General features: G+C 40.8%; 2 protein-coding genes and 1 non-coding gene across 3 annotated transcripts; all 3 read left to right on the plus strand.

The window, feature by feature from the left end:
- Positions 1 to 9,655: 9,655 nt before the first annotated feature.
- LOC118490431 lies at positions 9,656 to 13,307 on the plus strand. The gene has a single exon (XM_035988069.1). The coding sequence runs from the start codon at positions 9,656 to 9,658 to the stop codon at positions 12,863 to 12,865; it is 3,210 nt and encodes a 1,069-aa protein (XP_035843962.1). The 3' UTR covers positions 12,866 to 13,307.
- Positions 13,308 to 26,731: 13,424 nt separating this feature from the next.
- LOC110927839 (cysteine-rich repeat secretory protein 38) lies at positions 26,732 to 27,523 on the plus strand. The gene has a single exon (XM_022171208.2). The coding sequence runs from the start codon at positions 26,732 to 26,734 to the stop codon at positions 27,452 to 27,454; it is 723 nt and encodes a 240-aa protein (XP_022026900.1). The 3' UTR covers positions 27,455 to 27,523.
- Positions 27,524 to 44,905: 17,382 nt separating this feature from the next.
- LOC118490937 lies at positions 44,906 to 45,012 on the plus strand. Its single transcript, XR_004890162.1, has one exon. It is a non-coding gene; the product is annotated as a small nucleolar RNA R71 (small nucleolar RNA).
- The last annotated feature ends 27,077 nt before the right edge of the window (positions 45,013 to 72,089 follow it).

Raw genomic sequence — 72,089 nt, forward strand, 5'->3', positions numbered from 1 at the left:
TTACAAATTTATGAAATTTATGTTGAGGTAGAGAATGTGTAGGTTAAACAGGTTTGAAGACTTCATTATTCCCACGGAAGCTAATTGTCAAAGCTTGAACCAGAAACTTCAGATCCCAGCATACTGAGAGGAGGAGTCTGTGAAAGGGGGAGTCTGGATCAACAGCAAAATGGAGGTCTGAAGATGGAGCTCGGAAAAGATGTTGAATCTGTGAAGATTGAGTTGTTACAATGAAGAGACAAAGTTGTGAAAAGACCAAGACTAAAGACTCAGGCGCTGAAGACTACGTCTACATCCAAGGGGGAGTCTGTTGGTGCACGAAATGTCTGCTGACTACGTCATATTGAGTCTTGTGTCTAGATAGGTTAAACGGGTGCATAAATGAGATTAAATTAGGGTTTGTATAGGTTTTAGAATACCTGGCCGTTTGAAATGGTCCTAGCCGTTTGAACTTGTTCTGGTCGTTTGAACCCTGGCCGTTTGAAGCATGTCCATTTGAACATGTTGTGTCTAGTTCAAACGGACAGCCTGGCACTATAAATAGTGGTGTGTTCATTTCAAACGAACAGTAGTGTATGTGTGTGTTTGTGAGTCGAGGTGCTGTCAAATTTGTATCAGAATCATTGTAAAGACTCGCAATCAGTAATAGAAAGAGAAATTGGAAGGAACAAGCTGTTTTGACTTAGTTTACTCTGTTTCCGCCTTTGTAAACTGAGATGAACTACTTCTACTGACGTTTAAGGTCATCAGAACGGTCCAACAACCATGTCCCTTCAAGTCCCCCCAGTCCAGTTCTGCGTCCATACGCGAGGCAAGTGGTTGAAGCTCTGGACTAGAAAAATTAATAAGTTAGGTCTGCGCTTGTTCAGGTTTTTAGAAAGCATCTTCTAAGCTAGAAAGAGCTGGCGCGCGTGTAATGTGGTGCAATTCACGCGGCACAGCTGTCTAGCTGGCGCGTGTGTAGTGTGATGTAATTCACACTGCGCAATTGTCTAGCTTGTTTGTGAAGTGACATGCTACTTTGTGCAGGAAAATTCTTGGAATTTAAAAGAGCAAAGTCTGTGCTTGCTCTGTTAGTTAGAAAAAATCTTCGATGCTAGAAATGCTGGTGTAACGCCCCGCTTTTTCATAACTTTCCTTATTTAGAAGGCTTGCAATGCATTTCTATTTTCGGAAGTTTTTTCCTCTTGTAATCGTATTTCGTTTCGTATCTTTGTAAACCAAGACTTCGATCAGAATAAAATTGATTATTTCATAAGGATTATACCTTGTTTGTTGGATATACTTATACTTTAGCCCATATATACATTTGGTGCGACATCGTGATACTCATGTTAACTTACAAATAATGCTTAACTTCATACATTACACACATACTTTTGCAATTAGAATATTTAATCCACATTTCCCTTGCTTGATTTAACTGAAACATATCCGTGTTATGCTTAAAACATAATGAAGTACCTTATTTACATTCACACATGAAGTTAAGTGATAGTTACATACCTAACTATGCATGATACATACTTGATTCATACCTTCACTTCTTATGTTAGACTAACATCTAAAATACGTCATGTGTATACATAATCGGACCCAAATACGAGTTATATATGCACTAAATACCATAAAACACCCTTAATACCAAACACAAAGGACTAAATCTGCCAAGAAAACAAAGATTTATGCGCTGGACCTTGGTCGTGTCACGCGGCCCATCACCTGGATCCTGGCGTGACCCGCCTGCGGGATCAATCCGCATAATTTGTATTTCTATGCGCTAATTGGCTAAGTTTTTTGTTTCCTGCCTTAACTCCCACCTAATTGCACTTAATACTCACCTAACTCAAACCCTAATCCCTCCCCTATATAACCAACCTCTCCCATACTCATTTTCCACTTTACAAACGACAAATCACTCTCAAAAACACTCTCAATCTCATCTAAATTTCTCGAACTTCAGCAGGAAGTCCAAATGATTCAAAGTGAGTTCTAGCTCACTTCTACTACTATTTTCTTCTCATTTCTTCTTCTTCTTCTTTAACACTTGGATAACCTCTAGGAAGGTTTTCACAAGATTACCTTGGTAATCTAAGGTGAAACCTCACCAAATTTGAGGTCCAAAGTGGATTAAACTTTTTGCTTGTTTTTATCTTCTTGTATGTTCATATTCTTGCTAATAATTTGGTGGAATCGTGTACCCACCAAGCTCACAATTAAGTCTATGGTTGTGGGTTTGTGTTGAGGTGATTACCATCAAAGCTATGAGTTCAAACACTCATTATATTTCTGTTTATACATGATAAAATCGAATGATGAAAGCAAGCACAAGTCATCATCTTTCATATGATGAACTTGTGACTTGTGAAGTGTGAACAAATGGAAGCTTTGGCTTTCCAAACTAAGTTCCACTCCTTCATTTGAGCCTTGTGTGTAAACACTCAAGTGACTTACTAGAATCAAAGTACCTTAGCCCCGTCTAGCCTCCCTCATTTAGTTAATTCTTTTCATGATGTGTTGGCACACCCGGGTTGTAGAGTACTTGGTCGCTTGGGCTTATGTTAGTTAGATTTACTTCTTGTTATTCATGACCCTCTGAACCATCCTTGTGATGGTTTGTGTAGTGGTGAATCAAATAATGAGGTATTAACTCCATGCTTGACATACTTGATGCTACATGATTATTTATGGTTGGAGTTAGTTTAAGGTACTAATATTATCATGTGAATATACATATAACTATATAAAACAAGGCTGAAATTGTGATGCTAATCAACCTATGATTAACCATCATAAACTTAGGCTAATATATCTATAATCTAAGATACTCGTTGATGATTCTAATGGGCAATTTGGGACCCATGAACCACATAACATAGTGTCATAAACGAGCTCTTAGAACTAGATATTACTTTCGTATACATACTTTTGATACTATAAATTCCAAGTCCGAATCTTCCATTCCAAATCCATAAACTTGCATCCTTCGTTTCCCCATGTAGGGTGACTTGGTGATTCCATCCTCAAACCTACAACTCTTCACAGGATTATAAAGTTTGAAGATTTGCAAAACTGTGAGTTCACTTTACCCATTTTTGTTTTACACATTTTTGGGTGCTACATGTTAGTCTATTAAAATCACAAACATCACATACTTTATGCAATGCACAAAACAATCCAAATACATGCATACTTACTTGTTATACTTGATTCATATTGTTGGGTGATTCTTATGTGATACGCATGTCATTAACTTCGTACGAGTCTCCATTTAACATGTATAGCGCTATAAGAGTAATGCACCACCCGTGAATGAGAGGTCATGTTAAATTTAATTATTGCGGTAATCAGAGGGTTGACTTGAATATTGCATGCCATTGATATGTTAATCTTGATAACTTAGGTTGCCATGTGGATTCGTTTTAAACATTTTTATACTTATTCTATATACTTAAAACTTGTGTACTCGTCAATGCTTTTTGTGTTGAACTATACTTCTAACATGTTACAGGAGGATGATGATGATGATTATGATGAAATCTAGTAGGGACGACACTAGAAACGCATAACGAAATACTAGAATTGTTATCTCATTTTGTTGAACTTGTTTTGTCTTTTCGATGTTGTAATTTGAATTTCTTATGATGTGCTTGACAATTCATGTTATGAAATGAAATTGGTTTTGAATAACAAATAATTCAAATAAACCATGACAAATGAGACATTGATCATAACCACTAAGCTACACTTATCCGTTTCTTGTTAACTAAGGCCCATCATATGTGCAATCTTCATCCAACTAAGACAGAAATGAATTGTCTTAGTTCAATTTTTCATCAATACACATCCTTGAACTCAAAATCGTCAAAAATAACATAAAATCATAATATACATATTAAGATTTATTTACACAGAATAACACATGAGTTATATAAATTTCCTAACATAAATGGTTAAAATTTAGGCACTAAAAGAACACCTAAATGGCTTAAACCAGTGGCTCCGATACCACCTTCTGTCGCAGCCCCCCACCCCACCCCGGGAGTGGACGCCGTGAAACACGAGACGGTAGTATCGGTGTTTATTAAATTTGCAGCGGAATTAAAACATCAAGATCGTAGTTAGGAAATAATTTCAGAGTTTGCAAAACACCAAACTTTTATATTAAACAAATGGGAATAAACCCATATTTCGTTTATCATATATATATAGGGTGTAAAAAACAACATGTATCACAGAAAGCACTTTCTTTATTATCGATCGAAGAACAACAAGAGCTATGAAATCAGATACAAAACATACAGCTTTCACAACAAAAACTCACTGATCATCGACAAGATGATCAGACTCACTCACAATTGACCCGTACAAGAATCGAGACTTCAATTCAAGACACACAAGATCAAACTTGAAACCCTAGAGAGAGAAAGTGCAGTGAGTAGCGAAACAAAATATCTGATCTAAGATCTAAAAGAGAGCAGACACTCTTTTATATAATCGGTGATATGCAGCCCAAGTCAAGTAGCAGCCCACGTCAATTCAGCCCAAGCCAAGTAGACAAGTAGCAGCCCACGTCTCGGTCCATGTCCTCTTCGCAGCAACAAGCCCAAAAGCACATATATGAGGAAAACATAAAAAAGAAATTATAAGAAACAATGACAAACTAATGGAATTGAAATATTATCAGATAGTGAGAGTATATTTTTAACACCCCCCCACAATTCCATTATTGGAACATATCAAACATCTTTAATTCACTACACAACTGCTGATGATTTTTTACTAACACACCCTTTGTAAACAAGTCAGCTAATTGATTTTCAGAATTAATACCAAGACATTTCAAAACACCTTTTGAAATTAAATCTCTCAAGAAAAACAGGTCTAATTCGAAATGTTTGGTCCTGTCGTGAAAAACTGGATTTGCTGCTATTGATACAGCAACATTATTATCACAAAACAATCTAATAGGAATATTAACAATAACCTGAAGTTCACTTAACAAATTTTTCAACCAAATAGTCTCACACGCAGCAGCACACATAGCTCTATATTCAGCTTCTGCTGATGACCTAGACACTGTTGTTTGTTTTTTGCTTTTCCAAGACACTAAACAATTGCCAAGAAATATGCAAAAACCAGTGACAGATTTTCTGGACACTAAACATTTTGCCCAATCAGAGTCGGCAAAGGCAGTTAAATCAAAAGTGTCACCTTTTTTGAATAGTAATCCTCTACCAAGAGCATTTTTAAGATATCTCAAAAGATGAAAAGCAAGTTTTAAATGACCTTCTGTAGGACTATGCATAAATTGACTTAAAACATGTACTGTATATGCTATATCTGGTCTAGTGTGAGACAGGTATATTAATTTTCCTACTAGTTACTGATACCCAGTTATGTTTTGCAAAGGACCATTATTACTATCAAGCAATTTATTGACAACATGATTTTGATATATAGGAACACTAACAGGTTTACAACCGAGCATTCCATATTCAGACAACAAATCAGTGCAATACTTCCTTTGTGATAAACAAATACCACTTTCGCAAGACAATACTTCTATACCTAAAAAATATTGTAACAAACCAAGATCCTTTATTAAAAACCTGGTTTTCAGATCTTGTTTAACGTTTTCAATTTCCGTTACTGAGTTACCAGTGATGACTATATCGTCTACGTAAACAAGCAACACAATAAACACATTGCCTTTATTTTTTACAAATAAAGAAGTATCACATTTGCTTTGAACAAAGCCAAAATCAAGTAACGCACTAACAAGTTTTTCATTCCACATTCTTGGAGCTTGTTTAAGCCCATATAATGATTTCTTTAATTTACAAACTTTAGAGGAGTCAAATGAGCCATAACCCTCCGGTAAACACATATAGACTTCCTCTTTTAAGTCACCATATAAGAATACATTATTAACATCTAATTGAAACAATTTCCAATTGTTTTGAACAACAGGTGACACAATACACCTAACGGTAACCAGTTTGACAGCTGGAGAGAAAGTCTCTTCATAATCAACTCCTTCTTTCTGGCTAAACCCTTTCGCAACTAGTCTAGCTTTGTATCTTTCTATTTCTCCGTTTGCTTTATACTTTATCTTATATATCCATTTACAACCAACAATGCTTCTATTATGAGGTTTATCTACCACAGCCTAAGTATCATTTCTATGCAATGCATGAATTTCTTCATTCATTGCATTGATCCAATTGGGATCTTGAATAGCCTCTCTATAATTTCTGGGCTCAAGATTTTTAGATAACTGATGTGTTGCAAACGCATCTTATTTTCCTTGTGTATTTTGTATATTATTTTGATAGTTTAGAGTCATTTTTATAATATTTAGGCATATATTTTATTATTTATTATTATTACAGTTCCTGATGCAAATGGAGCGGAAATGAATAAGAATGAAATAACCAGTCAGTTGGGTAGAGTAGACCGCCAGTGACCGAAGAAAATTTGCCGCTATTTTTTATGATTGGGCCGAGTTCACTTATCTCTATATTATTAAAGTTGGAGGGCCAAATTATAATTAAAGGAAAGTTGCTTTAAAAATAAGTCATAAAAGATGAGGGATTAAAAGTGCACATTGTGTGAAAGTGAAATTAATTCCCTAAAGTCATGAGAAAAGTAAAGGAATTCACGTGAGTGAATTGTGAATTTGGTTTGGGTGTTGACCGAAGGAAAAAAACAAGTTGACCGCTAATTTTCATTTGATTTGGGCTCTTATTTCGTCGCTACTCCAGGCCCACGTCAATTTTAGTAATTGACTAAAGTAAGAATATGCATTGGATTCAATTGATGATACTTGGGGAAAAAGAAAATAAAAGAGGAAGCGGCCATATTGTTGTTGACCTAAGGCAGCAACAAATATATATATTGTTCTTTTTGTTTTGAGGGGAGATAAGCACAACATACGGCAGAAGACATCAGAGGCACAAAAGGAGAGCAGGACAGTTGACGGCAGAAGGCACGCAAGAAAGAAAAAAGAAAAAGCTAGGAGGTCAAAGATTGAAGCTAGAGACGCTACGGGTTCGATTTTACACGCGTATTTTTATAGTTTCTTCATAGCTTTCATGTTGAACCTAGTTATGTTAAATTGTTTTGACATGTTTTTCGTTATGTTGAACTTAGAATCTATGCTTGTTTCGTTTTTGAACATGAGTAGCTAAACTTTTATGCTACCTAGGTCGTATTGATGAATATTTTGTGACTTATAACTTTTGGTTTTGGATAATATAATTTTTGGCTTAATGTTTTGGTAAAATATCTTTGTGTTGTTGATGATAATGCGTATGAATGCTTATAGTAATCGGTTTACTTGATTGTTGCTTTGCGTTTTCTCTACGTTTGTTACTTTGGTAGTTTCAGATCTAGGGTTACACGTGATTTTCCATAGACTTTGTGTTAGTGGTATAATCTAGAGGTTTCTTGTCTTAGATAACCCTATAAGCAACCTTGTGAGTCTTTGAAATTAGTGTTTTGCCACTCTTGAGACCGGGAGGAGATAGAGTGTCAATTTGTCTAGTTCTTGGGTTTTGGGTAAAGGTGAGACCGGGAGGTGAACCTAGCTTGATTTCCTTAGTTCCTAGCAAATTTGAGTTGTTATCATCAACCCTAGATTACCCCTTCATACTTTCGGGTGTGTTGTGATTAGCGAGACCGGGAGGTGAGCGAGTCATTTGGGTACCTTAGCATTCCCTAGTGAAGTGAGACCGGGAGGTGATCTGATCTAGTAACCGGTGATTTACACGTCCACTTTAGGATTGTCCGAGAGGTGTTAGTGAGACCGGGAGGTGATCTAGCAGTTTATAGGATTTTCTTGAGTTAGTCGTATTTTTAGGAACCCGGTAGCCATTCCACTATCCAATTCCGAGAGTTGTAAGTTACGGGTAGGATTCTAGACCTAGGTAGCTGTTTTTCTCCTAGCATTTGAGTTTTCCTTCAGTTTCCTAAGTCTTCTGCTTTCTTTTTGTCTGAGTTTATTTATTTGCTTATTTAGTATTTAGTTAAAACCAATCTTTCAAACAAACAAATTATTAGGCTAGGGCTCGATAGAGGTTTAGAATCAAGAGTCGCTAGATTGTGTCCACGGTTCGATACTCGGACTTACTTGTTTTACTACTTACGACCGGTACACTTGCCGGTAGTGTGTGGTTTACGGGTTTTTCCAATTTTTAAAACTTGTTGAATTTAATTAACATATATTTCACACATCAAGTTTTTGGCGCCGTTGCCGGGGACACAGTGCGCTTTTGAGGACGACCCGAGTCGGGGATTTAGCCATTTTACTGCTTTCTTAGATTAGTTGTTTTTGTTATTTCTTAGTTAAAAAAATAAAAAAAAAATAGTAGGTTTGTTTTTTTTAGGATACTTGCTAGTTCTGTGTGCCTACTTGTTTAGCTAGCTTGTTTGTGATTCGTGCCTTTTTATACTTGCTTTTCAGTGTATGCACACACGTTCCTCGGGCCCACCTGATACTTCACCATTCTCTGAACCCGAACGCGAGTTTCACCGTCGTTTACGCCAGCCACAGGTACTTCTTCCTGATCTTGTCTTTTCTGTAGTTATGGCTGACCGTAGGACCGTTGCTGAGCACATTAGTGTTGCTCCCACCACCGTTCGCTCGAGCATCACACTTCCTGCTGTAGAGGCGAACAACTGGACCATCCCACCCACCTTGATCAATACCATTACCCATTCGGTCCAGTTCCATGGTTTACGAGACGAGGATCCACATGCTCATCTGACTAGATTCGGTAGGGTCTGTAGTACTTTCCGCCTTACGGGCGTTACTGAGGAGGCCATTCACCTTCGTTTGTTTCCCTTCTCACTCACTGATCAGGCTGCTATCTGGTTGGACTCCCTCCCACAGGGAGCAATCACTACTTGGAATGATCTTCAATCTAAATTCTTACAGAAATACTTCCCACCTGCAAAAACCGCTCGTCTTAGAAATCTCATCTATGCATTCACTGAGCAGCCAGGGGAGTCTTTCTACGAGACATGGGATAGGTTTAAGGCGCTGCTAAACAAGTGCCCACACCATGGGCTTGAGGAGTGGAGAGTCGTGGAGAAATTCTATAATGGAGTTTCTGAAGCGACTAAGAGACTGCTTGACTCCACAGCAGGAGGCAACATGATGAAGACCAAGACTGCTGCTGAGTGTCTTGAGATGATGGAGGATCTAGCCACCAGTACTTATACCGAGCCAGGCTCCGGGGGCGTTACTGCTGCCTCTAGGGGTATTCATACGGTAGATTCTAGCGTAGCTTTAGCCGCCCAGGTCGAATCCTTGACAAAGATGGTCAAGGACATTCAGGTTAAGATTAGCTCTAAGTGTGAGGTGTGTAGAGGTGGGCATGAGACGGTAGATTGCCCGGTAGGATCTGAGGAGGAGTTGAGTTTTGTCCAGAACCAGGGACGAGGCCAGGGTTACAACTCTGGATGGCAGTCACGCCAAACCTCGAACTGGCAGGGCAGGAATCCCCCTGGATTCTAGCCTCGCCAGAGTCTGTTTCAGACCCCATCTGATGGACAGAACAGTGGAGAGTCTAAATCTGAGCTGAGCGAGTTTTTGAAGAGGAATGAGGAGAGTCAGAGTAGGACGAATAAACTCCTAGAGTCGATAGTGATGCAGGGTGAGGCTAGGCATCAGGAGCAGGTCAAGAAAAATCAAGAGTTTGAGCTCATGTTTAGGAATCAGGGGTCCACCATAAAGAGTCTAGAGAGGACCGTGGGAGAGATGGCCAATAGGATGACTGAGAGGCCAGTAGGTACATTCCCTAGTAGTACCCAGACTAACCCAAACGCCACTGCAAAGGCAGTGACTACTAGGAGTGGTAGAGGGGTAGAAGTAGAGAAGCCGGTCGATGAGGTCGAGGAACCGGTTGACGAGGAGATTGAGATGGAGACTCCTTCTGGCGATGTGCACCCTAGGCTGCGCCCAGCAAGTACAACACAGTCCAGCGAGTCTTCGGGAGAGAAGAAGAAGGAGAAGGAGCCACTTAGAGTCTATAAACCCACAGCTCCTTACCCTGGTAGGCTTTTAGCTAAGAGCGATTCTGAACAGTATTCACGGTTCTTGGAGATGCTGAAAAAACTCCATGTGAACCTTCCTTTCATCGAGGCTCTAGCTAAAATGCCTAAGTATGCCAAGTTCCTAAAGGATCTTCTCACAAATAAGAAGAAACTGGAGGAGCTGTCTACTGTCACTCTTAGTGAGGAGTGTTCTGCAGTCGTGCAGAACAAGCTTCCTAAGAAGATGACCGACCCAGGGAGTTTCACCATCCCGTGTCTGATCGGAGACCTTACTGTCAGCCATGCGCTGGCCGACCTAGGAGCTAGCATTAACCTCATGCCTTACTCCATTTTCGCTAAGCTCAATCTAGGGGAGCCATCTCCTACGCGCATGAGCCTTCAACTCGCAGATCGATCTGTGAAGTTTCCACGTGGTATCGTAGAGAATATGCTTGTCAAGGTTGACAAGTTTGTGTTTCCGGTGGATTTCGTCATTCTTGATATGGACGAGGATTCTAAAGTTCCACTTATTTTAGGACGTCCATTCCTTGCTACCGCCCGAGCCGTCATTGATGTTCTTGATGGTAAGCTTACTCTTCGCGTCGACGATGATGCAGTCACCTTTGACATCCAACATTCGATGAAGCATACGCCGCAGCATGACGACACTCTTTACTTTATAGACACTCTTATGTCACATGTGGGTAGTTTTCTCGGTGAGGTTTGCGGTAGAGAGTCTATAGAGACCCAGATGTTAGGGGTAGATGTCGAGGGCATTGAGTTGACCGAGTTCGACCTAGAGCAGGATTCACCATTACCATCTAGCGAGCCATCCATAGGATCTGAGTGTTCTAAGGTTTCTGAGGTGTTCGAAGTGTTAGAGAGAGAGGCTCCTGAGGAAAAACCATCAGTGGAGATACCCCCACCTCTAGAGCTGAAGGAACTGCCATCTCACTTGGAGTATGCATTCCTTGGCGAGGGATCTCAGTTGCCCGTCATTATTTCATCGAGTTTGACGGAGGAGGAGAAGGAGAGACTGATGGTTGTTTTGAGGGCGCACAGGCATGCTATTGCCTGGAAGTTAGTAGATATCAAGGGTATTAACCCTTCCTTTTGCACCCACAAAATTCTTATGGAGGAGGAGTATAGACCAGTGGTACAGCCGCAGAGGAGGCTGAACCCCAATATGCAGGATGTGGTGAAAAAGGATGTGTTGAAGCTACTCGACGCCGGCCTGATTTACCCGATCTCTGATTCTGCATGGGTTAGCCCTGTCCAGGTAGTACCCAAGAAGGGGGGTATGACTGTGGTGGTGAACGAGAAGAATGAATTGATACCTACCAGGACAGTCACCGGATGGAGAGTCTGCATTGACTACCGCAGACTTAATGATGCCACTCGCAAGGATCACTTTCCCTTGCCGTTTATTGATCAGATGCTTGAGCGACTGTCGGGGCAGCAATTCTATTGCTTCCTTGACGGTTTTTCCGGTTATTTCCAGATTCCCATCGCACCGGAGGATCAGGAGAAAACCACCTTTACATGCCCCTACGGCACCTTTGCGTACCGACGCATGCCGTTTGGACTATGTAATGCTCCGGCTACTTTCCAGCGCTGTATGGTGGCCATCTTTCATGAGCTTATCGAGGACTCCATGGAGGTTTTCATGGATGACTTTTCTGTTTTTGGGAGTTCCTTCGATTCGTGTCTGCGTAATCTAGATCGAGTGCTAGCTCGTTGTGAGGAGACGAACCTGATGCTTAATTGGGAGAAGTGTCATTTTATGGTTCGTGAGGGGATTGTGTTAGGTCACAAGATTTCACACGCGGGGCTTGAGGTGGATCAGGCCAAGATTGATACGATTTCTAAGCTCCCGCCGCCTACTTCTGTGAAATCTATTAGGAGCTTCTTAGGTCACGCAGGATTCTATCGCCGCTTTATTCGTGACTTCTCTAAGATAGCTAGGCCTATGACCCAGTTGTTGGAGAAGGACAGGCCATTTGTTTTTGATGCCGAGTGCACTAGGGCCTTCGAGTTGTTGAAGGAGAGGCTTGTTACTGCTCCCATTCTTGTGGCTCCCGATTGGAGTTTTCCGTTTGAAGTCATGTGTGACGCTAGTGATTCTGCTGTTGGAGCCATCTTAGGGCAGCGTAGGGATAAGCATTTTCATCCCATCTATTACGCTAGCAAGACCCTAAACGATGCTCAGGAGAATTACACCACGACTGAGAAGGAATTGTTAGCGGTCGTGTTTGCATGCGACAAGTTTCGGTCCTACTTAGTGCTTTCTAAGACCATTATTTTTACCGATCACGCTGCACTTAGGTACTTGTTCGCAAAGAAGGACGCGAAACCCAGGTTGATTAGGTGGATTCTCTTGCTCCAGGAGTTCGACATAGAGATTAGGGATAAGAAGGGAGCAGAGAACGTGGCTGCTGACCACCTATCTAGGCTTGAGAATTCGGAGAGTGAGCTGTCTAGCGGGGGGACAATAGGCGATTCCTTCCCACATGAGATGTTGATGTATGTGAGGGCCCAAGAAGAGGGCTATCCCTGGTTCGCAGATTTTGCGAACTACCTGTCCACAGGAGAGCTTCCACACGAGATGCCATACCAGCAGAAGAAGAAATTCTTTGCCGACCTTAAATTCTACATATGGGAGGATCCTTATTTGTTTAGGATAGGTGCGGATCAGATGGTTAGGAGGTGTGTGACTAAACCCGAGACTCGTAGTATTCTTGAGCATTGTCATTCGGGGCCCGCTGGTGGCCACTTCGGGGGAGCGTATACCGCTAAGCGAGTGTTTGATTCGGGGTTTTATTAGCCCACCATCTTTAGGGACGCCCACGAGTTTGTTCGTAGTTGTGATGCTTGCCAGAGAGCCGGCAACATCTCATCCCGGAATGAAATGCCCCAAAACCCCATCCAGGTGGTTGAGATTTTTGATATCTGGGGCATCGATTTCATGGGACCCTTCCCCATGTCACGTGGGAGTCGTTACATCCTTGTAGCTATCGATTATGTGTCTAAGTGGGTAGAGGCGAAAGCTTTGGCCACTAATAGTGCTAGGGTTGTAGTGAAGTTTCTGAGAGAGTTGTTTTCTAGATTCGGCACTCCTAAGGCCATCATTAGTGATCGTGGCACCCATTTCTGTAACTCGCAGATGGAGAAGGTGTTGAAGCGCTATGGGGTCACCCATCGGCTCTCGACTGCCTATCACCCTCAGACGAGTGGACAGGTGGAGAATGCCAATCGTGGCATTAAGCGTATCCTAGAGAAGACTGTCGGACAGAGTCGCATTGACTGGGCCGACAATTTAGATGACGCACTCTGGGCTTTCCGCACTGCATATAAGACACCTATTGGGACCACACCCTTTAGGATGATTTATGGGAAAGCGTGTCATTTGCCGGTTGAGTTGGAGCACCGGGCGTATTGGGCCTTGCGAAAGGTAAATCTTGATATGGACGCTGCAGGTAAGAAACGGTTTCTCCAGATACATGAGTTGGAGGAGTTACGTGACGAAGCGTATGAGAAATCATGGGCTTACAAAGAGAAGACAAAGCAATTACACGATCGCCACTTGAAAAAGGTGAAAGAGTTTAAGTGTGGGGATCGTGTCTTGCTTTATAATTCGCGATTGAGGTTATTCCCGGGTAAGTTAAAATCCCGATGGTCCGGTCCGTTTGTGATTAGAGAGGTATTCCCGTATGGGACGATAGAGATCGAGGCGGACGATGGACGTGCTTGGAAGGTGAACGGTCACCGTCTTAAGCACTACTTTGGAGGGACGTTAGATGATCGCGATGGACGGGTCCGCATTTAGTCACTGAGGTTTTTCCGTATGGCACTGTCGAGATTGAGAATGAGGAAGGTCAAAGGTTTAAGGTGAATGGGCATAGGTTGAAAATCTACATTGAGGGCCCATCTGAGGAGAGAGAGGGAGAGACGCTTGATCTTCCCGAGGTTGGCATGAGTGTGTGAGGTGTAGGCATATTTGTTGTAGAGTTTTGTATATTTTCTTTCATTTTACTGTTGAGTCAGTCTTGAGTCGGTCTTCGTTTAGAGTCGATATTATGCTTGGGTTTGCTTTGTTTTGTTTGTGCAGGTTTGGAGGACACCGCCCGTACTCAATCTCCATTCGGACGGGGATTTCGAGCTTTGTCATTATTGTAAAAGGCAGCCAGGTATATCAGTTTTGGATACGATCGCGAAGGAAATGCTATACGGTCGTGTACGGGTTCGGATTGATGATACGCGCAGCTGGCACTGATTTTTATCCTAACCAGCTAAGTCCTTTCCAACTCGTTATCTTTTTATTTTTGTATATTATATTAGGTTTTATTTCTTATTTATTTTTAGTTGTCTTTCAACCTACATTGGGGACAATGTAAACTTTAAGTGTGGGGATGGGAGACTACGTCTTTTTAGCTAGATTTGAGTCGGAAAAAAAAATCCAAAAAAAAAGAAAAAAAAATTGAAAAATTGAAAAAAAGTGAGTTTGTTGCGAGTCCCGGTCCTGTAGCGCGTAGAAAACAAAAACCTTTTCAAAACGTCGGTCAAAAACGGTTTAATTGTCGAATTTACGAGTCGAGAGCGCATGTTTCTTTAAGTTGCGGGATAGTAGGTTGACTGAATCGGTTTTTGGGTGTAAAAGGTTTTGGGATGCCTAGGATAGTGGATGGAGCCGGAGAGTTAATTAATTGTGCATTGTCGATATCGGTAGCCATATTTTCCACGTGATAGTGAGATTTGAGCCGTTACATGTTTCATATATATGACCACTATTTTCGTTTCATGTGTGTTTACCGACTTTGTTGCATTACTTTAGAACTTGTGCGTTTTGATACAATTTGAGACCTTCGGTTAGGATTTGGCATGGATGTGATAGAGGCATTAGGATCACCTTGTTTGTGTAACCTTTGTGTTTAACCCGTTTCACCATTACCCTTAGTTACACCACTTTGAGCCTAACCATTCGTTTGTTACCCTTTTGTGATTTGATAGCCGGATCGTGTTACGTGATTATTATAAAAAAAAAAAAGAGAAAATCGAAAATTGGAAAAAAAGAGAAAATGAAAAAAAAGAAAAAAAAGAGCAAAAGATGAGGAAAAAAAAAAGAATAAAAGCTGTGGGTCGAAATGACCAATTTGTTAGTGTTTGTTTCGTGCTTATCCGGTTTATTGTGTGATTATGTGTTTAGCCACTTTTTCCCAATAAAAAAATAACCTACCTTTAGCCCTTGCCTACCCAATAAAGTCCTTTTGATCCGTGTCAAGTTTTAACATTTAGGTGGAAATCTGATTGACGTACAAGCTTATGATAGTATGCTTCATAGTTCGGTTTTGAAAGTTCACTCAAAATAACATATTTATTAGCCGAGAGATGAGTGATATTGTGAGGGGTGTTGACAATGCATAATTGATTGCTTAAAGGTAAGAAAAACTTGATTAGGTAGGCCCGTTTTCATTGAAATATTATGATTCGTCAACCTTTTGAACGTTGTAAGTCTTGTGAAACCGCTGTGTTTGATGATTTCGTAGTTCGCGTTATAATTTGTTCGAGACTTGCGTTATTGTTAAGTGTTTAAGTTGCACATGGTGCTTGGGATTTTGCTTAGGGACAAGCAAAAGGTTAAGTGTGGGGATGTTTGATGTGTTGCAAACGCATCTTATTTTCCTTGTGTATTTTGTATATTATTTTGATAGTTTAGAGTCATTTTTATAATATTTAGGCATATATTTTATTATTTATTATTATTACAGTTCCTGATGCAAATGGAGCGGAAATGAATAAGAATGAAATAACCAGTCAGTTGGGTAGAGTAGACCGCCAGTGACCGAAGAAAATTTGCCGCTATTTTTTATGATTGGGCCGAGTTCACTTATCTCTATATTATTAAAGTTGGAGGGCCAAATTATAATTAAAGGAAAGTTGCTTTAAAAATAAGTCATAAAAGATGAGGGATTAAAAGTGCTAATTGATTTTCAGAATTAATACCAAGACATTTCAAAACACCTTTTGAAATTAAATCTCTCAAGAAAAACAGGTCTAATTCGAAATGTTTGGTCCTGTCGTGAAAAACTGGATTTGCTGCTATTGATACAGCAACATTATTATCACAAAACAATCTAATAGGAATATTAACAATAACCTGAAGTTCACTTAACAAATTTTTCAACCAAATAGTCTCACACGCAGCAGCACACATAGCTCTATATTCAGCTTCTGCTGATGACCTAGACACTGTTGTTTGTTTTTTGCTTTTCCAAGACACTAAACAATTGCCAAGAAATATGCAAAAACCAGTGACAGATTTTCTGGACACTAAACATTTTGCCCAATCAGAGTCGGCAAAGGCAGTTAAATCAAAAGTGTCACCTTTTTTGAATAGTAATCCTCTACCAAGAGCATTTTTAAGATATCTCAAAAGATGAAAAGCAAGTTTTAAATGACCTTCTGTAGGACTATGCATAAATTGACTTAAAACATGTACTGTATATGCTATATCTGGTCTAGTGTGAGACAGGTATATTAATTTTCCTACTAGTTACTGATACCCAGTTATGTTTTGCAAAGGACCATTATTACTATCAAGCAATTTATTGACAACATGATTTTGATATATAGGAACACTAACAGGTTTACAACCGAGCATTCCATATTCAGACAACAAATCAGTGCAATACTTCCTTTGTGATAAACAAATACCACTTTCGCAAGACAATACTTCTATACCTAAAAAATATTGTAACAAACCAAGATCCTTTATTAAAAACCTGGTTTTCAGATCTTGTTTAACGTTTTCAATTTCCGTTACTGAGTTACCAGTGATGACTATATCGTCTACGTAAACAAGCAACACAATAAACACATTGCCTTTATTTTTTACAAATAAAGAAGTATCACATTTGCTTTGAACAAAGCCAAAATCAAGTAACGCACTAACAAGTTTTTCATTCCACATTCTTGGAGCTTGTTTAAGCCCATATAATGATTTCTTTAATTTACAAACTTTAGAGGAGTCAAATGAGCCATAACCCTCCGGTAAACACATATAGACTTCCTCTTTTAAGTCACCATATAAGAATACATTATTAACATCTAATTGAAACAATTTCCAATTGTTTTGAACAACAGGTGACACAATACACCTAACGGTAACCAGTTTGACAGCTGGAGAGAAAGTCTCTTCATAATCAACTCCTTCTTTCTGGCTAAACCCTTTCGCAACTAGTCTAGCTTTGTATCTTTCTATTTCTCCGTTTGCTTTATACTTTATCTTATATATCCATTTACAACCAACAATGCTTCTATTATGAGGTTTATCTACCACAGCCTAAGTATCATTTCTATGCAATGCATGAATTTCTTCATTCATTGCATTGATCCAATTGGGATCTTGAATAGCCTCTCTATAATTTCTGGGCTCAAGATTTTTAGATAACTGATGTGTTGCAAACGCATCTTATTTTCCTTGTGTATTTTGTATATTATTTTGATAGTTTAGAGTCATTTTTATAATATTTAGGCATATATTTTATTATTTATTATTATTACAGTTCCTGATGCAAATGGAGCGGAAATGAATAAGAATGAAATAACCAGTCAGTTGGGTAGAGTAGACCGCCAGTGACCGAAGAAAATTTGCCGCTATTTTTTATGATTGGGCCGAGTTCACTTATCTCTATATTATTAAAGTTGGAGGGCCAAATTATAATTAAAGGAAAGTTGCTTTAAAAATAAGTCATAAAAGATGAGGGATTAAAAGTGCACATTGTGTGAAAGTGAAATTAATTCCCTAAAGTCATGAGAAAAGTAAAGGAATTCACGTGAGTGAATTGTGAATTTGGTTTGGGTGTTGACCGAAGGAAAAAAACAAGTTGACCGCTAATTTTCATTTGATTTGGGCTCTTATTTCGTCGCTACTCCAGGCCCACGTCAATTTTAGTAATTGACTAAAGTAAGAATATGCATTGGATTCAATTGATGATACTTGGGGAAAAAGAAAATAAAAGAGGAAGCGGCCATATTGTTGTTGACCTAAGGCAGCAACAAATATATATATTGTTCTTTTTGTTTTGAGGGGAGATAAGCACAACATACGGCAGAAGACATCAGAGGCACAAAAGGAGAGCAGGACAGTTGACGGCAGAAGGCACGCAAGAAAGAAAAAAGAAAAAGCTAGGAGGTCAAAGATTGAAGCTAGAGACGCTACGGGTTCGATTTTACACGCGTATTTTTATAGTTTCTTCATAGCTTTCATGTTGAACCTAGTTATGTTAAATTGTTTTGACATGTTTTTCGTTATGTTGAACTTAGAATCTATGCTTGTTTCGTTTTTGAACATGAGTAGCTAAACTTTTATGCTACCTAGGTCGTATTGATGAATATTTTGTGACTTATAACTTTTGGTTTTGGATAATATAATTTTTGGCTTAATGTTTTGGTAAAATATCTTTGTGTTGTTGATGATAATGCGTATGAATGCTTATAGTAATCGGTTTACTTGATTGTTGCTTTGCGTTTTCTCTACGTTTGTTACTTTGGTAGTTTCAGATCTAGGGTTACACGTGATTTTCCATAGACTTTGTGTTAGTGGTATAATCTAGAGGTTTCTTGTCTTAGATAACCCTATAAGCAACCTTGTGAGTCTTTGAAATTAGTGTTTTGCCACTCTTGAGACCGGGAGGAGATAGAGTGTCAATTTGTCTAGTTCTTGGGTTTTGGGTAAAGGTGAGACCGGGAGGTGAACCTAGCTTGATTTCCTTAGTTCCTAGCAAATTTGAGTTGTTATCATCAACCCTAGATTACCCCTTCATACTTTCGGGTGTGTTGTGATTAGCGAGACCGGGAGGTGAGCGAGTCATTTGGGTACCTTAGCATTCCCTAGTGAAGTGAGACCGGGAGGTGATCTGATCTAGTAACCGGTGATTTACACGTCCACTTTAGGATTGTCCGAGAGGTGTTAGTGAGACCGGGAGGTGATCTAGCAGTTTATAGGATTTTCTTGAGTTAGTCGTATTTTTAGGAACCCGGTAGCCATTCCACTATCCAATTCCGAGAGTTGTAAGTTACGGGTAGGATTCTAGACCTAGGTAGCTGTTTTTCTCCTAGCATTTGAGTTTTCCTTCAGTTTCCTAAGTCTTCTGCTTTCTTTTTGTCTGAGTTTATTTATTTGCTTATTTAGTATTTAGTTAAAACCAATCTTTCAAACAAACAAATTATTAGGCTAGGGCTCGATAGAGGTTTAGAATCAAGAGTCGCTAGATTGTGTCCACGGTTCGATACTCGGACTTACTTGTTTTACTACTTACGACCGGTACACTTGCCGGTAGTGTGTGGTTTACGGGTTTTTCCAATTTTTAAAACTTGTTGAATTTAATTAATATATATTCCACACATCAATAACCTTGAAGCAAAGCATCTGTTTTCTACAGTCAACTTAGACAAATTTACTACTTTTTCAATACCAAACTTAACTTTGCCTTCTACGACAAAATCATTAAGTTTTCTTGGAAAAACTGAAGTCCTAGAAGACCTTCTCGGTAAAACGCACACATCAGAATTCTCTGTGTCACCCTCAGAAGTGTGCTGAGCTTCATCTGTGGCAACCACAGGTTCTGCCATGTCAGGTGTTACATGACTCCCACTTGTCTGCTGAGCATCAGCCGTGACATTGGGTGTGTCAGGTATCTCCGACTGCTGAACTTCATGTGTTTCCACATCAGACTCACCTTGACCCCTTCTATCATCATTGGGATCATCCACAGGTGGTAAATGTTTGAATTCTGTGTTATCATACAAATCAAAAAAATTAAGAGAATTTATGTCTTTAAAAGGGTTGGAATCATAAGATTCAAATAATGTTTTTTCTTTGAAGGGAAAAATTGTTTCATAAAACTTAACGTCCCTTGAAAAAATTATTACTTTTGTGTCAAGACTATACAATTTATACCCTTTTTTCTCATGTGAATATCCAATAAAGACACACTTTTCTGCTCTACTATTTAGTTTATTACTTTCATCTAAATTTGTACAAAAACACAAACATCCAAACACTTTCAAGTGGTTTAAGAAGGGTTTAAACTTATGAATCAGCTCATACGGAGTTTTGCCAGAAAGAACAGAGGATGGAGTCCTATTTATAAGATACGTAGCAGTTAGAACACACTCATGCCAAAACCTAACAGGTAGATTACTTTGAAACAGTAAAGCCCTAGTAACATTAAGCAAGTGCCTATGCTTTCTCTCAACAATTCCATTTTGTTGAGGTGTATACACACATGTAGTTTGATGAACTATTCCTTTAAGTTTACAAAACATAGACATTTGATTATTTACAAATTCGGAACCATTATCACTTCTAAAACATTTCACAATTTGTTTAAACTGAGTTTGAATAATGTTTACAAAGCTTTGAATATTTTCAAACACTTCTGTTTTGTTTTTTAATAAACAAACCCAAACAGCCCTGGAATAGTCATCAACTATAGTAAAAAGGAACTTATGTCCTTCTCTACTAGCAACCCTATACGGCCCCCACACATCCAAATGGACCAATTCCCCTAAATGAGTACTTTTATGGTCACTTAAAGGAAAGGGGTCTCTATGTTGCTTAGCTCTATGACATACTTCACAAGGAAAAGTCAAATGAGATTTTTAAAATATCTTTATACACTTTAACAGCTGGATCAGCAGGATGTCCTAATCTAGCATGCCACAGTTTATATAAACTAATACTATTAAAACATACCTCATTAGACACAACAGTATTTCCACATACATAAAGTCCCTCCAGTTGATTACCAATCACCAGGACTTTCTTTGTTAATAAGTCCTGTATATAACATTTATGCTCATCAAACCCAACATACAATTTATTATCTCTTGTCAACTTATGAACAGATATTAGGTTCACAGAATATTCAGGGACAACAAAAACATCATGTAAAACGACTCCATCTACCAGTTTTAAAGAACCAATTTTAGTTACAAGAGCACTTGTGCCATTAGGATGTTTTACTTGAATTTTCAAATTTGACACATCCACATAATCTGACAAATCATTTTCAGATTTTACCATATGATTATTTGCCCCTGAATCAACTATCCAACCAGTTCCTTCTCCATTATTAGTCCCAAACGAATATATAGGTTTGACAAACACATTAGAACAAAAAAACTCACCGGAAACATTGCAGCTCTGTGCTGTTTCAGGTGTTTTTTCCTTTAACAAACTCAACAATTTAGCCACTTGATCAGAAGTCAAAGAATTCATAGGAATATTAGACTCATTAACACATGTATTATTACTCGAACCAACTTTTCTAGCTTGATGCCCTCTTGGTGGCTTCATCCAAGAGGGATATCCAATCAGTTCAAAACACTTATCAATTGTATGACCAACTTTGTTACAATGTGTACATTTCAAATTTTGATTTGAAATTTTATTGAATCTCTTAGTAACATCAGAACCCTGATTCGATTTAGATGCAAAACCAACTGTTTGATTCCTTTTAATACTATTGTTACAAGAATTTTTATGTGGTTCTTCCCTTGATACTATTAAGAAAGCTTCCTTAACAGAAGGTAAAATTTCTTTAGTTAACAGAGTGGTCCTAACCGACTGATAAGTGTCATCAAGACCCATAAGAAACTGCATGAGTTTAATCATATGACTAATTGACCATTTTGACTAAAACAATTAATTCTCTGATATAGATCAAACACCACCGACCCATCTATTTTATTATACGTTTCTTTCAAATCCTTCCAAACTTCAGATGCAAGTTTGGAATAAACTTGACCTAAGAAAAGTTCTTCTGAAACAGAGTTAAGAATCCATGTCAACATAACTGAATTGCATCTTTCCCATTGATTAGCTAAAACCTCATCTATTAAAGATCTTTCACATGAACCATCAATAAAACCATACTTATTTTTAACTTTTAAAGCTAACGTTAAAGAATTAGCCTAAACTGTATAATTTTCTGTACCCTTTAATTTTATATTTGTTATAGTTAAGTTCGTGGTATCACTAGGATGCAAGTATAGAGGATTACTTGGTTCAAGTTTGCTAATCAATGTTGCAAAAGGATTACCTTCAATCTCAGCCATGAAAACAATATACACAAAAGACAACAACAAGTCCTATACACCAAGTATACAAACAAAAGAACAAACAATCAATCACAAACTTAGCGTAACTGTGCCAGTGTCCAGATGGTAGGATCGTCACTCAATAGGTGCCTACCCAAGACTTTGCACAGAAGCTGTTATTCTAATTGATCTAAACAACTACAAAAACCACAGTAAAAAAACAGGAACAAGCAAGATTCAACCAAATCAGAAATCAACACAGATAGCACCAAATACCAGTTAACAATCAAGTAACCAACAAGAAACCAAAACACAGAGTAAATGTAACAGGAGATGACCCGTCCTGTGTCCCAATCAATCAAACCGGTCCAAACTACCCCGGCAACAGTATGCCTAAGTATGCAGGAAAAATAAAGACAAGAAAGGAACGAAACGACTTGATGTGTTTAACTCCAAGCTATACAGTCTTGTAGCCTTCACTTAGGGCTACAAGATTTTGTAAGAAGAGAGGAACAACAACAAGGACTGTTGGGTTGCCCTGTATTCGTATAGAACACAGAGACCAACGAGTATTATCTTCTTCCCAATCAGTCTGCACAAACCCTAGAGTTAGGGTTTTTCTTTTCTGCACCGGCACACTTCTCGAGAACCCAAGAACCTGGATCTGGAGTCGGCAGATACACCTGAACTACCAAGACTCCTCAGACCCTCTTGAATCGGAAAACAGTCACCAAATCAGCGGAAGTACAATCGGCACACAGATCTGTACCGGAACACCCCAAGCCAGGTCAGCGGAAGTACAATCGGAACCCTAACACTCCGATTACCCAAGAACTCTAGAAGAGCTCTGATACCATGTCAAAAACAGCATTTATCACAGAAAGCACTTTCTTTATTATCGATCGAAGAACAACAAGAGCTATGAAATCAGATACAAAACATACAGCTTTCACAACAAACACTCACTGATCATCGACAAGATGATCAGACTCACTCACAATTGACCCGTACAAGAATCGAGACTTCAATTCAAGACACACAAGATCAAACTTGAAACCCTAGAGAGAGAAAGTGCAGTGAGTAGCGAAACAAAATATCTGATCTAAGATCTAAAAGAGAGCAGATACTCTTTTATATAATCGGCGATATGCAGCCCAAGTCAAGTAGCAGCCCACGTCAATGCAGCCCAAGCCAAGTAGACAAGTAGCAGCCCACGTCTCAGCCCATGTCCTCTTCGCAGCAACAAGCCCAAAAGCACATATATGAGGAAAACATAAAAAAGAAATTATAAGAGACAATGACAAACTAATGGAATTGAAATATTATCAGATAGTGAGAGTATATTTTTAACATAGGGATAAACCATAACTTGCTGAAAATATAACTTCTTTTATTTAGGTAACTAATAGCCACTTCATTTAAGCCTTCAGTGCTCCATAGATGGCTTCTAATAGCTTCGCATCAAGTTACCTGAAACGCGTTTTAAAATATTTTATCATCAAGAAATACTTGCGAGTACATACTATTTTGTACAAAAATATAATGTTATACTTTACAGCATCAAGAGTTTTTATATTTGTTTATATCTACCAATTTCTCAAACTGTATTGCTACTGGCGCACAATTTCCCCCGTCTTGTGGTTATGCTACCATTGGCTAACTCTTTGTCAAAGGTAACGAGTGTCAAGTAATGTATACAAAACCCCACATATCGATAGTAATTGTAGAATACAAAAATTTAATCACTGTAATTATAACTGATAAGCATTTAGGGTTTTGTAAAGCATTTTAAATATAAATGTATCACAAAAATGTGATAAAAAGAATAATGACTCATAAACTGTGAGAAAAAGAGAATGTCTCACATTGTAAACTTAGGTTTTTCTACAGGCTTTCTGGTGATATTTTTTAATTATTTTCTTGAGTTCCTATTAAAAATATATAATGCATGCGTGTTACTATAATAACACAATTCAACTTTGTCAATACGTCATGAGACAGAACCCCAACTTAGTTTACAAAACATAGCCTTTTCCAGATTGGTTGATAGGGTATCGAATTAGTGATCAGGGGTTAAAACGCTTACACCGGGGCAGAGCTTCGTGATTTTAGGGGATTGGGGCTTTAATTTTCGTTCAGAATTATAGAGAGAAAGAAACGATTGTGAGCGAGTTGGGACTGTGGCTGAACTGCTCAATTTATAGGTGTTTTCGAAGTCTCTCGCGCCCCGCGACACACATGTTGGACAAAGAGAAATAACAATCGATTACAACTTTTAGTATTTATTAAATGCATGATAGAAAAAAATTGTAAAACGTTACATTTTTTTAAATGTGTTGAGCACCTAGGAAATATGTTGCTAGAAATAAAATATTTATTTAATTAAGATTATGAGGGTAACTAACCAATACTTATTCTGAGTGGCTTGAGTAAAGAAACTTTTGGTTCATAGCATTATAATTACAATTTGGTGTGTAATTTTAAGGTTTGGTAACGATACGTTGTTTGATGGAGGGGGTATTGGCTTTTGTTTTTCCTTAGGAGCGAATTTAGATAATGAAATGTTTCTAACTTTTATGAGACATTTTTAGGAGCCTTTGTATTTGATCCTAATCCATATAATGAAATGTTTCCAACTTTTATGAAAAGTTACAAGTTGTTGTAAATAAAGATGATTATGATAGGGAAGGTCAACCTTTATTACTTCTCTTTATTTAAGGCTCTGAACCAATCTTTATTTAAGGCTCCGAACCAAGTTATTCTTGGATTGGAAGCTTTAATTAAAATGTTTTTATGGGCGGTTCTTGGAACGGAAAAAAACTTCATTGGGTGGCATGGGATCGGGTGGCTTCACCTATAATGTTTGGTGGTCTCGGCTTTAATAGGTTAAGGAATCTAACATCGATTTGTTGTCGAAATGGCTTTGGAGATATAGGAATAAGCCTAATAATCTTTGGAAATTGGTGGTCGACGCTTTACATAACTCCAAGAGTTGTTGGTCGCCACTTCCGGTTAACAATTCCTCAACAGGTGTTTGGAAGAACATTGTGAATTCGCTCGCTAAAGTCAAAGTCTCGGGCCTTTCATTTACGCATATGCTTAAAGGTGTGGTGGGGGATGGGTCGACCATCAGACTTTGGCTTGACCCATGGCTTTGTAATGTTCCATTAAAAGAGAGATTCCATAATCTCTTTAAGCTGGAGACTGAAAAGAAATGCAAGGTGGTGGAGCGATATAATACAGAGGCGAACAATTTTATGGGGTTATGGAAGTGGTCAAGGCAACCTAGTTCACCCGTTGAGCTATGCAAATGGACAGACTTTATTGGGCTGCTGGATGGGGTTCGAATATACAATAGAGGGGATCGATGGGAATGGTTAGGTGGCAAAAACTCGGACTTTTCTGTCAGTTCTGTTAGAAAATTTCTGCGAAGCAATTCAGATTTCAGCAGCATGTTTGTCTTTGATTGGTGTAAGTGGGTTCCAAAAAACTGCAATATTTTATTTGGAGAGCGGTCCAAAATTGAATCCCGACGGTTTATGCGCTTATGGCCAGAAATTGTTTCAATGGAGATCTTTCTTGCGGGTTATGCAGCTCTGAACCTGAATCTGTGGAGCACTTATTGTGTTCTAGTTACTATGCCAATATGGTTTAGAGCTTTATTAGCACTTGGTGCAAGGTGGGTCCAATCTTTGTCTTTTCTGTGAAAGACATGGTGAATCTCCATGAGCATATGAGCCTAAGGAATAATGCTAAAAGAGTTTTTAAAGGTATTATTATGGTAGCATGTTGGGTCCTATGAAAGACGCGGAACGACAAAAGGTTCTTGAACTCGGAGGTTAAAGTCGAAAAGATCGCTCAAGATATAAAGTCCCTTGGGTATTTATGGTATAGAAATAAATCGAAAGATAGAATGATATCATGGGAGAGATGGTGTAAATTTGATATAATGTAATCGTTGGTTTCTTTTTCTGTGGCTGCCCCTGTGTTTGCGGGTGTGCGATGTGAATAAAATTTACTGTTAAAAAAATGGAAGGAACCTTTGTTTCATCAGAGCCGGGGGTTAGCTCGAGTAAGGTAAGCTATCATTGATTTCGTCTACATCGACCATTTCAAAAGAAGGCATTTTAGCAAAAATTGCTAATAATATATCATTAAGTTGACAAAAGCTGACTTAGTAATATGCCTCAAAACGATTCAAACTATGGCTTTTATAACAAACACAATTTTAGTCTAACCTAATTAATGTAGACAACTCAAACAAGTATTTTATTAAATATAAAACAATAAATCATATGCTAGTTTAATTTGCCACAGATTGACTTATTACATGTGCCACAAATTGACAAAGTTATATCTGGGTTTTGAGAAGAATTAGCATTATGTTACACTTTCATAAGATCTTACCATTAAAAACCCAACAGAAGGTTGAAAACATCATAAGTTGAAAAGGTCTAACCTTTTACAATTGACCATGTATTACTTCTTAGGTTACGATGTTCGCCACCCAATAAATAGAGCATGCATACCCTACAACATCACCCACTTATAACAAATCATACATACTCATCATTCTTCATACAACAAGATGTCTTCATCCTTCAACATCGGTGTCCTTTTGTTATTTCTCTTTGTCCAAATGGTTATTGGGGCTAACCCTCTCTACCACTTTTGTTCCACAAATTCTGGTAACTTTACACCTTATAGTCCTTATGATCAAAGCCTGAACAAACTCCTAGGTAACTTGCACTACAAAACCCCTCCAAATGGCTTTGGAATGAGCTCCGCGGGTCCATACCAAGCTCAAACCTTTGGTCTGTCTTTGTGTCAGGGTGACGTGTCAAGCGAAGTCTGCGCTTCTTGTTTTGTTAACGCTAGTGCTGAAATTCGCAAACGTTGTCCAAACAACAAGGCTGCAACCATATGGTATGACCAATGCCTCTTGAAATATTCTAGTAGTAACTTCTTTGGTCAAATAGACAACGAGTTTAAGTTTTACTTGCTCAACATAAACAATGTAAGTGATCCAACGTTCTTTAACCTGGAAGCCAAGAGATTGTTGACCAGTTTGTCGAACACAGCGTACGCTGACCCAAGAATGTACGCGGCTGGAGTTATAGACCTCGAAGGTTCAAAGAAGCTTTATGGGCTGGTTCAATGCACTAGGGATCTTTCAAGTGGAAACTGCAAGACTTGTTTAGATAATGCGATCAGTGATCTCCCAAGTTGTTGTGATGGGAAAGAAGGTGGGAGGGTTGTTGGTGGGAGTTGTAACATTAGATACGAGACTTACCCATTTGTAAATGCTTAATTAATCTTGTTGTTTAATAATATTCTCAACGATAAAATAGAATAAAAGTGTAATCAAATCTTTGTAACATTATTTGTTGTTCCCTGACGACGGGGTAGCCCAAAGACAAATAAAATTATTAATATGCAAAGGGCTTAAAAGGTTGAAAGGTTCATCGGATGAAAAGCTGCATAATGAGTGAATCGAGGAACAGTAACTAGTCATGTCCACCAACTCATCTCACCAACTCACAAAGTCAGAGCAGGTCTGTACAGGCACACCCTATTAACCAGGGGTCCAAAGCCTTGAACCCCAAAAGGGGAAACCCTCCATAAGCAAACAGGTTCCGCTAGTATGGTCCATACCATTTCGAGAGGTGTCTTCCACTATAAGAAGACAGCTCAAAGACACTTCCTGGACATTCCAAAAAAGCAGAGATTCCTTAATCTCTTGTCATTCAAGAGTTCTTTGTCACCTCCAAATAACTCCTCATCAAATTCATCTCATTTGCTTTCTTTTCTGAATTCGAGCTAGTCTCGAAGAAAGAACTTCAAAGCAAATATCTCAATCATACTAGTGAACCTCCTTCCACGTTTTGCAAACGTGGAGGGACCCCGCGACCTGCGTTAGGCAAAACTGAACCCTTCAGCCCTTTTGCCTGACCAGCTAAGCTACCATCCTTGGTCCCGTGTTTGTTGCATCAACAAGTTGGCGCCCACCGTGGGGCTACGCCGCTATTTCTCCTCAAAAGAGACCTGGTACGTGTAGCTCCTTTCATTCAAAATCACCATGTCAGAAAGTGGATCTCCGGGGGAGGTGAACCAGGTTCCTAACACCTCTACCCCGGGAAGTGGTCAAGCTCACACAGCAATAACAACGCCTTTTTCAACTCCGGGGAGTACACCCGAGTTCCTTACCTTTAACACACCGACCCCGTCCAGATCCGGAGCTCCGTCTCCCAACGTCGGTGTGTCCGACACTCCTACACGCGTTGAACTCACCCCCGAGGGGGTCGCCAATAACTTCCTTGAGCTAAGATCACTCCTTAACCAACATGTGAACAGAGAAAGGGAAAAAGGTATAAGGATTCGTCTAGACTATGACGAACCTGAGCCGACGTTGTCTCCTGGACCACCTCTACCACCCTTCGTTACAAGAGGGGAAGCTGGTCCCAGCAACCCTTCAAACTTTCACCCTTATTTGTCTACTATGACAAACCCCACTGTTCATCCCGTTCTTTCTTCCCAACCAACCGCTAGTGGTACTCCTCTGGGACACGAGTTAACCCTCGACCAACTCCTACAATCCCCAGTGACTAGTTGTCCCACTTCTCTGAATACCACATGGGAGCAAGCCCTGTCCGTGCTCCCTTTAGCACGAAGTGCTGTTGCCAGCACCCCTCTTGGGGTAAGTTGCTCGGTTGGTCCTGGAAGCCTTCAAGGTTTCAATTTCGTGCCCAATGTGATGTCTCAGATGATGGCCCACTTCCCTTGGCAGCACTTCATCAATCAAGTGCTGGCCACCCAGGGAAACCAAGGCAATAATAACAACGGAGGCACGAGACCTGAAGAGGACTTGGCTAAACCTTACAAGCCAAGCAACCTTTCATGCTTTTCAAGACAGATAGCTGATTATGACTTCCAGTCAAAAATCAAAATGCCTGCCCACATCAAAACGTATGATGGGACTGAAGATCCAGAAGATCATCTTCAAATCTTTACTGGTGCTGCTCGAATAGAAAAATGGTCGAATGCTGAATGTTGCCTAATGTTCATGCAAACCCTCATTGGGTCCGCTAGAATTTGGTTCAACGACCTTCCTGCTCAAAGCATTCGAAGCTTTGATGATCTCAGCAGAGGTTTCCTGGCAAACTTCTCCCAACAAAGGAGATACGTCAAAGACGCGACTGTAATCTTCCAAATAAAACAACGAGATGACGAAAGCCTACGAGCATTCATTGAACGGTACAAAAAAGAAGGGCTAACCTACGTAGGGGCTGATGAGAAAATGAGGGTTGCCGGTTTTATGAACGCCATAACCTCTAAGTATCTCACACGAGATTTCAACAAATCTCTACCCAAAACCTTGGAGGAAGCCCTTGAAAGAGCCGAGGCTCACATCCGAGGAGAAGAAGCTGTTGATATCAAGGAACAAAGGAAAAGGGGTTCTGGTTGGCGAAGTAGCAGTCCAGCTAGAAAAAGAGGCAACTTCAACTCTTACGACAGACGCCCAAAGGGTTCAGACCCTCGAAGGGTTGAAGGGCGTAACCCTTCAAGCAGAGATAAAAACATGAGTTTCACTCCTCTCACCAAAACCCCTCAGGAGATCCTGGCAACGGAAGAGGTCAAGCAAAACTTCAGACCTCCCAGGCCTCTTCCCAAAAGTCGGAAAAACGAGAACTCCACTCAGTTCTGTGAATTCCATGAAGAAAAGGGACATCACACCAATGATTGCTTCCAACTGAAAAAGAGAATTGAAGAGGCTGTCAAGTCGGGAGAACTTGCCCACTTGGTAAAAGGAGTCCGAGACAAGATGGCTGAAAGCAAAGGAAAGGAAGTAAACATGGTGTACTCTGATGACAAGGCCCCTTACAAGAAACAACGCCTGGAAGCTTGGGAACTTCAGTGTGTCTGCTTCCCCCCAACAAAGAAGGACCCACTACCTGGCCCTCTTGTGGTCGAAGCCCTCGTGGGGACCTTACAAACATGCAAAGCATACATAGACACAGGAGCAGCCACTGAAATCATGTTCGAAAAATTCTTTAACCGATTAAGCAATGAGGAGCGTTCAAGGCTTCAACCCTCCGGGACTTCCATAAAAGGTATCGCTGATATAACCTTGAAGCCTTTGGGCCAAATAACTCTTAACGTATGTTTCAGGGAAGGTTTAAAGGAAAGGACTCGATCACTAACCTTCGTGGTTATCAATATCCCTTCCAACTATGATGTGATCATAGGGAGGCCCGGACAGTGTGCATTTTACATGGCTGTATCTGTTGGCCATGGCACTGTCAAGTTCCCCACTGAGAGAGGGATTGCAACCCTTCAACCCTCACAGGAAGCTTACCTAATTGAAGGAGAAAGCTCGAATGACGAGAAAGACAAACAAGGGTTAGTCATCAACCCCAAGTACCCTGAACAACGAATAAGGGTCAACCCCAACCTTTCTCAAGAGACTCTTTCATACCTTGAGAAGCTGCTAAAACATCACAGCGATGTATTCGCTTGGTCCCCCGAGGATATGACCGGAATCCCTCGAAACATTGCTGAACATGAGTTAAGAATACCACCAAATATCAAGCCAGTGGTGCAAAAGAAAAGAAGCCTGGCACCCGAAAGAAGCCTAGCAGCTTGCCAAGAGGTTGAAAAACTTGTATCAGCTGGCATTCTTCGAGAAGTTAAGTACCAGTCATGGATTGCTAATCCTGTTATGGTTCGAAAACCTGATAACTCTTGGAGAATGTGTATAGATTTCAAAGATCTTAACAAGGCTTGTCCTAAAGATTGTTACCCACTCCCAGAAATTGATCTCAAGGTTGATTCACTCACGGGATACCCGTTCAAATGCTTTCTCGATGCATACAAAGGCTATCATCAGATCCTCATGAAAAAAGAAGACGAAGAAAAGACGGCTTTCCACACCGACAAGGGCATTTTCTGCTACCAAAAAATGCCTTTTGGCCTCAAGAACGCTGGAGCCACTTACCAACGGCTCGTCGATAAAGCCTTCGAAAGCCAAATTGGAAGAAACATGGAAGCTTATGTTGATGACCTGGTGATCAAAAGCAAAACGGAATACCAGATGCTTGATGACATCCAAGAGACCTTCAAGAATCTTAGAAAAATCAACATGAAGCTTAACCCGGAAAAATGTTCGTTTGGGTTTGATGAAGGAAAATTCTTGGGTCATATTGTGGGAAAGCAAAGCATCAAGGCCAACCCCAACAAAGTAAAGGCTGTTCTCGAAGCTAAACCGCCAAGAACCAAGAAGGAGGTTGAAAGCTTGAATGGGAAGCTTGCAGCCTTGAAACGTTTTACATCAAAACTGGCCGAAAGATCTCTACCATTCTACAAAACGCTCAAGAATTGTTCAGATAAGAAAGATTTCAGATGGACCGATGAGGCTGAGGAAGCTTTTAATCAAATGAAGCAGCACCTTGCTTCACTGCCAGATATCGCAGCACCAGAAACCGGGGAGCTCATATCGGTGTACCTCTCAGTCGCCGATGAAGCCATCAGTGCCGTCCTAACCATTGAAAGGGATAAGGCTCAGGTACCCGTCTATTTTTTCAGCAAAACTTTAAAACTGGCTGAAACCAAATATCCTCCCCTTGAAAAATTAGCTCTAGCCTTGGTCCAAACAGCCAGAAGGCTTAGAAGGTACTTCCAAGCAAATCCTATACAAGTGGTCACTGACCAACCCGTTAAGAACGTGCTTGAAAAACCTGAAAACTCGGGAAGATTGGCAAAATGGGCAGTGGAACTAGGTGAACATAACATCACCTATGTCCCACGAAAAGCAATCAAAGCTCAGGTTTTGGCTGACTTCCTATTAGAAATCCCAAGCCAAAAGACTGAGGAAGTAAACACCACAACCACTGAACCCTCCAACCCTGAAGCCTGGAAACTGTTCACAGACGGGGCTTCAAGCGTTGAAGGGTCAGGAGCTGGTATAATCTTAATCAACCCTGAAGGGCTAGAATTCACATATGCTCTTCGTTTCAACTTTCAGACCACCAATAACGAGGCTGAATACGAAGCACTGATTGCTGGTCTCCGGTTAGCCAAAGAAATGAAAGTCAACAAGCTTGAAGTGTTCACTGATTCACTACTAGTATCAAGCCAAGTCAATGACAGCTACGTTGCCAAAGAGCCCAACATGAGAAGGTACAAAGAAAAATCCAAGGAATTAATGAACACCTTTCAAGCATGCAACATCAAACAAATTCCAAGATCCCAAAACAAAAAGGCAGATGCCTTAAGCAAATTAGCGTCCCTCACATTCGCCCACCTCACAAAAAAGGTGTTGGTTGAAGTGTTGAAGGCTCGCTCAATTGATGAATTGGAAGTACAAGATGTGGTCACCGAGGAAGGTCCAAATTGGATGACTCCCATAAAGAAGTTCCTTCAAAACAATGAACTACCCAATGACCAAATGGAAGCTGAAAGGGTAAAGATCAAAGCAAGACAATATGTGTTGCAAGGAGAAATCCTCTATAAAAAAGGATACCTTGCACCATTACTAAGGTGTGTGGGCCCTGAACAAAGCAAATATTTGGTCAAAGAAGTGCATGAAGGAATATGTGGAGCTCATTTTGGAGCTAGATCGGTGGTTGCAAAGCTCATGAATTTGGGATATTTCTGGCCTTCAATGCATCGTGACACCGCTGAGCAACTAAAGAAATGCGATGCCTGCCAAATCCACTCACCGATACCAAAAAGTCCCAAACACGACTTGGTCCCCATAACCTCAGCATGGCCATTCCATAAATGGGGAATGGACATTGTCGGTCCATTCCCTCCAAGCAAAGGGGGAGTAAAATTCCTATTGGTAGCAATCGACTACTTCAGCAAATGGCCAGAGGTTAAACCCCTTGCCAAAATCACAGGAAAACAAGTCATAGACTTTGTTTGGGAGAATATCATATGTCGCTATGGGTTACCGGGGGTAATTGTCACCGATAATGGGAAACAATTCGCCGAGAAACCCTTCAGCCTTTGGTGCAAGGAGTACAGGATCAACCAAATCTTCAGCTCAGTGGCCTACCCGCAATCAAATGGCCAGGTTGAAAGAACCAACAGAAGTATTGTAGAGGGCATCAAGACAAGATTGGGGAGATATGAAAGTAATTGGCTGGAAGAATTGCCTAGCGTTTTATGGGCAATCAGAACGACGGAAAAAACAAGTCACAAAAAGACACCTTATAGCTTGGTATTCGGATCCGAAGCCGTAATCCCAGCTGAAATAGGAGTTGTAACCCGACGAGTTGTCAACATGGATCCCAATGTAAACACACAAGAGACCATGTTGAACTTGCAACTCCTAGAAGAAGCCCGGGATCAAGCAGCAATACAAGAAGCCAAGTACAAACAAAGGATGGAGACCTATTACAACAAAAAGGTCAAGAACGAAAGATTCAAGCCAGGGGACCTAGTCCTCAGAAACAATGAAGCCAGCAAAAAGGAAAACCAAGGGAAACTAGGCCCAAAATGGGAAGGTCCTTACACCATCCTCGAAGCACACAAGGGCGGATCCTATAAGCTGGCAGATTCAGAAGGCAAAAGGCTTCCAAGGCACTGGAACGGAAAAACCCTTAGAAGGTTTTATGTTTAGAAAGTTTGGTTTGTAGCAAAACAAAAACCTTTTGTAAAAGCAAATGTTGCTTGAATGAATGAAGTTACTTTATCAAACTTGTCTTTCTATCCTAATATCAGGTTGAGAACCTAGCAAAAAACTCCATGGCAAGGGCCATGTAAGGGGATGAGCTCCCAGGCCATATCGCTCAATAGGTTCAAGGGTTGAATGGACCTATATAAGGGGTGAGTTCCTAAATCAATACAACTCCATGAGACTTATCAAAGAAAAACAATAGTGTCTCATAGACAGGTTTGAACAGCCTACACCAATCGTTCCTTAAGTCTAAAAAAAAAAAAAAAATGTACCCAATAAACAGACTTACGAAATCAAACAAATCACAACGAAATAAAAGAAAAGGATAGATACTACGTCTTGATGATAAACACTAAGGCAAAGTGACTGCAGCACTGAACCCTTTAAAGTGTAAAAAACATAAAGACAAAGTAAACAAAGACAAGGCAAGAAAATAAATACACAAGCCTACCAACCAAACACACAAACCAAATCAGAAGCTACCCAGCGTTCAACCAACAGATACTTAGCTTGAAAGGTTAAAGGCTTCAACCCGGCAGCAATCATACAAAAAAGCTTGAAGGGTTGAAACCCCACAAAACAAACCAAGCAAGTAAAATAAACAAAAACACCAAACCATCATGTCATAGTCAGAAAGGCCATAAAAGACCTTCATTAGATAAGTCAAAGCAAGCCCTAGTGACTTGCAGATAAAACTAGTGTCCAACGGCCATAAAGGCCTAACCAACCATAGGAACCTTAAGGGTTCCCAAAACCTAAACATTGTTTAAAATATTACAAAACATTAAAGTGTTTGCTAAGAAAGCTACGAATAAATGTCAGTTGCCAGAGGGCTTAGAACCTTCACCCTTAGACTTTTTGGCTTTCTTGGTCTTCTTCGCCTTCACACCTTCTTCACCACCAACTGCAGAGGTTTCCAAACCAGCATCTTTCGAGGTTTCAGGCAGACTCGAAAGGGTATCATCACTGTCCCCAGAGTAGGACCTCTTCCTTGACAAAGAGCCCAAAACCTCAGCACAAACCTTCTCATTCAACCCTTCAGGCTTCAATCCCTGTAAAACAGACAAAGGCTTGCCAAAACAGGAAGATACCTCATGAATGTAAGGGTAGGTTAGCCTCTCCATCTGCTCAACAGAAGCTTTGAAAACATCAGAAGCCTCGGGGCGAAACATGGGTGATTTCTCCAAAGGTTGCCCAGATTCATGAAGTTTATAGCCAGCAGTAAGGCCCTGATGCTTCCCCAGGTTCAGCAGCTTTGTGTAAACATCACCAAGGGCAGAGTTAAATTCCTTAGAGTGCAAAAGATAAGTCACAACCTGCTGAAACCCATGCTCGATCAACCACTGATTATCCGCAGTCACCTGACCAACAGAAGCCTTCAACCCCTCCTTTTCTTCACGAAAAGCCTTCTGTTGGACAGACAAGGCCTCTCGATCAGCCTTCAACTTCAGCAAATTAGCTTCGAAGCTCTTCTTCAAGTCACCCATCTCAATGGCATGCATCTTCTTCAGATCCTCAGTCTCCTTCTTCCAAGCTGCCTCCTTCTCTGCAAACCCAGCCACTTCCTTCTTCATCGATGCAAGGGAGGATTTCATTTTGTCTTTCTTTTTAGAAAAATCTTCATACTCCCGCATCCTTTGGCGAAAGCGTGTAATCCCTTGGGGAAGCATGGCTGCAAGGTTGCAAGTAGTTAAAACCATGCGAGATAACATAGTGTCATCATCCATCTCAGCAATAGTTTCACGAACGGAGGGAGGAGCAAGATGACTAAGAGCATCCTCGCAAACAGCAGCATCCTTAAAAGAGTCATCATTCTTAACCAACCAAGTAGGCACATAAGTGCCCTCAGGGTTCAACCCTTCAACGTCCCTGCTCGACGATTCTTGAACAGGGGTAGCAACACCCTTCTTCCCTCGAACCTTCTTACCACGCACAACTAATTCCTTCTCCTTCTCAACCTCTGCCTCAGCCTGATCCTCAGAAACCTCGATGTCATCACTCAAATCCACTGGCTCAGTGGAAGTGGATTGAGGAGTAGCCTTCAGTAAGCGACGAGATAACCGGCGAGTTGAAGGCTTGGGAACATTGGACTTGGTAAAACCCTTCACATTTTCAACACTGACATAACCCGAGCCCTCAAACCTTTGCTCAGAGGTCCTCACAACAACATTTTCACCCGGAACAGTCGGAGCATCTTCAAAAACCACATCGGACGTATCGTCACTCTTGATGAAGTCCAAAGCAGACATAACTGCCAAAAAACAAATAAAGAAAATAAGTCACAAACAAAGTAAGACGAAAAGGCATAGGGGAGAAAATGCATACCAAGGCCATTTCTCATCAACACCGGATCCCGATCAACTTTTGCCCAAATATTACTAACCCCTAAAAGCACTAACAAATGTTCGGGAAAAGGACGAACCCTGGAAGGGCACCCCCGAATGGCTGAAAGAAAGGCATCATTTAATTCAGACTCGGAAGGCTCCGGATCGTTGAGAACAGCATCCGGATGCCTCCACACCATTTTGAAAGGAATGATGGATTCAGAAACCCAGAAAAACGTATTCTTCCATGATCCAAGGGTCGTAACCATGGAGGAAACAAGACAAGTTTCAACCTTTGTGTTCTCGAAAGTAAACCAATCACCATTTTTGGCTAACCGGAAGAACCTCCGAAAGAGTAACAATGAAGGATCATAACCTAAAGCACGACACAGCACTTCAAAGTGCAAAACCCTAGCCATTCCTTTCGGATGTACTTGCCCAAAAGACACTCGATAATACTCAAGCACATTTAGAACAAAAAACGAAAAAGGGTAACGAAGATTAGACCACTCAAAATGCCGACAATACAAAGCAATAAAACCAGGAATCGGTTTGTCAATGGAAGCATCGCAAGCAGGGGCGGTTGGATTAAACTGTTTATCAATACCATGTTCAAGACAAAACAGGTCTACCTCCTCTTGTGTCAATCGAGAAAATGACCTCGCTAAATCCTTAAGGGCACCCATGATCGGAAAAAGTAAAAGTGAAAATGGAGAAGAAACTAACCTGAGAAGAGGAAAACGGTGAATGATTGCAAAGAAAGTGAAGAAACTTTACAATAGTTAAAACAAATAAGAGAGTAAAGTAGGGGCATTAAAGGTAAATAAGTAATTTCTGCCAATCCGCCGCCTGACACATGTCAAATCAACTGTCAAATCGATTAAAATTCAAAATTCAAAAAGTAACCGCCTCAAACCCTTCAAGCCTCCAAACAACGAACCCTTGAAGCCTTTACAAGACATGCGTAAAAGTCAGAAGTCTTTGAGCATAATACCCCAAAAACCTCTGACTTGGGGGGCTGACGACGGGGGTAGCCCAAAGACAAATAAAATTATTAATATGCAAAGGGCTTAAAAGGTTGAAAGGTTCATCGGATGAAAAGCTGTATAATGAGTGAATCGAGGAACAGTAACTAGTCATGTCCACCAACTCATCTCACCAACTCACAAAGTCAGAGCAGGTCTGTACAGGCACACCCTATTAACCAGGGGTCCAAAGCCTTGAACCCCAAAAGGGGAAACCCTCCATAAGCAAACAGGTTCCGCTAGTATGGTCCATACCATTTCGAGAGGTGTCTTCCACTATAAGAAGACAGCTCAAAGACACTTCCTGGACATTCCAAAAAAGCAGAGATTCCTTAATCTCTTGTCATTCAAGAGTTCTTTGTCACCTCCAAATAACTCCTCATCAAATTCATCTCATTTGCTTTCTTTTCTGAATTCGAGCTAGTCTCGAAGAAAGAACTTCAAAGCAAATATCTCAATCATACTAGTGAACCTCCTTCCACGTTTTGCACACGTGGAGGGACCCCGCGACCTGCGTTAGGCAAAACTGAACCCTTCAGCCCTTTTGCCTGACCAGCTAAGCTACCATCCTTGGTCCCGTGTTTGTTGCATCAACATTCCCTAAAATATTCTTGTATGATTGTATGATAACAAAATAGGATCGACATTTTCCTTGAACTCTTTTCTTTGAACGGAAAGGTGTCACAATTTTTTGGGTGCGAGACACCCCACACACCCCCCTCCCTTATTGTGGAGGCCCGTCGCCCCTCTCCGGCCAGACGTGAGAGTCTTAACCGTGCCCCAGCTGGCATCAGAGAGTGACTGGCGTCCAGGGAAACAATTTCATCTCTATTTGTATAAACATCATGGATTAACTTGGTCTAGTGACTTTATCTATGAAGCTGTCATCCGTTATGTTTGATCTTTCCATAAGAATTTGAATACTATTTTTGACATCAGACCATCAAATATTTATTCATCAGCTACAGATAAGGCCGCCTTGGAGCCACAAAAGGATTTCTACAATGTGTGACCTGAGGTTATGGGTTCAAGTTAATGAAACACCTTTTGTACAAATACATCATAAAAATGCATACATCTAGCTCAAGTGGCCCGAAACCCAGGACCACGCAAATGTGGGAGCCTTGTCTACTGGGTTTGCCTTTTTCATAATGCTATAGACATGAGGACTTTTGGAAATATTAATAGGGATGAGCATACACCTGTTAACTAATCCATAACCGTATTAATCAACATAACTGAACCAATAAAAAAACTAACGATTCCGCAAAGTTTTTCTTTAAATCGATTATTTGTGCCAAAAATTAAACAAGAATTTGGATCAACATCAATTTGTCAAGTTAAAGAATAAACATTATAAAAAATTTGATTAACAAGATTTTTGAGCAAACTCGATGATCAAGAATAAGATATGCTGTAAAGTCGATTATCTATTCATTTTAATAATTTATGGCACTTTTCTTTTTTCTTTCTTTTTTTTTTCAATGTTTTTTTATTTCAAAGATAGTTTTTTTTTAACAAAAAACTAGCTTAAAATTTGAAGTTAGTGATAAGGAAGAAATTTCTATAACAAACATAAATGAAAAAAATATATATATAAAAGACAGCTAGTGCACGGGAATGAGTACAAGTTTTGATATCCATTAAATGAGAAATATGTAATCTTAGTCTTAGGCCACTTGTAATCGAGCCTTATATAGTGCCCTTGACCACCATCAAGCCTTGTAGCGTCGGGTACACCATATACTTCTGCTACGTGTCGTATAACCCTACATTTATAAGGGATATGGGGCTTGACCACTACAGATGATCTTATTTTAGATCTAAAACTCAAGTTCATGTATCACTACTTGATGACGGGGTAGCCCGAGACCAAATAAAATGACCAAGTATGTAAACACCTAAAAAGTTAAAAGGTTCAACGCTTGAAAAAGCTGAGGAGATGGAGTAAAGTAACACGGGAACAGTGAACAAGTCACATCCCCAAACAGTCTCACCAACCACAGCCGTAAAAGCAATGCAGGTCCACAGAGTACACGCTATTATCCGGGGGTCAAAAGGCTTCAACCCCCGAAAGGGTAAGCCCCTCACTGCAAGCTGGTTCACTAGTCAAATGAATACTCCTTTGGGACATGTCTTTGCCTATATAATGACACTTCATTCATTAACAAAGACATCTCGGATCAGATTTATTCTCTCAAAAAACTCTGGTCCTTCACATCGTATATTCACTTCACTCAAAGTGTCCCTCATTCACGTTGACATTACTCTTATTCTTTCTGTTCCTCAATCCTTTTCTGAATAATATTTCAGAATTGGATCTTCAAACAAGAAATATAAACTAGTGAACCTCCTTCCACGTCTTGCAAACGTGGGGGGACCCCACGACCTGCATTAGGTAAGGTTAAACCCTTTAACCGTTCTGCCTAACCACCGTTGCTACTGTCCTCGGTCTATACTTTGTTGTCTCAACAAGTTGGCACCCACCGTGGGCTACGCCGCTATTTCTCCTCAAAAAGACCTAGTAGTGTAGCTCTTCTCTCTCAAAGTTGTCATGTCTGAAAGTGGATCCCCAGGTGAAGTGAACCAGATACCAAACTGATGCGTGTTAGTGTATATATGTTTTTAGATATATATTTAAGCCCTTTTTACACTTTTAGCCAAGTTTTAAATTTATAAAACACGATATTTACTAACACTAAGCACACATATGGGCAAGTGCACCCATCGTGGACGTAGTATAGTGTTGGTAAGATACCGAGGTCGTCCAAGGACACAAGAGCTTTTAATACCGGTTTATCCTCAACGTCTAATCAAATCAAAAAGGTTAGAAGAATGTTTTAAACTAAGAAAAATAAAAACTAACTAAATGCTGAAAATAAAAATAAAATAAAAACAGATAGACAAGATGAATCACTTGGTTCCGACACGTGTATTAGTATAACCTTTGATTATTTTCGCACTTTTGCACTTGTTTAAGAGATTATCTTAGTTATTGTAATAGGCCCCTCTTTTGAAGGCGACGTTACCCTCAACCCAGTAGTTTGAGTCAGCAAGGATACAATCCTAAAGGGTCGGATTATTGAAAGATAATGAATTAAGTTATTAATGCAAATTATGGTAGACCCCGCTTTTGGCGGTGATGTTACCCTCGGCTAAGTAGTCTGAGTCAGCAGGGATACAGTCCTAAATAGCCGGGTTATAGTATTAATAGTAGTTAACTTATGAGGGGGTCAAAGAGTTTGGATCCCCGCCATCCAATACCTATGGGCATTGAAGGAGATCCTACTAAATTTGACCCAGGTCCCAAGCAGGACCTCTAAACGCTGAACAAGGGCAAGACCCTTACCAAACCGTTCCCTTAACCCCCGACCAGGTAGCCAACATATAGACCGTGGAGATATGAATGGTGAAAATCTTTTATTTTATATAGACAGTAAAATAACGCCAAGACACCACGGACAAACGATAAGGAAAGATCACCTTCAACATAAGTAACTAGTTATTAAAGTCATTAATACAAAACCAAATAAAAAGTGCAAAAGATTAAAAATAAAAAGTATTATACTAAACACTTGTCTTCACCAAGTGATGTAAGAGACTTAGGCAAACATGGCCTTGATTGTCAAGAACTCTTACGATCAATCTTGGATCCCGAGACGACTCACACACTCTACGATGGACAATGGATGATGGTGGTGGATGATGGTGTTATGGTGGTGGTGGGTGGTGGATGAAGTGTGAGAGAGGTGGTGTGCCAAGGGATGAGAGAGAATGAAGCCAAGCTCCTCTATTTATAGGCTGAACAGAAGGCTGGACACGGCCCCGTGTCCGCTGGACACGGCCCCGTGCCCGCCTGACACTCTCTCTCTTCATTAATTGTAATTGCGAATTACAATTAATGCGCCTGCTGTACTTTCACCACGCCCCCGTGCTCGCTGGACACGGCCCCGTGGTGGGCAATGGAAGCTTCTACTGGTTTGTCTTTTCTGCTGCTTCCTGGGCACGCCCCCGTGTTCGCTGGACACGGGGCGTGTTCAGACTCTGTTTTCTTCTTTTTGCCTTGGGAGGTGCCGTTGAGGGTCCGGGCAGTCCACTTTTGTTCATTTTCTTGTATTTATAGTAGAATTAGTGGTCTTTTTGCTTCTTTTGTGATTTTGAGCTCATTTCATCCTGAAAATACAAAAGGAAGACAAAAACACTCTTTTTCCAACATTAGTACTTAAAAAGGGTTAGTTTTATGCCTTAATTGATGTGTTTTATATGTTGCATTTTACACACATCAAATACCCCCACACTTGAACTTTTGCTTGTCCTCAAGCAAAACTCTTTAAATGTGGCTTACACTCCCAAATGGAATAGGTAGAAGAGAAGTTTTTTTTTAGCTTGTCCTAGAGTGTCGGGAATCCAAGGTTTTTATAGGTTTTATTTTTAGTTATTTACAATCCTATTCGTTATGATTTATTTTGAACTTTTCACAAGATAAACTACTTAGTTGGGCATAACATGCCTTATTAAAATTCCATTTATATACAAGTTCACATACCTTACGGGAGATCACTCAACACTCGGCCGAAGGTGTATATTTTAGTGAATCACTCGAGAGCGGCACGGAACTTACGTCTTCCATAGGCTTGCCAAGCAATCAATCCTCATCCTTTTTAACTTTTTACCTTTGTAAATATCAAGAGGACTTTTGGGGTGAAGGCTTGGGTTTAAAGGTGGGTGGTTGGTTAGTGGTTAGTAAAAATGGCGAAAATCGTAACAAGTGTCGGTTTTCGTAGAATACCTTGTTTTTAGTGACTTATTATTTTTGAAGTATTTCTTCAAACAAGCTTTTGTAGCTTTTGTTTGTTTTTGACTTCATCATCTAGTTTTTTTTTTTTTTTTTTTTTTTTTTTTTTTTTTTTTTTTGATGTCACTTGAAAGGGCAAGTTGACGAAAAACCGATCTTGTTACTAAAATAAAGGGGAAAAAATGAAAAAGGTTTTTGGTGGGTAAAAATGGTTTTTGGGGTAATGAAATGAAAGGTTTAGGCTCAAAGGGGTTATCTAGGGGGATTTTGGGTAGGTAAAAAAAATGAAAAATAATGGTTTTGAAAAAAAAATGGTTAGTCCTAATGCCTCCATCATTTACTTACTTGGGTTTAAGTTGGTAAGGACCGGGAATGTATCGTCGTGGCAAGTTCTAGATTTGTAAGGACCGAGCGGCTATTCACACAAGAAACGAAAAATGAGCATTTAATCTAAATATGTGTATTTTTATGCTCAATAAAGGCTCAAAACTCACTTTTGTGGGAATGGGTTTTTAATGTGACCAAGCATATATAATCGAATTTTAAACTAGATTTGTTATGCCGTTTCATAATTTTCTTATGTTGGTTCCTTTTTTTTATCACGACGCTATCGGTTGTAAACTTGTAAAAATATAACCTTTTTAGACTTGTTCTTCCCAACTTAAACTAAGACAAGTAAATAAAAAAAAATGAAAAAGTTTTTGAAAAAATTTGGGGTGTTTAGCGGTTCCAATAGAGTTTTGTGTAAGGCTTGTGTTTAGGATTTTGCAAAATTTCAAGGTTTTAGCATCCCCCCCACACTTAAATTACACATTGTCCTCAATGTGTCAAAAAACAATATTTTTGGGTGATTAAAATGTATAAAAGTGTGTTAAAAAGCAAATATTTATGTTACTGGCACTCTGGACACGGCCCCGTGTTCACCGGGCACGGCCCCGTGGTCAAGTGCCAGTAACAAAAATTTCAGAATTGAAACAGAAGCCTGGACACGGGGGCGTGTCCGCTGAACACGGCCCGTGTCCAGTTACCTGAACTGGGTGATTTTTCTGCAGGGGCTCAGCACGGGGCCGTGTTGGTTGGGCACGGCCCGTGTTGAGCCTTCTGTGATGGAGATTTTTGTCGGGTTGCTCTGTTCTTCATGCATGGTTCCATTTTTCTCGTTCCCTTTTTCATCCATTACCACCATGAGTGTGTTTTATTCTGCAAAAAAAAATTAAAAGATTAAACTAAACTAAGGATAGATCCGCGGAATGCCTCCGTGGTGCGCCACGTTTATAAGGGTCCTTGGCTAGACCCGATTTCTGGTTATATCTCTTCTGAGTGGAGTGCCTTGCTTCCCAAGTTACACCGTCGGAGAGCGACATCCAAGCTTGAATCAATAACCTTCATGTAATTGACCGGGTCGTCGTCCTCTATTTTCTTCCCAACTCCGAACTTCACCTCATTGTCCCCGTACCTCAAAGTCAGTGTCCCTTCATTCATGTCTATCACTGCTTGTGCTGTGGCAAGGAAGGGTCTCCCTAGGATAAGGGGGACCTCGGTGTCTTCCTCCATGTCGAGTATGACAAAGTCAACGGGATAAACGAATTTGCTTACCCTTACCAAGACATTTTCGATGACACCTTGTGGGAATTTGACTGATCGATCAGCGAGTTGTATGCTTATTTTTGTAGGGCTCGTGGTTCCCAAGCCAAGCCTTTTGAACATTGATGAGGGCATGAGGTTAATGCTAGCCCCTAAGTCGGCCAAGGCATTGCGAACGGGTGATTCCCCTATTGAACATGGAATCGTGAAACTTCCGGGATCGATTTTCTTTTGGGGTAGTTTATTGAGTACGAGGGCAGAGCATTCTTCGCCTAAATTAACTAATTGCAAATTTTCAATTTTCTTTTTATGTGTAAGGAAGTCCCTCATAAATTTAGAGTATTTGGGCATTTGGGTTAGGACTTCGATAAAAGGAATATTGACATGCAATTGTTTTAACAAACTTTCGAATTTTGCGAATTGCTCATTGGTTTTTTGACGAATTAACCTACCGGGGTACGGAACTCGAGGAGCCTTGATAGGCTCTGATGATGGGGGAGAGTTCTTTTCCTGCGGATGTGTTGGCGTCGTTTCTTCCGCCGCTGGAGGTACTTCTGCAGGCCCTACGGTGCGGTTTCGTAGTGTGATGAGGTGAACTTGCGCCTTTGGGTTTGTTTCGGTATTGCTAGGTAATGCGCCTTGCGGTCTCTCGGAAAAATTTTGTGCTAGTTGATTTATTTGTTTTTCTATGTTTTGAATGCTAGCTTGTTGATTCCTAAAATTAGATTCTAATTGTAGAAATCTTTCCGAGTTTTTCTTATCAGTGTCGGAGATGAGGCGAGATATAGTATCTTCGAGCCTTTCTCGTCCACCTTGTTGTTGAGTGAAATTTTGTGACTCATTCCTTGATTGCTGAAAGTTTGTTCGTTGGGTTTGTTGGTTACTACTATTGCCGGTTTCCCTCCAGCCAAGGTTTGGGTGGTTTCGCCATCCTTGGTTGTAGGTTCCCGTTGGAGGACCCGACGGCCTAGGTCTATTATCAATGTAGTTTACCATTTCTTGTTGTTCGTCCGTTTCTTTCATGCAACTCCAATTTTCATGTGACCCACCACACCCCTCACAAGCCATAACCGAGACTGTTTTTGTCATTTCTAATTTTTTTATTTTTGAAGAAAGGGCCTCGATTTGGGCTTGTAAAGAGGTGCTTTCGTCGACCTTATGGGCGCCCGGGGCGATAGACTTATTTCCCCGGGGAGTGTGCCATTGAAAATTGGTTTGAGCAATTTCCTCAATTTGATTATATATTTCGTGTGGGCGTCGATTACCTAAAAGTCCCCCGGAGCTAGAATCAAGTGTCTGCCTAGTATGTGGCAACAATCCATTGTAGAAAGTGGATACTTGTTGCCATATTGCGAGGCGGTGATGGGGGCACTTGCGTAATAGCTCCTTGAACCTTTCCCAAGTTTCATATAAGGATTCCCCGTCCTCTTGTGAGTATGTATTAATTTCAGCCATTAATTTAGCAGTTTTAGAAGGAGGGAAATACTTATATAGAAATTTTTGGGCTAGTTCATCCCAGGTGTTTACCGATCCAGCTGGGAGGGTGTTGAGCCAAGCTTTCGCTCGGTCTTTCAGTGAGAATGGAAACATACGGAGGCGGATGGCGTCGTTTGATGCCCCATTGATCCGAAAGGTATCACATATTTCTAAGAAATTAGTTATATGTAGATGGGGATCCTCGTCCGCAAGCCCGTGGAAGGTTGCGGAGTTTTGGAGCATTTGTATCAAATGCGGTCGAAGCTCGAAGTTATTGGCTTCGACATTCGGAGCATTGATAGCGGCGCCTAGATTACCTATGGTGGGCCGTAGATAATCCATAAGGGTACGTTGGTCCGCCATTGGGGGTGGATCACCCGAAACCTTCTCTTGGTTTTTGGCTTTTAACCTTTTTCTGAGAAAGCGTTCGGGTTCTTCTAGCGGTTCTTTTATGTCTTTATTGGAACTGGAGCTCATACACTACGTGAGGATGGTATCGGGTTCCAAGTCCTGCAATAAAAACAAAAAAGAATGTCGGTCAGAAGGTTCACCACGGCCCCGTGTTGAGCGAACACGGCCCCGTGGTCGGAAATACAGTGATTGTTTTCCAGATCCCAGTTACTGGAAGTTGGACACGGCCCCGTGTTGCACCGACACGGCCCCGTGGTCAGCCTTCTGTAACTTGAAAAACAAAAACTGCCAGTAACTTTGCTGAGCACGGCCCGTGTCCGACCAGGCACGGCCCCGTGCTGAGCTCTGCAGAAGCTAAAAAAAAAATAAAAAAAAAATCCTAAAAAATTAAAGAAAAATAAAAATATGAGTAGGCCGTTGATTCCTAAATTTCTTAAAATCCTTGTGTCCCCGGCAACGGCGCCAAAAACTTGATGCGTGTTAGTGTATATATGTTTTTAGATATATATTTAAGCCCTTTTTACACTTTTAGCCAAGTTTTAAATTTATAAAACACGATATTTACTAACACTAAGCACACATATGGGCAAGTGCACCCATCGTGGACGTAGTATAGTGTTGGTAAGATACCGAGGTCGTCCAAGGACACAAGAGCTTTTAATACCGGTTTATCCTCAACGTCTAATCAAATCAAAAAGGTTAGAAGAATGTTTTAAACTAAGAAAAATAAAAACTAACTAAATGCTGAAAATAAAAATAAAATAAAAACAGATAGACAAGATGAATCACTTGGTTCCGACACGTGTATTAGTATAACCTTTGATTATTTTCGCACTTTTGCACTTGTTTAAGAGATTATCTTAGTTATTGTAGTAGGCCCCTCTTTTGAAGGCGACGTTACCCTCAACCCAGTAGTTTGAGTCAGCAAGGATACAATCCTAAAGGGTCGGATTATTGAAAGATAATGAATTAAGTTATTAATGCAAATTATGGTAGGCCCCGCTTTTGGCGGTGACGTTACCCTCGGCTAAGTAGTCTGAGTCAGCAGGGATACAGTCCTAAATAGCCGGGTTATAGTATTAATAGTAGTTAACTTATGAGGGGGTCAAAGAGTTTGGATCCCCGCCATCCAATACCTATGGGCATTGAAGGAGATCCTACTAAATTTGACGCAGGTCCCAAGCAGGACCTCTAAACGCTGAACAAGGGCAAGACCCTTACCAAACCGTTCCCTTAACCCCCGACCAGGTAGCCAACATACCTCCATATAGACCGTGGAGATATGAATGGTGAAAATCTTTTATTTTATATAGACAGTAAAATAACGCCAAGACACCACGGACAAACGATAAGGAAAGATCACCTTCAACATAAGTAACTAGTTATTAAAGTCATTAATACAAAACCAAATAAAAAGTGCAAAAGATTAAAAATAAAAAGTATTATACTAAACACTTGTCTTCACCAAGTGATGTAAGAGACTTAGGCAAACATGGCCTTGATTGTCAAGAACTCTTACGATCAATCTTGGATCCCGAGACGACTCACACACTCTACGATGGACAATGGATGATGGTGGTGGATGATGGTGTTATGGTGGTGGTGGGTGGTGGATGAAGTGTGAGAGAGGTGGTGTGCCAAGGGATAAGAGAGAATGAAGCCAAGCTCCTCTATTTATAGGCTGAACAGAAGGCTGGACACGGCCCCGTGTCCGCTGGACACGGCCCCGTGCCCGCCTGACACTCTCTCTCTTCATTAATTGTAATTGCGAATTACAATTAATGCGCCTGCTGTACTTTCACCACGCCCCCGTGCTCGCTGGACACGGCCCCGTGGTGGGCAATGGAAGCTTCTACTGGTTTGTCTTTTCTGCTGCTTCCTGGGCACGCCCCCGTGTTCGCTGGACACGGGGCGTGTTCAGACTCTGTTTTCTTCTTTTTGCCTTGGGAGGTGCCGTTGAGGGTCCGGGCAGTCCACTTTTGTTCCTTTTCTTGTATTTATGGTAGAATTAGTGGTCTTTTTGCTTCTTTTGTGATTTTGAGCTCATTTCATCCTGAAAATACAAAAGGAAGACAAAAACACTCTTTTTCCAACATTAGTACTTAAAAAGGGTTAGTTTTATGCCTTAATTGATGTGTTTTATATGTTGCATTTTACACACATCACAAACACTTCAACTCCGGGCAGTAGTCAAGCCCATGTGGCTATCCCAACCTCTTTTTCAACTCCGGGGAGCACACCCTAGTTTCTTACCTTTAACACTCCAACTCCTTCTAGATCTGGAGTTCCTTCACCTAACGTCGGTATCACAGATACCCCCACACGTATTGAACTCACCCCCGAGGGAGTTGCTAATAATTTTCTTGAATTGAGGACCCTCCTCAACCAGTATGTGAACAAGGAAAAAGACTAGGGAGTGAGGATTCGTCTAGACTACGACGAACCTGAACCAACACTGTCTCCCGGACCTCCCATTCCACCTTTTGCAACCAGGAATGAGGCTGGGCTCAGTAACGCTCCAAACCCCGTTCCATATTTATCCACCATGACAAATCCTACAGCATACCCCCTCTTTTCATCCCAACCAGTTACAAGTGGTGCTCCTCTGGGCCATTAGCTGACTTTGGATCAGCTCCTCCATTCCCTAGTATCAAGCTTTCCAGCTTCAACTTCCACTTCTTGGGAACAAGCCCTGTCAGTGCTTCTATTGGCACGGAGTGCGGTAATGAGCACCCCCCTTGGAGTTAGCTGTCCGATCACGTCCGGAAGCCTCCAAGGCTTCAACCCTATGTCCCAGATGATGGCCAGTTTCCCGTGGCAACACTTCATCAATCAAGTGCTAGCCACTCAAGGGAACAACAATGGCAATAATAATATGGGTACAAGGGTCGAAGAAGACTTGGCTAAACCCTACAAGCCGAGTAACCTTTCATGCTTCTCACAGCAAATAGCCGATTATGATTTTCAAACAAAGATCAAGATGTCGTCCCACATCAGAACGTACGATGTGTCTGAAGACCCAGAGGACCATCTTCAGATCTTTACCGGTGCAGCAAGGATAGAAAAATGGTCAAACGCTGAATGTTGTTTAATGTTCATGCAAACCCTTATCGGATATGCCAGGATTTGGTTCAACGATTTACCTGCTCGAAGCATTCGAAGCTTTGACGACCTTAGCAAGGGTTTTTTGGCCAACTTCTCCCAGCAAAGACGATATGTCAAAGATGCAACCGTTATTTTTCAAATAAAACAGCGAGACAATGAAAATCTTCGTGAGTTTATTGAACGATACAAGAAGGAAGGTCTAACCTACGTAGGGGCAGATGAAAAAATGAGGGTAGCCGGTTTCATGAACGCTATCACCTCAAAATACCTCACAAGAGATTTCAACAAGTCCCTGCCTAAGACCTTGGAGGAGGCCCTTGAAAGAGCAGAAGCCCACATTCGGGGAGAGGAAGCAGTTAACATCAAGGAACAGAGGAAAAGAGGGTCTAGCTGGCGAAGTAATAGCCCAGTCAGAAAAAGAGGGAATTACAACTCCTATGACAGACGGCAAAAGGGTTCAGACCATCGAAGGTTTGAAGGCCGGAACCCTCCAACCAGGGAAAAAGGCATGAGTTTCACACCCCTCACAAAGACCCCTCAAGAAATCCTGGCAACCGAAGAAGTCAAACAGAACTTTAGACCTCCTAGGCCTCTCCCCAAAAGTAGAAAAAATGAGAACTCCACGCAGTTCTGCGAATTTCATGAAGAAAAGGGTCATCACACCAACGATTGCTTCCAACTAAAGAAAAGAATTGAAGAGGCTGTTAAGTCAGGTGAACTCGCCCATTTGGTAAAAGGGGTTCGAGACAAGATGGCTGAAGGCAAGGGAAAGAAAGTCAATATGGTAAACTCTGATGAAAAGGTTCCTCATAAGAGGCAGCGGTTGGAAGCTTGGGAGCTTCAATGTGTTTGCTTTCCCCCAGCTGAAAGAGGGCCCCTTTAAGCCCTCTCGTCGTAGAAGCTACCATTGGAACGTTGGAAACACATAGGGCATACATAGACACTGGGGCAGCCACTGAGATCATGTTCGAGAAATTTTTCAACCGCTTAAGCAATGAAGAACGTTCAAGGCTTCAACCCTCTGGAACCTCCATAAAAGGTATCGCCGATATACCCCTCAAGCCTTTGGGACAACTGATACTAGATGTTTGCTTCAGTGAAGGTCAGAAGAAAAGAATCCAACCACTTTCCTTCGTAGTCCTCAACATACCTTCGAACTATGATGTGATCATAGGAAGGCCAAGGCAATCTGCCTTCTTTATGGCAGTGTCCGTTGGGCATGGCACGACAAAATTCCCAACCGAAAGGGGGGTAGCAACCCTTCAACCCTCCCAAGAGTCCTACATGATCGAAGGAGAAAGTCCCAGAAGTGAAGAAGACAAGAAAAGGCTTATCATAAATCCTAAGTACCCTGAACAAAGAATAAGGGTCAAGCCAAACCTTTCACAAGAAACTCTCTCCTATTTGGAAAAGTTGTTGACACATTACAGCGATGTCTTCGCTTGGTGTCCGGAAGATATGACAGGAATCCCTCGAAGCATTGCTGAACATGAGTTAAGGATACCTCCTGATGTCAAACCTGTTGTACAAAAGAAAAGAAGCTTAGCACCAGAAAGAAGCCTGGCTGCTTGTCAGGAGGTTGAGAAGCTCGTCTCAGCCGGCATTCTCCGAGAAGTCAAGTACCAATCATGGGTTGCAAACCCGGTCATGGTCAAAAAAACCTGATAACTCCTGGAGAATGTGCATAGACTTCAAGGATCTCAACAAAGCTTGTCCTAAGGACTGCTACCCACGAAATTGACCTTAAGGTTGACTCGCTCATCGGTTACCCTTTCAAATGTTTTCTTGATGCTTACAAAGGGTATCACCAAATACTCATGAAAGAAGAAGATGAAGAAAAGACGGCATTCCACACTGATAAAGGAATCTTCTGTTACAAGAAGATGCCTTTTGGGCTAAAGAACGCCGGTGCAACCTACCAACGTCTGGTGGACAAAGCTTTTGCAAGCCAAATAGGCAAAAACATGGAAGCCTATGTTGACTTGGTAATCAAAAGCAAGACAGAGAATCAAATGCTTGACGACATCCAAGAAACTTTCAAAAATCTCAGAAAGGGTAACATGAAACTTAACCCTGAAAAACTTTCAAAGCATTAAAGCCAACCCAAATAAAGTAAAGGCTGTCATTGAAGCCAAGCCACCAAAAACCAAAAAATAGGTCGAAAGCTTAAACGGGAAACTTGCTGCCCTGAAGCGTTTCACTTCCAAGCTGGCTGAAAGGTCCCTACCCTTCTACAAAACACTTAAAAATTGTTCTGATAAGAAGGATTTCAAATGGACCAATGAGGCCGAGGAAGCATTCAACCAGATGAAACAACACCTGGCCTCCTTGCCAGACATTGCAGCCCCAGAAACGGGAGAATTGATATCAGTTTATCTATCAGTTGCTGAAGAAGCCATAAGTGCAGTCCTCACAATCGAACGAAACACGGCTCAGGTACCTGTTTACTTCTTCAGCAAAACTTTAAAATTAGCTGAAACTAAATATCCTCCCCTCGAAAAACTGGCCTTAGCCCTAGTTCAAACAGCTAGAAGGCTTAGGAGGTATTTCCAAGCACATCCCATACAAGTGGTCACTGACCAACCTGTCAAAAATGTGCTCGAAAAACCTGAGAACTCAGGAAGGCTAGCAAAATGGGCAGTGGAACTAGGTGAGCATAACATCACCTATGTCCCACGAAAAGCCATTAAAGCCCAAGTTTTGGCCGACTTCCTTGTGGAAATCCCAAGCCAAACAATTGACGAAGTAAACACCACAACCACTGAACCCTCCAAACCTGAGGCCTGGAAGCTATTCATCGATGGGGCTTCATGCGTTGAAGGGTCAGGGGCTGGGTTAGTTCTAATCAACCCTGAAGGGTTAGAATTCACATATGCTCTTCGTTTTGATTTTCAGACCACCAATAATGAGGCTGAATACGAGGCACTGATCGCCGGCTTAAGACTGGCCAAAGAAATGAAAGTTCAAAAGCTTGAAGTGTTCACAGATTCATTGCTAGTCTCAAGCCAAGTCAACGATAGCTACGTTGCTAAAGAACCCAATATGAGAAGATATAAAGAAAAATCCAAGGAACTGATGAACACCTTCCAAGCATGCAGCATCAAGCAAATTCCAAGGTCCCAAAACAAAAAGGCTGATGCCTTAAGTAAACTAGCACCCCTCACCTTTGCCCACCTCACCAAAAAGGTGTTGGTTGAAGTGTTGAAGACTCCATCGATTGATGAATTGGAGGTCCAAGATGTAGTCACCGAGGAAGATCCAAACTGGATGACTCCCATCAAAAAATTCCTTCAAAATGGTGAACTACCCAATGATCAAGTAGAAGCCGAAAGGGTTAAAATCAAAGCGAGACAATATGTGTTACAAGGAGAAACCCTCTACAAAAAGGGTTACCTTGCCCCCTTGCTAAGATGTGTTGGTCCCGAGCAAAGTAAGTATTTGATCAAAGAAATTCACGAAGGAGTATGTGGAGCCCATTTTGGAGCTAGGTCGGTGGTTGCAAAACTCATGAACCATGGATATTTCTGGCCCTCGATGCATCGTGACACCACTGAGCAATTGAAGAAATGTGATGCTTGTCAAATCCATGCTCCAATCCCAAAAAGTCCCAAACATGATCTTGTTCCAATAACCTCGGCATGGCCATTCCATAAGTGGGGAATGGACATTGTTGGGCCATTCCCTCCAAGCAAAGGAGGAGTAAAATTCTTGCAGGTAGCAATAGACTATTTCACCAAATGGCCCGAGGTTAAACCCCTTGCAAAGATCACAGGGAAACAGGTTATCGACTTCGTTTCGGAAAACATCATCTGCCGCTATGGGCTACCAGGAGTGATTGTCACCGACAATGGAAAGAAATTTGCAGAAAAGCCTTTCAGCCTTTGGTGTAAAGAGTACAGAATCAACCAGATCTTCAGCTCAGTGGCCTATCCACAATCAAATGGCCAGGTTGAAAGGGCTAACCGGAGCATAGTGGAAGGCATCAAAACAAGATTAGGAAGATACGAAAGCAATTGGCTTGAAGAATTGCCTAGTGTCGTATGGGCAATTAGAACAACCGAAAAAACAAGCCACAAGAAAACACCTTATAGCCTGGTATTTGGATCCGAGGCTGTAATCCCTGCTGAAATAGGAGTTGTAACCCAACGAATCGTCAACATGGATCCCGAAACAAACCAACAAGAGACCATGTTGAATTTACAACTCCTAGAGGAAGCCCGAGATCAAGCTGCAATCCAAGAAGCCAAATACAAGCAAAAAATGGAAGCCTACTACAACAAGAAGGTTAAGAATGAACGATTTAAGCCAGGGGACTTAGTCCTCAGAAACAATGAAGCTAGCAAAAAGGAAAATCAAGGGAAGTTGGGCCCAAAATGGGAAGGTCCATACACCATCCTCGAAGCACACAAGGGTGGATCCTACAAGCTAGCAGATTCAGAAGGCAAAAGGCTTCCAAGGCATTGGAACGGCAAAACCCTGAGAAGATTCCATGTTTAGACAGAAAAGTTTGGTTTGTATCAAAATGTACCTCGAATAACACTATGAAAACCTTTTGTAAAAAAAGCAAGTATTGCTTGAATGAATGAAGTTGTTTTATCAAACTTGTCTTTCTATCTTAATATCAGGTTGAGAACCTAGAAAAAAACTCCATGGCAAGGGCCATGTAAGGGGATGAACTCCCAGGCCACATCGCTCAATAGGTTCAAGGGTTGAATGAACCTATATAAGGGGTGAGTTCCAAAATCAATACAACTCCATGAGACTCATTAAGTAAAAATAAAATTGTCTCACAGACAGGTCTGAACAGCCTACGCCAATCGTTCCTTAAGCCTTAGAAACATAACCAACAAACAGGCTTACGAAGTAAAACAAATCACAAAGAAATGATAAAGAGGATAGGTGCTATGTCTTTTTGTTAAAAATACCAAGGCTAAGTGTCTGCAGCACTGACCCCTTTAAGGTGAAAAAACATAAAGATAGCACAGATTCAACAAAGACAATGTTAAAAATAAAAAATAATCCAAGGAAAAATACACGTAAAAATCCATCGGCAAAGCATACAAACCAAATCAAAAGCTATCAAGGCTTCAAGCCACCCACACGACAAGCTTGAAACGTTGAAGGCTCTAACCCAACTACGACTAGCCAAAAGGCTTGAAGGGTTAAAACCTACCAAACAACAACGCAAGTAATATAATAACCATCATACGATAGCAAAGAAAGTCATGAAAGACTTTCAAATAAAAGCTAAAGCAAGTTCTAGTAACTTGCAAGTTAAACTACTGTTCAAATGGCCATACAGGCCCAACACACCACCAACAGGAACCTTAAGGGTTCCTGGAAACCTAATATTGTTCAAAATAACATTACAAACCATAAATTGTTTTGCTAAGAAAGCTACGAATAATCATCAGATGGCAGAAGGCTTGGAGACACCAGAACCTTCAGCTTTGGCCTTCTTGGCTTTCTTGGACTTCTTAGCCTTAGCACCATCATCACCACCAACCGCTGAGGTCTCTAAACCAACATCCTTCGAAACATCCGGCAGACTCGAGAGGGTATCATCACTATCTCCGGAATAAGACCTTTTCTTTGAAAGGGAGCCCAAGACCTCAGTACAAACCTTTTCATTTAGACCCTCCGGTTTCAAATGCTGTAAAACAGACAAAGGCTTACCAAAGCAAGAGGAAACCTGATGAACATAAGGATAGGTTAGCCTCTCCATCTGTTCAACTGAGCTTTTGAAAACATCAGAAGCATCGGGACGAAATAAGGGGGACTTTTCCAGGGCATGCCCAGCTTCATGCAACTTGTAACCAGCAATGAGACCTTGGTGTTTTCCCAAGTATAGTGTAACACCTCGAAAAATTTCGTCCAATAATGCATTGACACGTGTCATGGGCATTGGATATGCAAAAACATACTTTAGAGGGACTAAAGTTGACAAACAGTGAAAACTATGGAACGCAAGGGTCCAAAGTGTCAACAATGGATAAATAGACTCTATGATAACCATACATAATGTTTATAACCTTAAACGGATGGATCATGGATCATACGAAGCGGAAATTGCACAAAAGTGAGGAATTACAAACTGCAGGGGCCAAAAGTGTCAACATGTTGAATTTATACCTCTGAGTGAACTTTTGGCAGACCCGAAGCTTTGTAATGCTAAAATATACTCACTAGAATATGTGGTAAAAATTTCGTGAAGTTTCGTTATCGTATGAGAAAGTTATGGCCAAAACCGTACTTGAGGGGTTAAAAGCGTCAACGTCGAATTTCATGGCTTTTCGGGTGAGCGCAAAGTTAACCGAGGACATTACCATGTTGGTAAATGTCCCAAGGTTCTTAAAAACCAAGTTTGGGGGTTTACGAGTCAAAATAAGTAGCCAAAACCTCGCGTGCGAAGACAGGGACCAAAACTGCAACAAATGAAAAATGTTTGGGTACTGCAGACCCCAGGCGGCCCGCCTGGGCTGCCTAATGCGGGCCGCATGGCCTGCCCAGTAACAGAAATTCGCGAATTTTGCACTTTGGGTCAGTTTTGTGAGTGTATAACAGCTATCATCACCTCCTAAATGCACCTATGGGTGGACATGCATGTTGGGACACCTGGAGACCTCACATAACATCTGATTTCCCCATTTAATCAGATCAATTCACCACATTTTGAGGACCTGTGTAGTAACCAAGAGCACTAGCAACTTCAAGAATTCACAAGGCTTCTCCAGGAGCAATCTGATCGACAAGGCAACCTCCTAGTGCTATCTAAGCTTCATTAGGACCTTTGTAAGCATTCATATCATCCTCTAATTCGTTCTAGCTTTGATTATTAGCCAAAAGTCAAACCGTTGTTCATATAGTTTGACTTTTCGATTAAACGAATTTGGCTCTGTCATTTCTCAAATTGAAACCACTTATAAGTTGGTATTTATGTGGGAAACAAACCCTCAAAAGGGTATTCTTTGATTCCCACTCTAAGCATGCTATTTGTCGAGTCAAAGTGGTTCTTAAAAAGTCAACAGAAATTGTTTTTACAAAATATAGCGTAAATGGTAATGTAGATGACATGCAATCAGTTTGATCATCAAAAATAGCTTTATAATGAATGTAAGAATATGTTTTACAATGATCAACTCGACAATCTTTAGTAAAAGCCCGGATTGGAACCGAAAGTCTTACAAAACGACTTATTCTTTGACTATCGATTCGGATCCATGCATGCATGTTTGAGATCTGTATTAGAGTATATTTTTGACCATTTTTATTTAAGTGTAACTCTCTGGAATTTTTGCAACTTGAGTCTATGTTTAACCGATTCATATGCATGTTTCCGATTATGCTTAAAAGTTGACTATTTTGCCCTTTTTGATATAAAACGTGATTTTTGGAAAAGTGAAAGAGTAGAAATCTTTATTACTAATTTATAAACTTGCACCGAAAATTTGAGATCAGTTGGTGGTCCAGATTTTGAGTTATGGCCAATATCGTAAAACTATATCTTTATGTTAAATAAACGGCGCATTTAGCGTATAACCTATTTAAGGCCACTTTTTGATATAAAACTTTTTGCCCACTGATGTTATATAATATTTTGGGATTTTTGATGATTTTTATTTAATTTTTGGCTGATCGTATCATAGATCGCTTAGTCGATTCGGTTAATGCCGGTTTTGACCGTTTAAGCCATAAAATGAGTTTTATACATCCTTTTGACCCCAAACCTTTTTCTACTGATTTTATTTGTTAAATAGATTATTTTGAGCATTCTGGAACTATAAAAATCTCAGCTTTCTTTTGAAAACCCGGAAACGGCTCTAAATCGCATTTTTAGCGTTTTTAGCGCATAGTAAGCGTTATACTCATATTAAACATATAAGACTCATATCTACTGATGTATTTAGCATATTTTCATATAATAATAGTAAGTATAAATTTTTGAACTCAGGTTTCCAGTTTTGACATTTTTAGCCCTTGTGAAATTACTAAAATACCCCTACGGTGCATAGTTTGATTTTAAATGATAAGTTTTGTTTATGGGTCATACCCTACTGATATAATATGCCAAATTAAGTATATTTACTGTATAAATCAGACCTGTAACTCAGATTTCCAATTTAACTCTTTTATAATCTTTTAAATGACCAAAATGCCCTTCTAAGGCATAAATTGAGTTTAAAATAATTCGGGGCATAACAGAACATAACTTGCTGATATTACATCATACTTAAAGCATATTATCTCAGGGAACTTGCATATGACTCTTTTGGTTACCCGTAACGCCCTTTTAGCGTTCGGTTCGGTTTATGTAACTAGTTTGCATAAATTGGCCGAAACGGGTCAAACGATATCATTTTTGTCTCAAAATCCAGAATGTATTTAGTATACCCATATTATACAAGTATTCAAACTTGTCGGGTCTAAATCACATTCTATCCGGTCTTTCGCTTAATCGTGTGCTTGAACCGTATCATCCTTAAAACTAACCGGTCTAAGCTTAAGCTTAAATAAAGACCCGTTAGGAATCTAATAGGTTATTATAAACCTTTGTTCCAGAATAGGAGGCCCAGTAAAAGCTATCTACACTTACCAATTGTGATTCATACTTACTCAGGTAAATACATTTTGACTTATTTTCCCTATACGGGCTTGGGGTACGGTATATAGAATACCGCTTGATCTAGCGCACAAATCTTGCACCCTTGGGTATGCAATTGGAATAATTTGTTCGACTCGTTTAAACAGTCTTGTTTTACTTTAAGCATTTGGGGGGTTATTGACCGTGTCCCGGATATCCTTGGCATTATCTTACGAGATGGCCACGACCAGAGCACGGGGTGTAGGCGTACACCCGTCGTGTATAACTCTTTAATGTGGTAGTCATTTAATCTTTAACCCGGACAAGATCCTGGGCTACCAAACGTACGAGTAGCATGTAATTCGTTCACAAGTTTATATTGCATAATTATCCCAAGTTAATAAAGATATTTATGCCATGTGCATTTAAATCAATTTTCAATCATTTTCAAAATGAGTCAGTTAATTTGTATTTACCAGTGTAAACTGACGTATTTTCCCAAAAGGTTAAGTGCAGGTACTATACATACTAGGATGGCTGTTTCCTAAAGAGCGTCCACAATAGTCTCGCAAGCTCGGACGACAATAAACTGTTGAACAATATATCATATTTTATTTGATCCGCCTGTGGATCCGTTTCAACTACTTGTGATATTTATTATTACATTTTAATTAAAGTTGAAATGAATCTATTTCTGCTTCCGCTGTGCATTATTATATTGTGTTGTTTGTCTATGACGATGCCAACTACGTCACGTACCCCACGCCGGGCCCACCGGTGACACGTGGAGATCGGGGTGTGACAGGTTGGTATCAGAGCCAACGCTGAGTGAATTAAACATTAGTCTTTTGTGTTTAATCTCAGTTACACAATTGCACATTCCTCGATTTTCGAGTCTAGACAAAGAACTTAGGAAATGTTCAAATTTCTTTTATTTTCTAACTTTGTCTTATATATTATGTTGTGCCACTTGTTTGATTTTTGACAGGTTCAAGATGCCGCCACGTGTACGAGGAAGGGGACGAGGAGCATTCACCACCTCTCATGACCATGAGGCAGGGCCTTCGCATAGGCGAACCCCATCAGCATCCCATAACACTGCTGCCCGAGATCTTTGGAGATCGTTCGCTGAACCCGCCAGGCACTCGGTATCACTGAGTACCTCGCCATCCCTACCACACTCTTTTGGGCCTCATTTTGAAAATGGGCCCCACGATTCTCATGGATCCTTCATACCTCTTCACCAGTCACCTTATGACTACCCAGCACCCGTCTATCAGGGCCTGTACAACCCTGATGCCTATTTGGAAGAACCAGTGGGTCATAACCCACTTGGATCTGAAGACCACTTCCCGGGTGGCAACGAGATGGAGGTCGATGAGGACACCGATCCTTCCATGCCACCGTCCGGCACACCTAACCACCCCATTGAGATATCTGATGGGTCACCGTTCAGGGGATCACCCTACAATGGTGTTGACAGCTACGAGGAGAGGTTTGAGCAGCACGACTGGGTGTATACCCCTAGTTATCATAACTCTCCCATGCACCAGTCCTACCACAACTCTCCCGTGCACTCACAGCATCACTCCCAGCAGCAGCTTCAGCAGCAGCCTCAGCAGCAGGATCCTTCAGAGGGTTTCTGGCGCGACGTAGTCACTTCGCCGCCGCCACCACCTCCGGTTTTGCCTCCTCCGCCTCAGAGGCCAAGGAGGAACGCCCGTATGTCTACGCGAGGAGGGATACGCATTGGCACCCCTCGATATTCAGGTAGCAGCCGCTAGTCGCCGCTTCATGAGGAGTCAGAGATGGGAGAATCTCAGCATCCCGTCTCAGAGGTGATTTCTGCCCCTATTGCGCCACCGCCACCACAGAACTTTGGAGAGCCAATCCCTGCATATGCTAGCGCAGCACAGTTCAACCCTTTCGAGCCGACTTTTCCCCCGGGGTACGACTATACAGGGGATCCTTACTGGTTAGCTTCAGGCTACAACCCTCTCAATCAGGAGAGTGCTTTTGGAGGTCCCTGGGCTACGGGAGAATCAGCTTTTGGGTACTTACCGCAAGGGTACCAGCAGCCGCAGGCTCCACAGCCACCGCAGTATCAGCCACCGCCGCCGGCGCCGATGATGTCGCCACCGCAAGTCCAGGAAATCCTGCAAGGGATAAACGATGTGCGACGTGAATTGCGTCATGAAATGCGGGAAGATCGCCGCCATAACCGCGGAATGTTTAAGAAGATGGTTGACTTGATCAAGGGTAAGGGTAAGAAGGATTATTAAATCCTTTGTTTGTTAGCTTATGTACTCATGTCCCTGCGAGGACATTTATTCTGTACTCTACCCCTGCGTGGGTATATTTCTCTTGTTCTACCCCTGCGTGGGTATGTTGTTTCTGTTTAACCCCTGCGTGGGTTTGTTTTGTTTTGTTTTGTTTGTTTGTTTGTTTGTTATTTGGTTTAGCCCCTGCGTGGGCATGTTATTTGAGTAAAAGTCCCGTTTAGGGCAAAGTTGTACTAGTCTACTTTTATTTAAAAATGGTTAATTTAAGTTTTTCATTTTATCTATATGCATGAACATAATATTCAAATAAATGAAAAATATCAATTATTATTTTGATTTCCATTTTAATAAGAATCTTAAAAAGGTAAAACCTAGCTTGAATGTCTTATTAAAAGGCCTGGCCAATATGGTAAAACCTGGATTAAAAGATTCAAATCTCTGTTAACGTCTGTAAACATGTTAACATTCTTGGCCAAGCGTGATCTGCAAAATCACACAAGCCACCCTTTTAATAAATTATCTACAGATTTTATCTGTATACAAGTCTGATTGTGACTTGATACCTACGGGTTATGACTATGTCATATAAAACAAAAAGGCAGTTGTGGTTTATAACTCCCTGCCAAGCAAAGGATTATTTGTTTAATTATACAATTCTAATCCAATAAAATTCTAAATTTAAAATTTAGAAGTTGTCCGAAGTGACTAGGCCTATGGTGCCAATATATATATTTCATTCTATGATATAGTTGCTAATAAAAGTACCGAATGAAATTAAATAAATTAACTATTATGGTTATTAATACCATGGTTAATAAATCGTCAAGAACGATAATACTGTTAGGTTTCTAAATAGACCTTGTCCTTACTTTATTGTAGCTCTTAAAGCTACATGGCAAAATCGGAAGAAACAAACAGTCGTTCAGGGGAACACCCAGATAACACAAAGATTCACGTAACTGGTGCGGAACTGCAAGCACTAGTTGAAAATGCTGTTGCCAAAGCTATTGATAGGCAATTCAGAGAATCGAGCGGGACTCGGAGTAGGACCCGAACTGTATCGCATGTCAAGCCCAAGACTCATTCGGAGGCTCATAGTAAGCCGCCTTCTAAGAAAAATGAGCCGAAGAAGAATGATGAGGATAATCACTCCTCCAACCACAGCAGTGTACCGAAACAGGAGATCAAGCAGAAGCATGATACGCATAGTAAGTCCTGTACGTATAAATATTTCGTCTCATGCAAACCCAGAGATTTTACTGGGGAGAAAGGAGCGGTCGACTGTATGACCTGGTTAGATGAGATGGATACGGTTGTTGATATCAGCGGGTGTGCTGATCGGGACGTAGTAAAGTACGTGTCCCAGTCATTTAAAGGAGATGCTCTAGCATGGTGGAAATCACTCCTACAAGCTGCCGGTAAGACCACCCTCTACAATATGTCATGGGAACAGTTTGTGGCCCTGATCAAGGAAAATTTCTGCCCGCAACATGAGGTCGAGAGGATTGAGTCGGATTTCGTATCCCTAGTGATGAAGAACCTCGACTGTCAGGCATATCTCACCACATTCAATACCTTATCTCGATTAGTGCCATATTTGGTAACCCCTGAGCCAAGAAGGATCGCCCGTTTTATTGGGGGTTTGGCACCAGAGATCAAAGCGAGCGTTAAGGCATCAAGGCCTACGACGTTCAGATCAGTAGCTGATCTATCTCTCTCACTCACTCAGGATGTAGTCAGGCTGAGAGCTCTTAAGAGCTCGGAGGAAAACAAAAGGAAACGTGAGGACGACACCTCGCGAAGATCGGAAAAACGACACCGAGGGAACAACGACCATAGGAAAGGGTCGGGATTCAAGAAGGGAGATCATCAGTCGGGTGAGAAACCCAGTTGCAAGGTTTGTAGGAAGCATCATTTTGGGAGATGCAGGCAGGAGTCTAAATCTCAATCGCAGCAGAAATTATGTGGGATTTGTAAGTCCCCGGATCATAAGGCATTAGATTGTAAGAAACTTAAGGATGCAACTTGTTATGGTTGCATGAGAAAGGGCACATCCGACCTAATTGCCCTAAGAATGCTAAGAAAGCCGATGAGGGAAAGAAGACCAATGCGAGAGTCTTCAAAATGGACGCTAAGGAAGCAGTTCAGGACGACAACGTCATTACAGGTACTTTTCTTGTAAATGATGTTTTTGCTAGAGTTCTATTTGATTCAGGAGCAGATAAATCATTTGTAGATGATAAGTTCTGTAAGTTGTTAAACCTACCTGTTAAAACCTTAAGTGTGAAGTATGAGGTGGAATTAGCCGATGGAACCATAGAAACCGCCTCGACTGTTCTAGATGGATGTGTTATATCCATTAGGAATCATTCTTTCCCGTTATCCTTGCTTCCCTTTAAGCTAGCTGGATTCGATATAGTGATAGGCATGGATTGGTTATCACATAACCAAGCCCAGATTGTGTGCAATAGAAAGCAAGTGGTAGTCAAGACTCCGTCTGGTGAGTCACTTACTATCCAAGGAGATACCCAGCATGGATTGCCGGAGCAAGTGTCCATGCTCAAGGCATCCAGATGCCTGCAGAAGGGTTGTGTCATTTATGGCACAAGTTACTATTGATGAGCTGAAGCCGAAGATTGAAGATATCCCTGTCATCTCTGAATATCCTGAAGTATTTCCTGAAGAACTCCCCGGTTTACCACCGGATAGGCAAGTGGAGTTTCGAATAGACATCATTCCAGGTGCAGCGCCAGTAGCAAGAGAACCATATAGGTTGGCACCAACGGAGATGAAAGAGTTGAGGACGCAATTGGATGATTTGTTAGCTAAAGGTTTTATTAGACCTAGCTCGTCTCCTTAGGGAGCGCCAATCTTGTTCGTTAAAAAGAAGGATGGATCGATGCGTCTGTGCATCGATTACCGTAAGCTTAATAAAGTCACTATTAAGAATAGATATCCGTTACCCAGGATCGACGATCTGTTCGATCAGTTGCAAGGAGCAAGCTACTTCTCAAAGATCGACTTGAGGTCAGGTTATCATCAGTTGAAGGTCAAGGATGAAGATGTGCACAAGACAGCGTTTAGGACTCGATATGGACATTATGAATTCCTAGTGATGCCTTTTGGGCTCACTAACGCACCAGCCGCATTCATGGATCTCATGAATCGCGTCTGCAAGCCTTATTTGGATAAATTCGTCATCGTCTTTATTGACGACATCCTCATCTACTCGAAGAGCCAAGCTGACCATGAGAAACACCTTCGTTGTATTCTCAAACTTCTACATCAGGAGAAACTTTATGCCAAATTTTCGAAGTGTGAATTTTGGCTTCGAGAAGTCCAGTTTCTTGGACATGTGGTAAGTGAGCTTGGTATCCAAGTAGATCCCGTAAAAGTAGAAGCAGTCATGAATTGGCAGGAGCTGAAGACTCCTACAGAGATTCGCAGTTTCCTCGGATTGGCAGGATACTATAGGCGATTTATCGAGAACTTTTCAAAAATTGTTGCGCCCCTAACTTCGTTGACTCGTAAGAAGATTAAGTTTGATTGGGGCCCTAAGCAGCAGGAATCCTTCGACATCCTGAAGAAGAAGTTGAGCAATGCACCAGTGCTGACATTGCCTGATGGTATAGAAGATTTTGTGGTGTACTGTGATGCGTCACATACTGGTATGGGCTGTGTACTCATGCAGAGAGGTAAAGTCATTGCCTACGCTTCTCGACAATTAAAGGTGCACGAGAAGAACTACACCACCCACGATTTGGAACTGGGTGCAGTGGTATTTGCATTGAAGCTATGGAGACATTACTTGTATGGAACCAAGTGTATAATTTATTCGGATCACAAGAGTCTTCAACACTTGTTCAATCAGAAGGAATTGAACATGCGACAAAGGCGATGGATGGAAACTCTAAATGATTACGACTGTGAGATAAGATACCATCCAGGCAAGGCCAATGTAGTTGCCGACGCCTTAAGCAGAAAAGAAAGAGTGAAACCGATCAGAATCAATGCCAAGCGCATTGAAATAAGGAATAGTTTGAACGAAAGGGTGTTAGCTGCACAGAAGGAAGCTGTGTTGGAAGCTAACTATCCTGAAGAGAAATTAGGAGTAACTGAGGAGCAGTTATCCTACGACAAAGATGGAATGCTAAGACTGAACGGACGAATATGGGTTCCAGTTTATGGAGGACTTCGGGAAGTTATCCTCCAGGAAGCCCACAGCTCTAAATATTCCGTTCATCCTGGAGCCGATAAGATGTACCAGGATCTGAAAGCAAACTACTGGTGGATTGGTTTGAAAAAGTCAGTAGCTGAGTATGTAACAAAATGTTTGACTTGTGCGCAAGTCAAAGCTGAGCATCAGAAGCCGTCAGGTTTGCTTCAACAACCTGAAATTCCCAAATGGAAATGGGAAATGGTGACAATGGATTTCATCACCAAGTTGCCAAAGACGAGAAAGGGAAATGATACCATATGGGTCATAGTAGATAGACTGACGAAGTCAGCTCATTTTCTACCCATCAAGGAAACGTATAGCTCCGATATGTTAGCTCAATTATACGTTGATAAGATTGTAGCGTTACATGGTATACCTGTATCCATTATCTCTGATAGAGATACTAGATATACGTCACATTTTTGGAAGAGTTTCCAACAATCATTGGGCACTCGTTTGAATTTTAGTACGGCTTATCATCCTCAGACCGATGGTCAGAGTGAGCGTACTATTCAAACTTTGGAAGACATGCTTCGTGCATGTGCGATCGATTTGGGTGGTAGTTGGGATAAGAACCTACCACTAATCGAATTCTCCTAAAACAATAGCTACCACACCAGCATAAAAGCTGCGCCTTTTGAGGCCTTATACGGTAGAAAGTGTAGATCGCCCATCTGTTGGGCAGAAGTTGGAGATGTCCAGCTATCAGGACCAGATATCGTTTTTGAGACGACGGACAAGATCGTGCAGATTCGCGATCGTTTGAAAGTTGCCAGGGATAGGCAGAAAAGTTATGCGGATCCGAAGCGCAAAGATTTTCACTTCGATGTAGGTGATAAAGTGTTGCTTAAAGTATCGCCCTGGAAGGGGGTAATGCGATTTGGTAAGAAAAGTAAGCTAAGCCCGAGATACATAGGACCTTTCGAGATTATCGAACGTGTCGGGTCAGTCGCTTATAAGTTAAACTTGCCTGAAGAACTTAGCGCTATTCATAATGTGTTCCACATCTGTAATTTAAAGAAGTGTTTCGCTGACGAATCACTGGTTATACCGCATACGGATATACACATAGATGAGAGTTTGAAGTTCGTGGAAAAACCATTGTCGATTGAGGATCGACAGGTTAAGAAGCTCCGGAGGAAGTATATACCTATTGTAAAGGTCAAATGGGATGCCCGTAGAGGTCCCGAATACACGTGGGAAGTGGAATCCACGATGAAGGAAAAATACCCTCATTTGTTCCAGTAAATCTCGAGGTCGAGATTTCTTTTAAGGGGGTGAGGATGTAACACCTCGAAAAATTTCGTCCAATAATGCATTGACACGTGTCATGGCATTGGATATGCAAAAACATACTTTAGAGGGACTAAAGTTGACAAACAGTGAAAACTATGGAACGCAAGGGTCCAAAGTGTCAACAATGGATAAATAGACTCTATGATAACCCTACATAATGTTTATAACCTTAAACGGATGGATCATGGATCATACGAAGCGGAAATTGCACAAAAGTGAGGAATTACAAACTGCAGGGGCCAAAAGTGTCAACATGTTGAATTTATACCTCTGAGTGAACTTTTGGCAGACCCAAAGCTTTATAATGCTAAAATATACTCACTAGAATATGTGGTAAAAATTTCGTGAAGTTTCGTTATCGTATGAGAAAGTTATGGCCAAAACCGTACTTGAGGGGTTAAAAGCGTCAACGTCGAATTTCATGGCTTTTCGGGTGAGCGCAAAGTTAACCGAGGACATTACCATGTTGGTAAATGTCCCAAGGTTCTTAAAAACCAAGTTTGGGGGTTTACGAGTCAAAATAAGTAGCCAAAACCTCGCGTGCGAAGACAGGGACCAAAACTGCAACAAATGAAAAATGTTTGGGTACTGCAGACCCTAGGCGGCCCGCCTGGGCTGCCTAATGCGGGCCGCATGGCCTGCCCAGTAACAGAAATTCGCGAATTTTGCACTTTGGGTCAGTTTTGTGAGTGTATAACAGCTATCATCACCTCCTAAATGCACCTATGGGTGGACATGCATGTTGGGACACCTGGAGACCTCACATAACATCTGATTTCCCCATTTAATCAGATCAATTCACCACATTTTGAGGACTTGTGTAGTAACCAAGAGCACTAGCAACTTCAAGAATTCACAAGGCTTCTCCAGGAGCAATCTGATCGACAAGGCAACCTCCTAGTGCTATCTAAGCTTCATTAGGACCTTTGTAAGCATTCATATCATCCTCTAATTCGTTCTAGCTTTGATTATTAGCCAAAAGTCAAACCGTTGTTCATATAGTTTGACTTTTAGATTAAACGAATTTGGCACTGTCATTTCTCAAATTGAAACCACTTATAAGTTGGTATTTATGTGGGAAACAAACCCTCAAAAGGGTATTCTTTGATTCCCACTCTAAGCATGCTATTTGTCGAGTCAAAGTGGTTCTTAAAAAGTCAACAGAAATTGTTTTTACAAAATATAGCGTAAATGGTAATGTAGATGACATGCAATCAGTTTGATCATCAAAAATAGCTTTATAATGAATGTAAGAATATGTTTTACAATGATCAACTCGACAATCTTTAGTAAAAGCCCGGATTGGAACCGAAAGTCTTACAAAACGACTTATTCTTTGACTATCGATTCGGATCCATGCATGCATGTTTGAGATCTGTATTAGAGTATATTTTTGACCATTTTTATTTAAGTGTAACTCTCTAGAATTTTTGCAACTTGAGTCTATGTTTAACCGATTCATATGCATGTTTCCGATTATGCTTAAAAGTTGACTATTTTGCCCTTTTTGATATAAAACGTGTTTTTTGGAAAAGTGAAAGAGTAGAAATCTTTATTACTAATTTATAAACTTGCACCGAAAATTTGAGATCAGTTGGTGGTCCAGATTTTGAGTTATGGCCAATATCGTAAAACTATATCTTTATGTTAAATAAACGGCGCATTTAGTGTATAACCTATTTAAGGCCACTTTTTGATATAAAACTTTTTGCCCACTGATGTTATATAATATTTTGGGATTTTTGATGATTTTTATTTAATTTTTGGCTGATCGTATCATAGATCGCTTAGTCGATTCGGTTAATGCCGGTTTTGACCGTTTAAGCCATAAAATGAGTTTTATACATCCTTTTGACCCCAAACCTTTTTCTACTGATTTTATTTGTTAAATAGATTATTTTGAGCATTCTGGAACTATAAAAATCTCAGCTTTCTTTTGAAAACCCGGAAACGGCTCTAAATCGCATTTTTAGCGTTTTTAGCGCATAGTAAGCGTTATACTCATATTAAACATATAAGACTCATATCTACTGATGTATTTAGCATATTTTCATATATTAACAGTAAGTATAAATTTTTGAACTCAGGTTTCCAGTTTTGACATTTTTAGCCCTTGTGAAATTACTAAAATACCCCTACGGTGCATAGTTTGATTTTAAATGATAAGTTTTGTTTATGGGTCATACCCTACTGATATAATATGTCAAATTAAGTATATTTACTGTATAAATCAGACCTGTAACTCAGATTTCCAATTTAACTCTTTTATAATCTTTTAAATGACCAAAATGCCCTTCTAAGGCATAAATTGAGTTTAAAATAATTCGGGGCATAACAGAACATAACTTGCTGATATTACATCATACTTAAAGCATATTATCTCAGGGAACTTGCATATGACTCTTTTGGTTACCCGTAACGCCCTTTTAGCGTTCGGTTCGGTTTATGTAACTAGTTTGCATAAATTGGCCGAAACGGGTCAAACGATATCATTTTTGTCTCAAAATCCAGAATGTATTTAGTATACCCATATTATACAAGTATTCAAACTTGTCGGGTCTAAATCACATTCTATCCGGTCTTTCGCTTAATCGTGCGCTTGAACCGTATCATCCTTAAAACTAACCGGTCTAAGCTTAGGCTTAAATAAAGACCCGTTAGGAATCTAATAGGTTATTATAAACCTTTGTTCCAGAATAGGAGGCCCAGTAAAAGCTATCAACACTTACCAATTGTGATTCATACTTACTTAGGTAAATACATTTTGACTTATTTTCCCTACACGGGCTTGGGGTACGGTATATAGAATACCACTTGATCGAGCGCACAAATCTTGCACCCTTGGGTATGCAGTTGGAATAATTTCTTCGGCTTGTTTAAACAGTCTTGTTTTACTTTAAGCATTTGGGGGGTTATTGACCGTGTCCCGGATATCCTTGGCATTATATTACGAGATGGCCACGACCAGAGCACGGGGTGTAGGCGTACACCCGTCGTGTATAACTCTTTAATGTGGTGAGTCATTTAATCTTTAACCCGGACAAGATCCCGGGCTACCAAACGTACGAGTAGCATGTAATTCGTTCACAAGTTTATATTGCATAATTATCCCAAGTTAATAAAAATATTTATGCCATGTGCATTTAAATCAATTTTCAATCATTTTCAAAATGAGTCAGTTAATTTGTATTTACCAGTGTAAACTGACGTATTTTCCCAAAAGGTTAAGTGCAGGTACTATACGTACTAGGCTGGCTGTTTCCTAAAGAGCGTCCACAATAGTCTCGCAAGCTCGGACGACAATAAACTGTTGAACAATATATCATATTTTATTTGATCCGCCTGTGGATCCGTTTCAACTACTTGTGATATTTATTATTACATTTTAATTAAAGTTGAAATGAATCTATTTCTGCTTCCGCTGTGCATTATTATATTGTGTTGTTTGTCTATGACGATGCCAACTACGTCACGTACCCCACGCCGGGCCCACCGGTGACACGTGGAGATCGGGGTGTGACATATAGCAACTTTGTATACACATCACCAAGAGCAGAATTAAACTCGGTAGAATGAAGCAGGTAAGTGACAACCTGTTGAAAGCCCTGCTCAATCAACCACTGGTTATCACTAGTTGCACGAGAAACTGAAGCCTTCAGGCTCTCCTTCTCTTCATCAAAGGCTTTCTGGGCAACAGACAAAGCCTCCCTGTCTGCCTTTAGCTTCAACCGATCAGCCTCAAAGCTCTTCTTAAAATCGATCATCTCAATCTCATGCTGGCTGGACAAGCCTTCAACCTTCTTCGACCAAGTTTCCTCCTTCTCAGCAAAGCTGCTTATCTCCTTTGTCATTGATGCCATCGAAGACTTCATCTTATCTTTCTTCTTGGAAAATTCTTCATACTCTCGCATCCTTTGGCGAAAACGAGCAACGCCCTGAGGAAACATGGCAGCAAGGTTGCAAGTACTAAGAATCATCCGGGACAACATCACATCATCATCCATTTCAGAAATAGTCTTGTGAACCGAAGGAGGAGCAATATGACTCAAGGCCTCTTCACAAACAGCAGCATCTTTAAAGCTATCATCAACCTTTACCGACCAACATGGCACATAAACCGCATCAGGATCCAACCCTTCAACGTCCATACTCGAAGAACCTTGAACAGGTGTAGCAGCAACCTTCTTGGCTGAAACCTTTTTGCCATGAACAACTAACTTCTTCTCCCTTTCAGAACCCGCCTCAACACCTTGATCCCCAGACTCTTCAACATCATCACTCAACTCTACAGGTTCAGTAGAAGTGGATTGAGGAGCGGCTTTCAGACGACGAGTAGATCGCTGGGTTGAAGTCTTGGGGGCAAGAGGTTTAGAAAAGCCCTTAACATTCGAGACACTAACATACCCAGCACCTTCAAACCTCTGTTCGGCACCTTTAACCACAACATTTGAATCAGGGACAACAGGAACATCCCCAAAAACCACATCCGAAGTGTCATCACTTTTGATGAAATCCAAGGCAGACATAACTGCAATCAACAAGCAGACAGAACATGAGACAAAAATTAGAAAAATACAAGAAAGCAGAAAACAAAAATGCATACCCGTGCCATCTCTCATCAGAACCGGATCCCGGTCAGCTTTTTCCCACAACTTACTAACCCCTAATAAAACCAGCAAATGCTCAGGAAAGGGACGAACCCTTGCAGGGCATTCACGAATAGATTTCAGAAAAGCATCATTCAAAACAGATGCAAGGGGTTCTGGTTCATTGAGAACAGCATCCGGGTGTCGCCACACAGTTTTAAAGGAACAATAGTGTCGGAAACCCAGAAAAAATGATTCTTCCAAGTTCCAAGTGTGGTAACCATAGATGAAATAAGGCCGGAATCAACCTTAGATGCTTCAAAAGTAAACCAATCGCCATTTTTGGCCAAGCGGAAAAAACGACGAAATAGCAATAAGGAAGGATCATATCCGTGGGCACGGCACAAAACCTCGAAATGTAAAACCCTAGCCATGCCCTTCGGATGAATCTGACCAAAAGAGACCCGGTAATACTCCAACAAATTCAAAACAAACAGAGAAAATGGACAGCGAAGGTTTGAAAACTCAAAGTGACGACAATAAAGGGCGATGAAACCAGTTGGGCATTTATCAATCGAAGCATCACACGCAGGAGCAGTAGGTGTAAACTCAATCCCAATGCCATATTCCGTACAAAATAACTCTACTTCCTCTTGGGTTAACCGGGAAAAGGATTTTGCTAAATCCTTAAGGGCAACCATTTTTGCAAAGAAACTATGAAAAAGTAAAGCAAAAGAAACCAACACTAACCTTGAAAGAAAAGGGGAAGACTTGCAGAGAATACTTGGATGGAATAATGAAACGGCAAATAAGAAAAATATAAACAAGTTAATATAGGGGCAATAATTTAAACAATACACCCTGCAAAACCACCACCCTAGGAATTGCTACACATCAATCAAATCAGTTGTCAGATTTTCAAAATTCAAACATTAACTGCCGACAACCTTCCAATCCTTCAAACTTTGAACCCTTGAAACCTTCAGGGAATAAAACAGATGCTTAAAAAAGTCAGAAGTCTTTGATCTACTCCCAAAAACCTCTGACTTGGGGGGCTGATGACGGGGGTAGCCCGAGACCAAATAAAATGACCAAGTATGTAAACACCTAAAAGGGTAAAAGGTTCAACGCTTGAAAAAGCTGAGGAGATGGAGTAAAGTAACACGGGAACAGTGAACAAGTCACATCCCCAAACAGTCTCACCAACCACAGCCGTAAAAGCAATGCAGGTCCACAGAGTACACGCTATTATCCGGGGGTCAAAAGGCTTCAACCCCCGAAAGGGTAAGCCCCTCATTGCAAGCTGGTTCACTAGTCAAATGAATACTCCTTTGGGACATGTCTTTGCCTATATAATGACACTTCATTCATTAACAAAGACATCTCGGATCAGATTTATTCTCTCAAACTCTGGTCCTTCACATCGTACATTCACTTCACTCAAAGTGTCCCTCATTCACGTTGACATTACTCTTATTCTTTCTGTTCCTCAATCCTTTTCTAAATAATATTTCAGAATTGGATCTTTAAACAAGAAATATAAACTAGTGAACCTCCTTCCACGTCTTGCAAATGTGGGGGGACCCCACGACCTGCGTTAGGTAAGGTTAAACCCTTTAACCCTTCTGCCTAACCACCCTTGCTAGTATCCTCGGTCTATACTTTGTTGTCTCAACACTACTCATGATCTATTGGTCCAGTAGTATGATGTATGCTTTTACAAATTTAAGGATATGAGTTTATATCCTTGTAAGTGCAAGGTAAATGTGAACTTAAGATATTGAAAATTTGCTGTTATAAAAAATGTTCATGTATCACTAGCAAACATTATTTACAGTTTATGACTTATAACTACCATTGCAATATAGTGTCACTTAGAGCTTTATTATGCTAAGTGAGCGCTACCTAGGCGCCACCTCATATGGGGGTAGGGGGTTTAAAGCTCCTTTCTTTTAACATACTTGCAATGGTTTAAAGCTTCCACCATCATTACCTAATCATTATTTTTATTTAAGTTTAAACATTATTTTTGATATATCAATTTAAGAGAAAACTGCAATTTTACCCCATGTGGTTAGGGGTGATTGACACTCTTACCCCCTATTTCCAAAAAAAATGTTGTCTTACCCCCAACGAGTCCCAATTGCTTTACCTCCGCTGAAAATAAAAAAAAAACAATTAGAATAAACTTCAATTATACCCCCTGTGCTTTACCTCCGTTACATGTTTACACCATCATTTATTAAAGTGTCTTCTTCGACGATGTCTCGACCACTCCAGCGATATTCCGACCACCGGAGCAAAACCTGCACCATCATAAACTCACTAGAGCAAGACCCCATATCAACCGGAATTGAACTGGAGAGATTGTTTTCACGGAGACTGGGGGTTTGAAGTGCGGTTAAGTTTCCGATGGTGTTCGCCAGAATTTCTGCAGTAAGTCCCACAATTTTATGTTTACGCATTTATTCTCTCTCTGTCTTTCTCCCTCTAGATCTCTCTAGTTCAAACCTGCACCATATAATTACATAAAGCTGATTTCTGACACTTCATTTTTGTTGATAACCAATCTATAAATCTAT

Source organism: Helianthus annuus, chromosome 3, assembly GCF_002127325.2.
Source record: "Helianthus annuus cultivar XRQ/B chromosome 3, HanXRQr2.0-SUNRISE, whole genome shotgun sequence".
Classification (NCBI taxonomy): domain Eukaryota; kingdom Viridiplantae; phylum Streptophyta; class Magnoliopsida; order Asterales; family Asteraceae; genus Helianthus; species Helianthus annuus.

What these genes read in the sequence shown, in the direction of transcription:
- LOC118490431 (XM_035988069.1), top strand. Translation starts at nt 9,656, where the DNA reads ATGCAGGGTGAGGCTAGGCATCAGGAGCAGGTCAAGAAAAATCAAGAG.
- LOC110927839 (XM_022171208.2), top strand. Translation starts at nt 26,732, where the DNA reads ATGTCTTCATCCTTCAACATCGGTGTCCTTTTGTTATTTCTCTTTGTC.